The following is a 72089-nucleotide window of genomic DNA, read 5'->3' as shown; positions in this document are numbered from 1 at the left end:
CACCGTCGCAATACCAGAGATCCACCGAGGGACCCTCACTTTCTCACCAACGTACTTTTTCACGATCACCTCGACACAGAAGCAAAATCCATGGAGGAGAAAGAACCATGAAACTTGGAACGTCGGTGTCTCACGCCCAAGGTAGTAGAATATAAGATCATGGTAGATTCCTGACACGCCGAATGCAGCCATTACCCCAACCAGCTTACCCATCTCCCGGCCTACAAACTTGGATGCGAAATTCAGCGTTGGGAGGTACACTGTAGGCCTTAATATGCTGCTCACCATGATTTTCCATCTTCTACCCCAGAAATCTTGTAGCCAAGTCGACGATAACGAGGGTTCATTGAATTTTGGTTCTAAGTCTAACTCCAATGCCAAATATATGTGAAAACCATATAATATACATAGCAACTTTTCTGGTATCTCATTGCTGTAATCATAGGTTTTAATTATCACACCTAACAAAATTCCTCTGATGATGTAATTCCATACTTTAACAAAGTTGCTCATCTCGTCTTCTGCTACCTCTACCATTTTCGCCAACTAACTTTGTTTTTCCGGTTTTGGTTCGTTATTTGGTCTTTTATACAGCGATTTTAAGACAAAAGTAGTGTCAAGAAGCAAGTTTTGAATAGAAGACGAGCACTTGACAGTGAAATGTGAAGTGTGATTGTTTGAATAAACAATGTGTCTCAGAAGGTACTCGTGAATCATGATTCCCACGAAGGAGTACCGGAGGGTCCGATTCCACCGTCCAAGGACTGAAAATGCATACTATGACATTTAAGGGCTGGGATAGTGTACTTATAAATTTCTTTTTTAAGAAATCAATTATCCTTAATGCACTAAAATCAACATACTACCATCAATTATTGTCCCATGAATTGGACTTTCGTCGTATCTATAAATATTATTAAAAAGGTAAACCTTAAAGGTCACGTAGATAATGCCACCTCGCATTACTAAATGCCACCTTGCATAACCAAAATTCCACGTCACCAATTATAGAAAGTCACGTCATTATTTCTTATTTAAAAAGAAAAAAAATTGAACCATTAAATGCAAATAGCATAACAAACATTAACTTCAGTTTTTTTAATTTTTAAATAAATTAAACAACCATTAAAAATAAATTCATACTAAATTTAAATTTGTTACGTTTATTGTTATAATATTTTAAGCAACAAATAAATATCACATAATTATAATTTACACCATTTATAAAATAATAAATAGTTTGTAAATATTAAGAGTAAATAATAACATACTTAACATTAAACATTAATATTTTAATTTTTAAAACTAGAATAGGTTAAACAAAAAAATAAAAATTTACATCACTCTAATTTTAAACTGTTTATATGTGCAACTCCCTCTTAAATCTTATTGAAATAAACTTGCTCAATTTTGTTAAATTTGATAAATAAATAAATCTATGAATATAATTTATAAATAAAAGGCAAGGCAAAATATCCACCTCTTTTAGTTTCGTAAGATAACTCCCTAAACGATTCTCATGCAATGTGAATTTGTAAAAAAAAAAACTTTTCATTTCATTTCTATTTACTCTATATTTATGTCTATAATAAATATGCTAATAATGAAAACGAATACTCAAAAGTCATGAAACCTTTAAACATATTTATGTATATATTAACTTTGTGATGGTCTCAAGTCAAACCTCGCAAGTGCACGATTTTATCGTTGTACACTTAAAAGGGTCGATCCCACAAGGAGTAGGTGGAGTACTAATCGTTCTAATTCACCGGTTTAGCTAAGTCGATAAATAATAAAGAGGGTAGTAACAAACTAGCACTAAACTATCAAATTTAAAGACTAAAGACAAGGTAAGATAAAAGCAAGCTAAAAGTAAAGGATAAATCAAATAAAGAGAAAGACTAGAACTCGGTCCGACCATGAACATGAGTAATTCCACATACTAACCGTCTCGGCTAATCAAAAGGGGTAGAAAGGTAAGGGGGAGATGGCTCTAATTCGCCTAGAACCTCCCTTCCGGTCTCGCACTAGGACACTAGCTACTCCGGCTAACCCCCTCCCGGGTTCGAAAGCGGTCTCCTAACTCAAAACCCAACAACCCCAAGAACATGCATTTTCCCAAGGAGGTCAAGTAAATGGTCAAGGTCATTAAGCCCTCATCATATTCCGGGTCATCCCACTCCCCCTTCCGGAGGTCGATTTCAAACACTAGCCTAGGGGCACCCTCCCTCGGTTCTCCCTTCCGGTCTCAACCTTAGTTGGTGACAAGGGTCGGTCCCCAAATACTCGACTAACAACCTAACCAACTTCCGTTGGTGTGGCAAGGGTCAAAAGCCGACACTACCCTAAAAACCAAACCTTAAGCATGAAAATTCCCCAAGACTACCCTAACCAATTTTCCCCAAAATTAGCCTAATAATGATTAGTTAGTGAAATTACCCATATTGGGTCAAACCGAGTCCTAGAAGGAGACTACTCACTACTCATGGTTCTAATTGCAAAATAAACAATAAAGATGGAAACTTTGGTCACAAACATGGTGAGGAGATAAATCTTACTACTAAGCATGCAACAAATCAACAATAATTAGGAGGAAAAGTGATATTAATCTAATAACAAGGTTTATTAAACTAAAAGACACAATCTTTAACCAAATCCACTCAAAGATTAAGTCTTTGAGGACAACTAACCAAGGATGAACAAATGAAAGAGAATCAAAGCAAAGATGAACAATGAAAAGATGAACAATGATGAAAACAAGAACAACAAACAAACAACAACAACAATTTTAACATAAACAATCAAATAAACTTGAAGGAAGAACAAAATGTAAACAAATGGAAATAAGGAAAGAAATAATACCAATCAAGAAGCAAGAAAGGAAGAATGATAGAATAAATAAGTATAAACTTTCAATCTTCTTCTTACAACCCAAATTCAATCACAAATTGATTGAATTACTACTCTAATTAAGGAATGATTAGCAAAAGGATTAGCAAAGTTTTAAACTTGAAAGGGAAATATTCTTAGATCTAGGGTTGTGTGTCCAAGGGTTTAAGGAGAGGGGTATTTATAGGCTTGTATAAGATTAGGAAGAAAAGAGGAAGAAAAGCCAAATCCCGTGCAGCTGCGTTTTGCCGGTCCACCGGCAGCCGGTGGTCCTACCTAAAAACCGTGCAAGGTTTTAAAAATAGCGGCATCGTGTTTTGCTTGGGGCGGCGGCGCTGCCGGCCTGCCGGCAAAACACCTTCTTCAGACTTCTTCTTATCTCGATGTGTGAAATGCTTAGGTTGGCCGGGCCGGGTGCTCCTACCGGCAGCGAGGCCAAGCTTGTTTTTCCTCCAATTCTTCCTTTAATTCCAATTGCTGTGCTTTACCGGTGGGCCGGTTGCCGGCCTGCCGGCAAAGCACTCTCTTCAGCTTTCCTTCAACTTCTCAAGTAATTCCTGGGGATGTGTTTTGCCGGTGGCTAGACCGGCTGCCGGTGGACCGGCAAAACACACTCTTCTTCATTTTTCACCTCTTCTTCATGTAAAGGCAATGGGGTGCCTTTCTTGCCCCAATTCCTCCATACTTGGGCCGTTTCCTACAAAAGGACACACAAGGTAACAAGTACGGGCGTTGGGCACAAAATGCAAGGAAAAACACCCGAAACCGACTCGATACGAGTCGGTATGCATAAAAAGAAAGAGGGATTTGGAAGTAAAATAAGTGTATATCAAACCTCCCCACACTTAAACCTTACTCGTCCCCGAGTAAGTCCTTAAACCAAATGTACAAAACATTATTATGATAGATATGGAGAGTGGATGCACAATATAAGCATCACTCAACTAAACTACTACTAAAGCCGATCGAGTATTAGCGCACTCAACGCCCCTTCAACTCACAATTTGACACTCATGAGGGGAGAGTGCCCTATTGCAAGGCAAGTTGGGTCTTGCTACAAAACTTTTGACACATTCATCATGAAAGCACGTAGTCAACAAATAGAATGCATCTAACAAAATGATCCACTTTCCTCATCTAAGTGGTCGGATTTTTCAAACAACAAAACATGGTCTCGGTCGGAGTACTGCGTCTCGAAGTGCCAATTGAGGTGCCAATCCCCTAAATGTGACAAAAGCAACCCTTGTGTGACCAATGCTCAAGAAACAAATTCAAGAGCGGGGAAAGGGAAGAAAGGGCAAGTCCGTCGAGAATTACAAGGCCGACACAAGATTCAACCAAAGGACCCATGACTAAGGAGACCAAGGCAACGACATCCTCACGGTTTTCACTCGTCACTCAATGAAAGAACAAGGTGATTTTTGTGACAAAAAGTAACCAAAATCACTCAACTAACTCGACTAGCGAAAACGTGCCCGCAATCTAATGTGTAACACCGTCCTATGTCCTATGAAATGCAAACAAAGGGAAAAATGCACAAAACATGAAGCAAGGGTTACAATGGGGCTAAGGAGAAGGTCGAAACGGGATTGGTGCAAGCACCGTTTGGACATGTGGGGTTCAAATCAAGAATCGTCGACACATCACATCCCATCTCTTATTGCAACACATGAGACACGTCTATGCCCTAACATAGCATTGATGACCAAAACCATGCAAAAATTGCATAAACCCAACTCAAGTAGGAAAAATTTGATAAAATTCCTTTTATTTCAACAAATGGTAACGTCTACACCGTAACAACGACTCGGTTTCCCAAGTTATGCAAAAATTGTGTAAACCCGACTCATTTTGGAAAAACATCAATTTGCCCCTTTTTATTTAGCAACGACTTTTTCTACCCCTTTAAAATGATGAGTAGGGGTGTTGCTTGCCTTTTTCTTTTTCTTGACAACAAACAAATATATACAACACAAGTGACTCATTTTTTGGATTTTTCATGACTTTTTCACTTTTCTATTTGTTTTTCATTTCTTTTTTCAAAACCTCTTGTTTATATACAATGCCAAATGCATACCAAATTCCGACCCAAGTGGATAAATAAACTATCCGCCATTATGACCCAAATCACCTCCGACAACACAACTACAAAAACCGACCAATTCTTGATTAAGGAAAGGTGTTTATGGAATGTAGTTAATTTAGTGGGTTTGCCAATGAAAAGGCTAAGGCTCAAGGGGGTGAATCAAAAAGGGAAACAATGTAGGGAATAAAACAAGGCTATTTGGCTATGTGAGGTTCATGTAAACTGATTTTTGCTTCATATCATATGCACAAAAATGTAATGCAATTTCATGATCTAAGGACGATGCGACACACTTGTGCGTAGTGATGTGACACGCCTCGCGAGGAGACCTACTCTCGAACCTAGATGAGGGCGGGGTATGAATGTACCCGCCCTAGGAGGCTCTACCCTTACCTTTGAGTAGCTGAGTCGAGCCAAAGGTCTAGTCTACGGCCCTAGGTCTCACAAGATCGGTCTAGACTCATTGGTCAAGCCCTCCTTCCTCGGCTAACTAAGAGGCCACGGGTGCGAGTCACGAGGAGGGGGAAGGCACAATTGGGCACATTAGTTCATCATGGGGGTACTTGGTTCCCTTCCTTTGACCATGTTCTTCCTTAAAAACTTATTTACAACCTCAATGCAAAAGAAAGAAATGCAACAAGTATTTACATGTGAACAAATGCATGCGGAAATTTAAACAAACACGAAATGAAACATGCAACAAAATGGCTAAACCTAGCAGCACATCAACACCAAAATTCCAAACGGTCTCCCAAGGAGACACCCAAAGCATCAAAATTCCCATTCTCCTTCAAAATATCCAAGATACCAAAAAGAAAGAATAGTAAAAAGGAGCAAGAGATAGGAAGGATTATACCAAACGGTCTTCAAACTCCTTTTGCCTCAAGTGGTCAATGTGCCATGCCAAAGGTTAGACAAAACATATATATACAATGCAAATTTTTTTTGAATTTTTCAGAAAATTTTCAATTTTTAGGCATTTTCTCTAATTTGTAAACATTTACAATTATAAACAAATATTCACAAGAGTGGATATTTCCCTCCCCACACTTGAAATGTACATTGTCCTCAATGGACAAAAGTATAGGGAGTGAATAAGAAAAAGAAAGGAACATATTTTTTTTTTTTTTTTGGTTTTTTGATTTTTCAAAGGTAAAATAACATATTTTTGTGATTTTTGTTTTGAAAAATTAAAAAGACATATTTTTGGGGTTTTTTTTTTTTTTTTTTTTTTTTTTTTTTTTTTTATGAGAACTCCCTCCCCACACTTATTTATTTACATTACTTCCAAATGGAAATAAATGTGTGGAGGGAATTCAAATTAAAAGCAAGTTTTTGGTTTTTTTTTTAGGCCCTCCCCACACTTATTTATAGACATGGGAGGACAATTTAGTGAAATAAAATAACATGTTTTTGGTGGTATTTGTCATTTTTCAATTTTTAGTTGGTTTTTTATTTTGAAAATGCAATGCATGCTCTATTCTATATGCTAAATTGAAATGACAATGCAAATTATGCTAAGTGAATGCAATTACTAAATGTGACAATATATTACAAAATTGAAATCTAATGCAATCCTATATGATGCAACTAAATGATTTATCAACTAAATGCATGCGAAAAATTTAAACATGAATGAGAAATTTGGATAAAAGGGAGAAATCATACTTGTCATTTGGATTGATTGGGAGGATAGAAAGCCATCAATTCGGGGACTATGACCCCATCTCATCATCAAAATCTTCATCATTGATATCATCTCCGGTGTTTAAATCGGAGCCTTGAATCAAATCATCGGGGTTGAAGGTGAAATTACCTCCACTACCGCCGTCACCCATAAGACCTCCCGTGAAATCACCACTCATATTCATCACGCCGCTATCTCCTCCCGTGAAACCACCACCGGATCCCGACGCACCCGCATCACTAGCAAAATAGGGTCGGACTCCCCCAAACCATTGGGCATCATGCCCCTCCGGTCTAGACTCGGGTATAGGCGGGAAAACGGGTCGCGCAAAGTAGTCCGGTTGGAGGTTAAGACCTCCGCGGACCATACTCCCATCCTCTCTCGAGTAGTTCCCGTCGGGCCAAGTGAAGTAGGAGGGGTGAGGGTGCTCATAACCCACGTATTCCCGACGACAAAAATCATCATAGATGGGATAAGTACCGGTAGCTTGATCATAATATATCCGGTCCAACTTTCTCCCCAAAACGTCCCTCTCACTAGCGGCTTTTGCCGTGGCAATGTCCATCCACTCGGTGAGGGAAGGTGGCAAGGGAGGTGGGGTCGAGGAGGACGCCTCACCTTGTTGAAAGTGCCACGGTGGAGGTTGATGCGTTTGAGGTGCGGCGTATCGTAGGGAGGAGGGAGTGTCGCGTCTACGGTCTCTAGAATAAACCCGTGGAATAGTGGGAGGAGGTTGGTCGGTGGGAGGCTCTTCTTCAATATCAAGGAGATAAGACTCTTTGTCCTTTTCAATTTTTACCGCGGTAACATTTGGAAGCCGGATGGAGTTCTTGTGATTGATTTGCCAATATTCAAGGCCGTCGTTGGGGTTCTCTTTGAGCCACTCAAGCTTTGTAGTCAAGTAGTGCTTTGTCAAGTAAGTGTCCCCGGGTATCCAATTCATCGTGGAAAGGTCAACCGGACGGTCCATGTTGCGGGCAATTCGGGTGATCATGCCACCCACATGTATCGGGGTTCTATGCCCCGGAGAACTAGCAATCTTGGATAGATTAAGGGCTAGGTAGTGAGCCACATTAATTCGGAAGGGGGTGGGTTTAGTGAACAAGTAGGACCCCAAAATTTCAAGCTCGTGGGTCCTAAACACCCATGGCTCATCTACCGCAAGAACGGTGCACCTCATACATCTATGCCACACCCGAATGACGGGATTGTGGCAACTCATCGCGGGCCTTTTTACCCCAGGTTGATCATCAAGGCCCGAAATCGCCTTCCATACACGGAAATAGTGAAAATCAGCGGGCGGGGTGTGCGATGTCGCATTTTCCAGCCCAAAAATTTGAGCCAACCGACCCAAAGTGATGTTGTGTTCCCGGTTCATTAGTCTAAAACTAAGAGTGGCCACCATCCCCGTTTGCCGGCTCTTGGTAATCTTAAGACTACTCAAAAATTCCCATGTAATCCGGGGGTAAGTGTATTCATGCATGGAAAATATGCCCCTCATACCACACCCCGTAAACAAAGCTTCCGTCTCCCCAGCAATCCCAAGGGTACACAAAGACGGATGATGAAGAAATTTAGTAGGGGTGAGGGGACGATTTTTAAAGAGAATAAACTTACCCTTCTGAGTAGGTGTGGTAAACTCGACAGTGGGAAAGTCCGGATCGGGGTATGTATCGGTTGCGGCCCGAGCAATCAAAGCTTCTTGGTCCCTTGCTATGTCGGCCCTTGTTCTTCTTCCTGACATCTTGATGATTGGAGTTGATTGGTGAAGGTTAGAGGGAGTTTGATTGAGTTTTAATGGAGTTAGGGTTGAAAAGGGGGAAAAATTATGGAGGAGTGAAGGAGGAAGAAAGAAGAAATGAAATGAGAAAAGGGGTGAGTCGTGGTTTTTTTTGTATTCTGCGGGTGTGTTTTGCCGGTTGGCGAACCGGCAGCCGGCAAAACACACATCCCCCTTTTCAATTTCTTCGAATTTCTCTATGATATTTTTGGTCTCGCTGCCGGTGGACCAACCGGCTGCCGGTCCACCGGCAAAACACTCTTCATAATTAAATTTCCCAATTAACAGGTGTGTTCTGCCGGTGAGCCGGCTGCCGGCCTACCGGCAAAACACACTCCTCACTCAAAAATCAACTTCCCAGCATCAGATCATGAGTGTTTTACCGGTGGGCCGGTTGCCGGCCTACCGGCAAAACACTCCTCTTCACCAAATTTCAAAGTTTTCTAAGTCGTAAAGGTATGTTATGCGGTGAGCCGAGCTCTTGCCCTACCGGCAAAACACACTCTCAATCATCCAGTCTTCGTGTTTTCTGCCTGCCAGGTGTGTTGTGCCGGTGAGCCGGCTGCCGGCCTACCGGCAAAACACAACACTTCTTTAATTTCCAAAAAATCTTGTTTGGTCTCGCTGCCGGTGGACCAACCGGCTGCCGGTCCACCGGCAAAACACAACACACAGCCATTTTTCATTGTGTTCTTCAAATTTGCTCAGTTTTTCTTCAACTCAACTTTGAGCTTTTTCATTGACCCCGGGATTCTTGTTTTCCGCAGCTACTCCGACGCATGATGCCGGGATTTCGGGTCAACGAAAATAAATACTTGTGTTCTTCAAAAGCGACCTCCGTCACCAATCCAAATAGACAAAATACGATTCCAAATTTCTCACTACTAGCCTAGAATGCAAGTTAATTACAAAGATGCATGGGTTGCCTCCCATGTAGCGCCCTTGTTTAATGTCGTAGGCTCGACCAAGTAAACAAGCCAACAAATTTTCATGATGAGGACGGAAAAGAACCTTAATTCACTAGAAAGGTTTCAAGGGTCTTCATTTCCTTTTGGACGGGATTACCAACATGATAATGCTTTAGTCTTTGACCATTCACTTTGAAAGTTCGGTCTCCTTGACTTATCTCCACCGCCCCATGAGGGAAAGATCGGACCACGGTGAAGGGTCCGGTCCACTTCGACCTCAATTTTCCGGAAAAGAACTTCAAACGGGTATCGTATAGAAGAACCAATTCCCCCTCCTTGAACTCCCTTCTAATTATGTGCTTGTCATGAAATCTTTTCGTTCGTTCCTTGTACAACTTGGCATTCTCATAGGCTTCTAGCCTAAATTCTTCCAATTCATTCAAATCGAGAAGTCTCTTCTCACCGGCCGTCTTCAAGTCATAGTTGAGATGCTTGATGGCCCAATATGCCTTATGTTCAAGTTCAACCGGCAAATGACAAGCCTTGCCATACACCAATCGGAATGGTGAGGTACCGATAGGTGTTTTGAAGGCCGTCCGGTAAGCCCACAAAGCATCATCAATTTTCAAGGACCAATCTTTTCTTGACTTGTTCACGGTTCTCTCAAGTATGGTCTTCAACTCTCGGTTGGAAATCTCGGCTTGCCCATTAGCTTGAGGATGGTAGGCAAGACTCTTCCTTTGTTGCACTCCATACTTTTTCAAAGAAAGCTTCCAATGCTCTCTCTCCGAAATGAGTACCACGATCGCTAATTAGGACTCTCGGGACCCCAAACCTAGGAAAGATGACCTTTTGAAGTAGCTTGATCACTTCCTTGGCATCACAAGTCTTAGTCGGGATCGCCTCAACCCATTTGCTAACGTAGTCGACCGCCACAAGAATGTACTCATTGCCGAATGAGGATGGGAAGGGACCTTGATAATCTATCCCCCACACATCAAAGAGCTCAACCTCAAGCATGAAATTCATGGGCATTTCATGCTTCCTTGTGATGTTCCCACTCCTTTGGCATTTGTCACATCCTTTAACATAAAAGGCAACGTCACGGAATAGAGAGGGCCAAAAGAAACCACATTGAAGCACTTTAGCGGCCGTCTTCTTGGAGCTTGCATGGCCACCACAAGGCAAGTCATGGCAATGGCTCATAATGGAGGTAGCTTCCTCTCTTGGAACACACCTTCTTATCATCCCATCGGCACAAGACTTGTACAAACATGGGTCATCCCAATAATATTGCCTCACATCATGGAAGAATTTCTTTTTCTTGTGATAGTCATAGTCGTGTGGTATTATTCCGGAGACCAAATAATTCACTATATCCGCATACCACGGTGCTTCACCCAAACTTAGGGACAACAAGTGGTCATCGGGCAAATAATCGTTGATAGGAAGCCCATTGTCAACATTGAGGTTGGTTAGCCGGGATAGATGATCGGCCACCACATTTTCAACTCCTTTCTTGTCTCTAATCTCCATGTCAAACTCTTGGAGAAGAAGTATCCATCTAATCAATCGAGGCTTGGACTCTTTCTTGATGAGCAAGTGTCTCAAAGCAACATGATCGGTGAACACAATAACCTTAGCTCCCACCAAGTAGGTCCTAACTTCTCCATTGCAAAAACCACGGCTAAGAGCTCCTTTTCCGTTGTTGAGTAATTTGTTTGAGCATCATCTAAAGTTTTGCTTGCATAATGAATTGCATGCACCTTTCCATCCTTCCTTTGGCCTAATACCGCGCCCAAGGCATGATCGCTCGCATCACACATCAACTCAAACGGCAAGCTCCAATCCGGAGGTTGTATAATTGGGGCACTTGTCAAAGCTTCCTTTAACCTATTGAAAGCATCAAGACAACGGTTAGAGAACACAAAAGGAGTATCTTTGGCTAACAACTCGGTCAAAGGTCTCGCAATCTTAGAGAAGTCCTTGATGAAGCGGCGATAAAAGCCCGCATGACCAAGGAAACTTCTCACCCCCTTAACATTGGTGGGAGGTGTGAGACTAGCTATGACCTCTATCTTAGCCTTATCAACTTCAATTCCTCGGTTGGACACTATGTGTCCCAACACAACACCTTCTTGTACCATGAAATGGCACTTCTCCCAATTAAGCACAAGGTTAGACTCTTGACATTTACTCAAAACTTTCTCCAAATTCATCAAACAATTTTCAAAACTTTTCCCAACAACCGAGAAATCATCCATGAAAACTTCCATTTCTTGTTCAATGAAATCGGAGAAAATTGACATCATAGCTCTTTGAAAGGTAGAGGGAGCATTACATAGCCCAAACGGCATCCTCCTATATGCATAGGTGCCGAATGGGCAAGTAAAGGTGGTCTTCTCTTGGTCACTTGGATGGATTGGGATTTGGAAAAATCCCGAATAGCCATCCAAGAAGCAAAAATAGTTGTGTTGAGCTAATCTTTCTAGCATTTGATCCATGAACGGTAAGGGAAAGTGATCCTTCCGGGTGGATTTGTTCAACTTCCTATAGTCCACGCACATCCTCCACCCGGTTACCGTTCTTGTAGGAATCAATTCATTCTTGTCATTTCGCACTACCATCATGCCTCCGTTTTTGGGAACTACATGAACCGGGCTTACCCACCTACTATCCGAAATAGGATAAATAATGCCCGCGTCAAGTAGCTTAAGGACTTCTTTCCTTACAACCTCTTTCATGATGGGGTTAAGCCTTCTTTGTGGCTCAATTGAGGATGCATCCTCATTTTCAAGAAGAATTTTATGAGTACACAAAGAGGGACTAATCCCCTTGAGGTCACCAATAGTGTACCCAAGGACACCCTTGAACCTTTTGAGCAAAGAAATGAGTTTTGAGGTTTGGGTGTCATCAAGTGCGCTATTGATGATGACGGGAAAAGTGGAATTGTCTCCTAGAAATTCATACTTCAAAGAAGAGGGAAGAGGTTTAAGTTCAACCGTAGGAGGAGGCGTGGAACTCTCCTCCTTCTTACCGACTTCCAACATTTCAAATTTGGGAGCTTGTTCGTGAATAGGAGCCGAATCCAACATCCATACATATGCAAGAGTCTCAACATCTTTGTCATCGACTTCATACCCACTAACAAGACAAGTTTCCAAAGGATCCATAGATGAAGCTTTCGGGTCATGCTCCTCCATGGGATTCTCAAGAATGTCAACAATGCAACAAGTGTCACCTAGAGAAGGAGCTTCCATGGACTTGTGGAGTTCAAATTCCACTCTATCTTCACCCACTTGTAAAGACAACTTGCCACTCTTTACATCGATCATAGCTCCGCCGGTAGCAAGACAAGGTCGGCCTAAAATAATAGGCACATTGTAATCCTCCCAAGATATCCATAACAAAGAAATCACATGGTATGACAAGCTTCCCAACTACCAAGGGTACATCTTCAATCACACCAATGGGAAATTTGACCGACCGATCGGCAAGTTGAAGTGAAACTCTAGTAGGTTTCAAATCTCCCAAATCAAGCCTCTTGAAGATTGAAAGTGGCATGAGGCTCACACTAGCCCCCAAATCACACAAAGCTCTTTTAATAGCCACCCCTTGGATAGAACAAGGGATAGAGAAACTCCCCGGATCTTCTAACTTGTTAGGAAGCTTGTTGGTGTGAGTGAGTATAGCACTACATTCCTTGGAGAGGTTGATGGTTTTCACCTCTCCATTCTTCTTCTTCAAGGTGACAAGTTCTTTAAGAAACTTGCCATAAGATGGAATTTCGGTAATCATATCAAGGAAAGGAATAGTCACATTCATTCCCTTCAAGATCTCAACAAACTTCTCATATTTCTTTTCAATTCTAGGCCTTGCAAGCCTTTGTGGAAAGGGTACCGGTGCTACATACTCCCTTGGTGGTGGAGTACATTTTTTGGCCTTAGTTGCAATAGGCTCATCTTGCTTTGGAGGATCAACCATCTCCACCTCCTTAGACTTCTCCACCACAATTTCATCATCTCTCACAATTTCAACCGGGTGCTCTTTCACAACTTCATTAGTCACCCTCTTTCTCTTCCACTTAGGAGATTTCTCAACCTCCTCCAATTGCTTCCCACTCCTCAAAAATACCGCGTTCATCTCCCTTGGGTTAACCGTATTACCCGGAAACTTCCCCGGATTTTGAGCCAATTGACTCAATTGTTGAGAAATTTGGGCCACATGAGTTTCCGTAGCCTTTTGTGATGCCCGTATTTCATCATTCACCCGGCTTTGTGTGGCAATGTGGTTATCAAGCTTTGAGTCGGATTTTTGATTTGCAATAACCAATTGTTCAAAAGCTTGTTCCCAAGATGGTTTTTGAGGGGTTTGGAAGTTTTGGTTTTGTGGTTGGAAATTTTGGGTTTGTTGTTGATTGAAATTTTGCCCCTTGAAACCTCCAAATGGTTGTTGGTTTTGGGTGATGAATTGTTTTCCTTGGAAACCGGGTGGAATTTGTCTTTGGAATTGAGAGTTTTGATTGAACCTTGGTTGTTGTTGAGGTTGGGAAGTTGTGGGATTTTGAATGTTTTGTGAAGCATAAGATAAGAAAGGGTGAGTTCTTTTTCCATTGACAAATTGGTTGTTGTTATTATTGTTGAACCCTTGTCTTGCACTAGTTGACTCCCAAATCCCATTTACTTGCTCATAACATTCCTCACCTAGGGGTGCAATCAAGGGACACCCAATGGGAGTATGCCCTTGTTCACCACACAACTCACAAGATAAGACTTGCCTCATATCGGAGCCTTTAGGTTTTGAATTTAGCAAAGCAACTTGTTGGGTGAGTTCATCTAGCATACCCTTTACCTCCACATTCAAAACCGAATTAGAATCCTTGCTCTTGCCCTTCCTCATTTGCCTATCACTTCCCCATTCCATAGTTCTTGAGGCCATCTCCTCAATTAGTTCCTTTGCCGCTTTATGCCCCAAAATGTCTAAGGCACCTTTCCCCGATCCCGCATCCAATGAAAGCCTAAGGTCTTGAGTCAACCCTTTGTAGAAATTGTTCACTAGCTCGGCTTCGGAGATGCCATGGTGTGGGCATAACCGTTGGAGCTTCTTGTACCGTTCCCATGCCTCATATAAGGTCTCATCCTCTTCTTGAGTAAAGCTTTGTAATTCACTCTTGACTTTGGCCGTTCTTGAGGGTGGGAAATATTTGTTCAAAAATGCCGAAGCCAACTCATCCCATGTCTTGAAGGAATCCGGGTCACAATTCTTCAACCAATCCTTGGCCGAACCCCTAAGAGAACGGGGGAACAACCTAAGGCGAACCGCGTCATCGGAAACCCCATTTGATTTGTACATATCACAATTTTCAAGGAAATCATTTAGATGATCATTTGGGTTCTCCAAGGGACCTCCTCCAAATTGGTTGTCTTGAACAAGGTTGAGCAAGGCATTTTTAATCTCAAAGTTGTTAGCTTGAATTCGTGGCCTTTGGATGCTTGGATTGACTATGTGCTTAGGAGCCATAGTGTCTCTTATCGGAACCGGATCACCCATGGTGTTAGGCTCTTCTTCTAAAACCCCAAAAGGATTTTCAAACACTTCGGTAGCTTGTTGGTGATTAACTTCTTCAATCGGTGGAATATCAAGTAAACCCCTTCTTCTTAGAGAATTAAATCTTCTTGCCGTAGCTTCAATTTCAAGATCAATAGGATATATCGGTTGACCTCGTCTTCGTCGCCTACTCATGCAAAAGACCTAAGCACCTTAAAGAAAGGATTAGTAACAAAGGACTTAGTCTAAACTAGAACAAAAACGATTAATATCAAGCCGTACTCCCCGGCAACGGCGCCAAAAACTTGATGGTCTCAAGTCAAACCTCGCAAGTGCACGATTTTATCGTTGTACACTTAAAAGGGTCGATCCCACAAGGAGTAGGTGGAGTACTAATCGTTCTAATTCACCGGTTTAGCTAAGTCGATAAATAATAAAGAGGGTAGTAACAAACTAGCACTAAACTATCAAATTTAAAGACTAAAGACAAGGTAAGATAAAAGCAATCTAAAAGTAAAGGATAAATCAAATAAAGAGAAAGACTAGAACTCGGTCCGACCATGAACATGAGTAATTCCACATACTAACCGTCTCGGCTAATCAAAAGGGGTAGAAAGGTAAGGGGGAGATGGCTCTAATTCGCCTAGAACCTCCCTTCCGGTCTCGCACTAGGACACTAGCTACTCCCGGCTAACCCCCTCCCGGGTTCGAAAGCCGGTCTCCCTAACTCAAAACCCAACAACCCCAAGAACATGCATTTTCCCAAGGAGGTCAAGTAAATGGTCAAGGTCATTAAGCCCTCATCATATTCCGGGTCATCCCACTCCCCCTTCCGGAGGTCGATTTCAAACACTAGCCTAGGGGCACCCTCCCTCGGTTCTCCCTTCCGGTCTCAACCTTAGTTGGTGACAAGGGTCGGTCCCCAAATACTCGACTAACAACCTAACCAACTTCCGTTGGTGTGGCAAGGGTCAAAAGCCGACACTACCCGGAAACCAAACCTTAAGCATGAAAATTCCCCAAGACTACCCTAACCAATTTTCCCCAAAATTAGCCTAATAATGATTAGTTAGTGAAATTACCCATATTGGGTCAAACCGAGTCCTAGAAGGAGACTACTCACTACTCATGGTTCTAATTGCAAAATAAACAATAAAGATGGAAACTTTGGTCACAAACATGGTGAGGAGATAAATCTTACTACTAAGCATGCAACAAATCAACAATAATTAGGAGGAAAAGTGATATTAATCTAATAACAAGGTTTATTAAACTAAAAGACACAATCTTTAACCAAATCCACTCAAAGATTAAGTCTTTGAGGACAACTAACCAAGGATGAACAAATGAAAGAGAATCAAAGCAAAGATGAACAATGAAAAGATGAACAATGATGAAAACAAGAACAACAAACAAACAACAACAACAATTTTAACATAAACAATCAAATAAACTTGAAGGAAGAACAAAATGTAAACAAATGGAAATAAGGAAAGAAATAATACCAATCAAGAAGCAAGAAAGGAAGAATGATAGAATAAATAAGTATAAACTTTCAATCTTCTTCTTACAACCCAAATTCAATCACAAATTGATTGAATTACTACTCTAATTAAGGAATGATTAGCAAAAGGATTAGCAAAGTTTTAAACTTGAAAGGGAAATATTCTTAGATCTAGGGTTGTGTGTCCAAGGGTTTAAGGAGAGGGGTATTTATAGGCTTGTATAAGATTAGGAAGAAAAGAGGAAGAAAAGCCAAATCCCGTGCAGCTGCGTTTTGCCGGTCCACCGTGCAATGGTGGTCCTACCGCAAAACCGTGCAGGTTTTAAAAATAGTGACATCGTGTTTTGCTTGGTGGGCGGCTCTTGCGCCTGCCGGCAAAACACCTTCTTCAGACTTCTTCTTATCTCTGATGTGTGAAATGCTTAGGTTGGCGGTTTCTTGCCGGTGCTCTACCGGCGGCGAGGCCAAGCTTGTTTTTCCTCCAATTCTTCCTTTAATTCCAATTCTTTGTGCTTTACCGGTGGGCGGTTGCTTGCTGCCTTGGCAAAGCACTCTCTTCAGCTTTCCTTCAACTTCTCAAGTAATTCCTGGGGATGTGTTTTGCCGGTGGCTAGACCGGCTGCCGGTGGACCGGCAAAACACACTCTTCTTCATTTTTCACCTCTTCTTCATGTAAAGGCAATGGGGTGCCTTTCTTGCCCCAATTCCTCCATACTTGGGCCGTTTCCTACAAAAGGACACACAAGGTAACAAGTACGGGCGTTGGGCACAAAATGCAAGGAAAAACACCCGAAACCGACTCGATACGAGTCGGTATGCATAAAAAGAAAGAGGGATTTGGAAGTAAAATAAGTGTATATCACTTTGATAATAATAATAATAAAAAAAAGTCTAAAAGTCATAAAATGCATCCTCATTGGCTATATAAATGTTTTATGGAAGGCAACATTGTGAGCCAAAATTCAAGCCAAATTTTTTTTACCCCTATTGCCAAAATAATTGTATGTATGTATCAATAATCTTTCTTATCATTGTATCAACATCAAGGTAAATGTATTAAGGTTTTAAATTAATAATTTATTTATTTATTTTTAAGTTCTATTGGTTTGAAATAATCTTCACATTTTAACCTTAATATATATGTAATTTTGTTTTCATTTAGAGGCTACCAATATTTGTGGAGTTACCCTCAAAAAAAAATATTTGTGGAGTTGAACAATTCAAAGGTAAATTTACTTATATCTTTGTAATTCAATGCCGATTTCTTACCTTATTTAAGAGAAACTTAAACTAATAACGATAAGGTTAATATTACATAAATCAAATTCCACCATTTTATTTGTTATTAATCACTCAGTGGATTTTTTTTTTGTATGGATAGTTAATTGGAAAAAGAAGACTATATGAAGAAGAGAAAGACTATAATTGCTAGGGGTGAGTAAAACCGGATATCCGATACGGTTTTGGAAACCGTATCGGATATCCGGTTTTTTAAATCTCCTTTTTTAGTTTCCTTATCCAATAAGGTTTTTCCGTATATCCGGTTTTTCCGTATATCCGGAAACCGTATATCCAGTATCCGGTTTTCAGCCTCACTTATGTAATTTAATATTTTTTTTTTCTTTTCTATGGGTGATTGTTGGTTTTTTTAGTAACTTAAAAGTGTTTTAGAAAGTTATAAGTGTAAATGATTTATAAATTTTAATACTAATAAGGTTTAATCACCAACATATTGAATATTTTGTGATTTATATATATATTTTAATATTTCATTCTAGAAAAAATGCAACCGTATCGGACACCGTATATCCGGTTTCATATTTTGCCGATCCTTATCCGATACGGTTTTTAAAGAACCGTATCGGATATCCGGAAATCCGTATAACTAAATTCGTATAGCGTATCGGATATATATATAATAAAACCGTATCGTATAATTTTGCTCAGCCCTAATAATTGCTTAAACAAGTACTCCCTCCATTACACTCAATACTATGTTATAAGCTAATTACAAGATCGACAACATGAATGTGAATGAGTAATTGTTTTTAGGTTCATAATTTTTTTTGGGTTATTTTATAACAATAATCCATCCTATTGGTGTTCTGCAATAATCACTTCATCCTATAAATAATCCCAATTAAATTCAACATAAGCATCATACCTTCTAATTACGAACAAACTGATATTTTTTGAAGTTTATGTTGGAATATTTGATAGTTTTTGGACAACCTAGCTGGTATATGTGAAGTTTATGTGTAATATTCTCAAGTGATGAATCAAGAACTTGATTTATTTGATACACATAAACATCACAAAATATCAGCTGGTTCGTTATTAGAAGATATGGTGTTTAGGTTGGATTTAATTGAGATTATTGATAGGATGGAGTGATTATTGCCGACCACCAATATGATGGATTATTGTTATGAAATAACCTTTTTTTTATTATTTCTAAAACTTTCAACTATATGTTTTATTTGGGTATGTGTTATTTTTTTATTCATCGTTTTTTTTTCTTTGAGAAATAAGTCTCATAGAATGAAATTGGAGTTGCGAGGATCTCAATCTTATTAACAAGTTGGACAAAAAAATCTCTTTTGGTATTGATAATAGCTAAATGTAAATTATTGTCAATACTTATGCGTACATGTCATATTATCTTGTGTGTATGTCTTTTAACACAAATGAGATTGCAATGAGATTTGTAGTAGGCTACCATTTAACTCATTTTATCTTTTATGCAAAATATTAAAATTTAGGATTTTTGATAAATTGATATAAACGATATATTAAGATTATCATTTATTAAACTTCATAATTATGCTACTATTAGAAAATATGATTTATGAGAATTAAAAGATTGAGAAGATAAAAAGTCATATAATTATATATCTTCTTAACTCCTTACATTTTGAGATTTATTATTCTCAAAAAAAAAAAGAAAAAAAAGGATCAATAATTTAATATTATGGATTAATTTACTCTTTCGTCTTCACGTACTAACGTTATTGGCCTAAATAACAAAGGGACATTAAAGTTTTCACATAGAAAATTTAGTACATAATCTATACAATCTAATTAAAAGGTAATCTTAAGCATTTATCATGAATTATTGGACTTATTAAAGGTAATTATTATTTTTTAAACCACATGTTATTATTATATTAATCAAAATAAACAACTAAAGTATAATATATAGTTTTGAAAATAAACCAAAGTTGTCAAAGAAATAAGACACTAATCGACTAACTTTTATGTATTCCAAGACTATATTTTTTTAATGGATCGACTAATTGTTCAGACAAATATAAATAAAAAGATAAAAATAAGAAAATTAAAACAGATAAACCCGTGAATTTCACGGGTCACAAACCTAATTAAAAGTTTAAACTAACATACTACGGATTACTATTAATTATTAGCTCCTGGATTGTACGGGTTCGTTGCAATAACCAACATACTATCAATTATTGGCCCTTGGATTGTACGTATTCGTTGGATATACCATCGTGATAAGCATTAAATCGTCGCTATTTAAGACTATCAGGATAACAAATTATGCACCCTAAGTACCAAATCTATCTATAAATATTTAAAAGGGTTTTTGGTCAGAAACTACCTTTTATTTAGGGTCATTTGTTAACAATTATCTTTCATTTTACTTTTGGCTTTCAACTACCTTTCATTTTTTCATTTTGCGAAACACTACAAAAAATACACTACCGGCGAAAAAAAGTCAACTTCCCGGCATTGACTTGCTCTTTTCTCCCTTTTTCAGAGCCTTTGTTCACCCAACAAAATCCAAAAAATCTCCTCTCCATGCCCAACACCTTATAAAAATTTGTTCAAAATAATACCAACGCATCAACCATCTCAATCTCCATCTCCATCTCCGTCGTCACCTTTACTACCACTTTCACCTTCACCCTTACATTTCAACAACCTTATATACTACTCATGATTCATCAACCTACTGTCTATCTAAGTCATATTAAAGTACATTCTTTCTCTCTTCATGATAAGATGGTGGGTATACGAAAACTAATGAGATAGTAGCACACAAGTGATCCTAAGAGTGAATCCATGATTATTTTCGAATAGTTAACACTAGGAGTTACTTTTGCCAACAAGGCCATAATAAATCATTATTGTTGAAGAATTATTTACCATGTTAAGATTAATATCAATGATGATTTTGTTTCGGTGATTAGGACTTTGATTCTGGTAAGAGATAGACAAATTGAGGTGATTAATGTTGGGTTAAATCAATCTTTATCATCGTTTATTGGAGTTATGAAGTAAAGAGTTAGATTCAACATGAAATGGTAAGTCAACGCCGGAAAGTCAACTTCTTTTCGCCGGAAGTGGATTTTTGGTAGTCTTTCGCAAAATGAAGCAATGAAAGGTAGTTGAAAGCCAAAAATAAAATGAAAGGTAGTTGTTCACAAATGACCCTAAATAAAAGGTAGTTTCTGACAAAAAAAACCTTATTTAAAAAGACAAACTAAGGGTGTGTTTGGATTGAGTGATTTGAAGGGAAAAGAAAGGGAGGGAGAGTAGGAGATTTAAAATTCTTTATTTGGATAACAAATGAGGGTGGAGGGAAATGGAGGGGGAGAGATTTCGAGGGATTTAATTTCTCTCCTCCAAGCCTAATCAAAATCTCTCCAACATAGGCAAGATTTGGAGGAAAATTGTATCCAAACACCCACACCTCATTCCCCCTCCCCCTCCCTTCTCTCCCTTTCCCTTCTCTCCTCCCCTTCCCTCCACTATTGCTATCCAAACACACCCAAAAAGTACTACATTTCACCATTCCCGTATTCAAGAGCATTTCATTAAGTCACATCATCATGTAATATTTTAAAAAAGAAAAAAAGTTAAATAAATTTATTGTATTAAGCACTAGAACACAACAAACAATAAATTTTGACCATTTAAAGTAGACTAAACAATAAAATTACCAAATCAAATACTAAATTTTAAATTGTGGGGTTTTATAGTTAGAATAAATTATAGGACAAATAAAAAACACATTATATTACACTTATACTAGTTTTAAACCCGTGCAAAATTACACGGGTATGTATTTAGGACGGTATGAATGTTTTTTGATGAATATTTTATTTTTACATTTCTATTATAATTATCTAATAGTTCTATATCAGTGATCTACATGTTTAATGTAAATCAGTGATCTAACTGGAAATGAACATTCTCGACGTTTGTTGAAGAGTAAATTTACTCGGTAGCCTATCATTGTCACCTACCATTTTCGGTGTACGCGGCTAGTAGTTAAGTTGCCGAGTTTTTAACTGTAAAAATACTCTGTCATGATTTTTTTTTATAAAAATAATCGTACTATCTTGTTTTAAAAAATTATGTCTGTAATTTATTCGCATTATATGTAATAATTCAATCCCGTAATTAAATATAAATCCTTCTCGTAATTATGTAATTTTATTGTTATTCAATTTTTTTGTAAAATTATGTAAATTCTATAATTTGTAATTAGTTTCATTTATTCCGACTTGTAATTCATACCGCTTATATGTCATTAATTTCATTTATTCGAAATGTATAAAATTATTTTATAGTATTATTTTATAGTATTTGTTCTAAGCGGAATTTGTCGCATGTTTTTATTGACGGAATTCTGAAGAAATAAATACTTTGCACACTAACGGGTCCCACCATAACATGAATTTCCAAAAAAAAAAGAGGTTGTATTAATAACGTGGCACGTCCTGGATTGAGTATTGTCTTCTGAATTAATAAAGATAAGATTGACGTTATTCATGTTATCCCTTCTTTTGCTATATAGTTATCAATTAAAATGAGTTGGTAACATATAGAGAGTTTAAAAACTAATTATAATGTCTTTTAGCATTTTTGAAAAAAAAATGCTGCAAATTATGACGTGGAAGCACACAATTGCAATATTGTCTTCTGAATTAATAAAGATAAGATAGCTATTTTGGCAAAAGACTCGTGAAAATCAACCCCCTTACCCAAAAACTCATGTGGAATTAATATCTCATACTATAAATACAAAATATTTAACCGACACATAATTAAATTACGGAAAATAATACAAATAATAGAATTATAATATTTTCTTTTAGAAAAAAATTATATTTGGGAAAGTGCTAAAAATTTAGAAAAGAAAATGAAATTTTAAAACCTTTAAAAAAAGTTTATATATATTTGTAGACACCTCATTTCTGCACCTCCCGCAAACTACCCGGTGATGATTGGACCGCATGTTTGGTACGCGGAACGATTTGTGACAGTTCGTAAGTTTATCGTCAAGTGATCGCTCAAACATTTATGTCTACCTCTTAATTGTCATCTACGTGCCGATACGATTGTTTTGGCAGTAATTAGAGTACATTTGGAGTCCGGGCCTAAAACCGTCTTCATTTCCTAAAACCGTCAAATCCCGAGTCAAAAGCAACGTGCTTGTCTACCTAAGGTTAGGATGTCATAAAATGTTGAGATTATGTCTCATTTTGAGTCTCATGTCACTTCATTAGGTGTGGACATGGGCCCACCTGCGTATGCCCAGCCGATCTGTGGACAATGGCAGCGGTCTTTTTGAAAGCCACGCTCGGCGGCGTAAAGGTGCTTTCGACCGGATCGTTTTACACTACAAGAAAAACGCGGGAAACTGACGGAAAAATAAAGCCCATACTGACGGCTTTTCCGTCGGTATTTCCCTTTCCTGACGGAAATTCCGTCGAATCGAGGGTCGACTTATTTCGTCGAGAAAATACCGATCTTGACGGAATTTCCGTCAGTCTTCCAAAAAACTGACGGATATGTGACGGAAAATCCGTCCTTATTTATAGGTCAATAGTGACGGAATTTCCGTCAGTGTTTAGCATTACTGACGGAATTTCCGTCAGTTATGACTGACACGTGGCATTCCACGTAGGTTTCTGAAATCACATTAACAGAGGGTAGTGACGGAATTTCCGTCGGTTTTTTAGGTTTCTTGACGGAAATTCCGTCGGTTTGGGACACGTGGCGCTTTCTAGTTAAATCTGGAAAATGGGGAGGAAAACGCAGTGACGGAAATTCCGTCGGTATTTTAATATTACTTGACGGAATTTCCGTCAAGTATTAAATAACGACCGAAATGAAACAGAAGACTGCTTGCCCGGCCACGATCGTTTTTGCATCGTTTCAAATACTGACTGCTTTGCCACCACCATGCCTATTTGCATCGTTTCCAATATAAACAAAACCTGCAAAACACATCCAATCGTCGACCGCCAAGCAGGAATCCATTTTCACGTCGACCGCTAATGCGGGAATCAATACACAACAAAAGAGAAGGGGACGCAAATTGTTTTACATAAAAACATAGTCAAATTTGTACATTGTCTTACAAATTAAACAGAGAATTGTTTTACCATGTCTTTCATACTTACTAGACGACAATACTAACTAAACTAAAGTTCTAACCTAAAGGCTCTAACCTAAAGGCTCTAACTTAAAGGCTCTAAGTGTTTATAGGGTCAATAAAACTACCACCAATACCTCCAAACCCGTCATCACCACCCCCAAAGTCATCCCGTCTATGTGGAGTAAATTGTGAACACGTGTTTGGGGGTTGAGATGCTTGCAAATCAGCCCAAGCCTTTCTCATTGCCGCCATTTCTTGACTGTTCACGAACCTTGTCTTTCAAGAGCAACTCGAGCGGATCGCTCATCATTCATTTGGGTGGAAAGCTGTGAAATTATGCTAGGAGCATAAGATAAAGACCGTCGGCCAGCTTTGTTAGGAGGAAGATCATACCATATTTGGGCCCCCGTAGGTCCCGTCCCAAACATCCTAGGTTCTTCTCGTCAAATCCTCCTACAGACCTTGTAGTAGGCCCGAATCTCGTCGGAGACTCCCAGTGTGGCAATGGCTGCCTCATCTCCTCTTGGAAATCATCTTTGAAAAAATAGAAAATCGTCAGAAATGATATATATATACCTATCTTTATAAGAAAGAGATTATCGTTCTTTGTAATAAAAATAAATATTAAATTAAATTCAAGAATTTACCTCAACATCAGCCGCTCGAGGGTTAACCCACTCGCCCTTCTTATTTTTCTTCGTCTTCATGAACATCTTGTGGGGGGTGGCCTCTTGACCCTGAAATTATTATGGAAACAAGTAAAATCAAGTATATTTTTGTCAATCATATATATTAACCACTTTTTAAAATCAAGTATATTTTTGTCAATACTTCAGTAGGTCAATTATTGTGACACTCTGTCACACACTACCACCAACTAATAATTGACCAAGTGACGGATATTCCGTCAGTTTTTTGAAAAAACTGACGGATATTCCGTCGATAGGGTAAGTGATTTCACCGTAATCCAATTTAACGCGCAAAAAGACCATTGACGGATTTTCCGTCAGTATTAAAAGATTCCTGACGGAATTTCCGTCACAGTTCTTTTGGCGCCTTTGACTTGGTCAACGCGCCAATAGATACTGACGGGATATCCGTCAGGAAACTTTACTGACGGAATTTCCATCACACATCCGTCAGTAACCCGTGTTTTCTGACGGCCTCTTTTTTCCGTCGGTAGGTCCGTCAGTAAGCCGCGTTTTTCTTGTAGTGTTAGATCGGTCGGTTTCGTCTCGGTAAGGGTCTCGAAACGATTAGAGATGTTCGAAGTCGCCACCAAGCATTTGTGGGATGCCTGGAACCCGTTCGAATTCCACTTTATACCTCGGTCAAATCGAAGCACAAAGCAGCGTTTTGACATAGGTACTAAAGATAAGGAAATCGTCCCTCTTTAGCATCCTATCTCTAGAATGACTCTCGTACGCCCTGGATAAGGTCGTCCACTATCCAAAGTTTCTGAGTAAGAGGTGAAGGTACGTATTGGGAAGCCCTTTAATCAGACACCCAATCCCGCCCGCGTTTAGCGGCCTCTACTGATCGATCTTGGTTGGTTGAATGCAAAAGTTGATAAAACGGTTTAAATGCATGAATGCGCATCCAATGATTTAAACCTAACATGTGAGAGCTTTCTAAGTCGGTTTGATTTAATCCAAGTATCAAGTATAAGATGTCGAGTTGGATTAATGATTGATTTGCATGCAAGACGGAAATTAAACATCCATTTATCGTATTAGGTTTAGGGTGCATAACATGATCCATTTGTCTTAGTAGGGCATTTGGCAAATATGGTTTGAATAGTCATCTGATCCGTCCTATATCCGGGTTAACCGGAGTCGGGATTATCCTAGACTAATGCTGGAAGGGAACAAGCCCTGTACCGGACGGCTATAAGAGGCGCGAGCCAGCCGGCGGTGTAAGGGGCCTCCCTCTGGTTTTGAAAATGAGAAAGAAAAGGCATGCTTGAGGCGCGGGTTAGCCAACGGCTGTATGCCGTGTTCTGACTATTTAGAAAACGTTATAAAACGTGTTAAAAATGGGTATTTGAACCCGGTTTGATTTGAAAGGATCGTTTAGACCACATTTGTTGATTTGAAGAACTAGACTCGAATAATCATCATTGTTTGATAATATTCGGTGTCGGGTTCGGTCTTGACAAGCTTGACATGAATAGTTTTGAAAATGATTATGGACTAATTGTTTTAAGTCCATTTTGAATGTGATTAGTCGGTACTCATCATCGTACCCGGGTTAAAATCCGACATGGTATATAGAACCAAGGATGACTTTGTGTTGGTGACTAATATGTTTGTTTGGAAAATGTAAAGAAATGAAATAAAAGGCTTTAAAATACCTTTTAAATGTCATTAACCAAATATTATCACCGAAACATGTATTTAACTGTCATGGTATAAAGAACCAAGGGTGACAAATGCTTTATGGTTAAAACATGTAAAATGAAACAAAAAGGTTTCGAAAATACTTGAAATGGTAAAAACCGATTACAAATATGAAAAATGGATTAAGGGAAATGACGAGAACAAACACGGTTGATCTCTGGTCTGGGCACCCCATATAGGCGCGAGCCAGTAGGCGACCTAATGGGCTTCTGCCTCAGACCAAAAATCAGTTTTGGCTCGTTTATTCCATGTTTTGGTTCATGTTATGCATGTTTTCGCATGTTAAAGTCATGAAACGAATGAAAACATAATAAAAGAGGATTTTTACACCCTCATACTTACATGTTTGGTTATGGCGAGTGACCGACGTAAGTGTAACAACTTGTTTGATCGGAGAAAACTCGGTTTAAAACCGTTTTGGTAAGTAAAAGAGTGTTTTAAATGTTTAGTGATGGTGTAGTGGTCAAAGTGGTCGGACAAGTAGTTTAATGCACGATGACGGTACCAAACAATGTGTAAGGCTCGTGTTTACGATCGGTAGGTCGTAAACACGCGTCGGGTTGTGACTTTAGAAGTCGAGTCGAGAATTTTAAGGGAGAAAAGAGGGGGCGGACACTCGCATAAGTCTCAAATGGGCGACATTTGAGGGGTATTTATAGGAGAATGAGTGGTTTTGTGAGTTTTGAGCGACGTGGCCACCTGGGCTGCTCAAAGAGGCGCGAGCCACGTCGCGGCACTTCGAGTTGTGTTGTCACTATCACAACAAACACAATCATGATTTGTTCTATCCTAGGTTTTGTAGTCACATGTTTGGTACTTGACCATTCATGAATCCGGGAAAACTTAGCATAGAAGGCTTGAGATATTTTGTTTTTGTGTTTGACTCGGTTTGACTCGTTGTTGGAGTCGGGATTTTTAATTTTCGAGTCGGTTTTTGGTCGGTGTCGGTTTTGACTCTAGTTGGTGTCATCGCGACCCCGTCGTTGTGTATTAAACACTCCAGGTATTTTTGAAATGTTTTGAAATGTTTTGTTTTCGAAATCGTTTTAAGTTTTCCGACGTAAAGTTGTACACAAACTGTCGATCAAACGCTGCGATCCCAAAACATGTTGTAGTCCGATAATTATCGGGTGTTTGTTGGAGTCTCAGCAGATACTGGGTATCTACAGAGCCCCCACTTTGACTGAGGCTTGGACAGGGCGAAAGTCAAAGTGGAGTCCCCAGGTCAATCGAAGATTACAACCTGAAGACCTAAGCGACGTCGAGGCGGCTCGAAAGGATTCGGGCCAAAGACCTGCCGTCGGGAAGGGCGACGTCAAGACGACTCGAGGTTATGAGTCCGGGATCTATCGTCGGGAACAGTTTAGAGTCTGTCGACTGTCCGTGCGGGTCGTTTAAAGTCCGTTAGACTACGTGCAAAGGCTCGCCAGCCATAAGAAGGAGTCATACCTGAGGCATCTTCGGATATGTCCTTGCATGGTTGCGGATAAATGCTCACCAGCTGTGGTGCGTATATGAGGAGGGCTCGCCAGCCGCGGTGCGTTGTAAGGTTCGCCAGCCGCGGTGCGTTGTAAGGCTCGCCAGCCGCGGTGCGTTGTAAGGCTCGCCAGCCGCGGTGCGTTGTAAGGCTCGCCAGCCGCGGTAAGAAAATGTACCCGAGGCATCTTCGGGATCTGTCCTTGAAAAGGTAAGGAAATGTACCCGAGGCATCTTCGGGATCTGTCCTTGAAAAAGGTAAGGAAATGTACCCGAGGCATCTTCGGGATCTGTCCTTGAAAAGGTAAGGAAATGTACCCGAGGCATCTTCGGGATGTGTCCTTGAAAGGTTGCGGACAAAGGCTCGCCAGCCAAGGTAAAGGTCGGTTAATGGACCATGGGAACAGCCACGTCAAATGGGCTTGTTTTGGAAGTAGCTAACTCGTGATGTCGCTGGGGAAATAGTGAGTATGGATTCTCACTATCACTGCTTTTGGAATGAGCGGGTTCCGCGAGGAATCCCCCCTGCTGGCATTTGAGGGAATAGTGAATTTGGAATTTTCACCATTCGGTTTGGAATTTGTAGTGGCGGTTTTGATCGCCGTTTGTCTTAATTTTGAAAGGAAATAGCAAATTTTAAATTTGCTATAGCATTTGAAGTGACGGTTTATGTGCCGCCGTTGACATTTGATGGAAATAGTGAATTTGGAATCTTCACTATTGATTGAAGTGACGGTTTATGTGCCGCCGTTGACTTTTGAAAGAAATAGTGAATTTGGAATTTTCACTATTGATTGAACTGACGGTTTATGTGCCGCCGTTGACATTTGATGGAAATAGTGAATTTCGAATCTTCACTATTGATTGAAGTGACGGTTTATGTGCCGCCGTTGACATTTGAAAGAAATAGTGAATTTGGAATTTTCACCATTGATTGAAATTGGCGGTTTTGATCGCCGTTTGCTTGAAAATAGCGAGTTTTAAATTTTCACTATTTGTTTTTGTTTGCTTTCGAGGAAATGACGACATTCAATATCGTCAACGAAAATTTGGAATTTGTCATGGGAAATTGGGCCAAAGCCCAAATTTCGCTGAAAAAGAAAAGGGGAGGCCTGGTTTAGGCGCGAGCCACCTGGCGATGTAAGCCGGCTTCCCTATTTTCTGTTAAAAAAGACGCGAGGTTGAGTTGCGGATGAATATTCATCTTCAACCTCGAAATTTCGCCCAAAATCGCCATTGACGGATCTTCAAGCTTGCTTTCATCCGTGCCATTGTCAACAAATGTCATCTCAAGGTAAGTATTTCCTCTTGAATCCTTTCAAATTTGTTGATTGTTAGCTAGATTGAATTAGGGCGGATTTTGCCCTAAAAATCGAATTGGGCGTTTCTGCTTGAGCCAATTTCGAGTAAAATTGATGTTTGCATTAGGTTAGAAACCTGTTTAGGAGTATAGGGGTGCTTTTAGTTTGCATTTTGGTCCCCGTTCCCGCTCCCTATGCTCGAAAAACGTGATTAAGGCGAGAAACCGTCTCATTTCACAATGCCAAGTTTATTTGCTTGGGTAGTGGATCCCACTAGGTTGCATTGTAGTTCGGAAAACCCGTGTTTGCCATTTAAGTACCTTCATTGGATGTTTGTGGGCAAAATTGGATTTTTGCCTTTTGCGACGGTCTTACGTCTGACAAAATAAGCGCTTGTTTGGGCTTGAATTGAGTCAGTCTGCCTTCAAATTGTCCTTATTGGTATTTTAGGTCACCTTGGAGCGTGATAAAATCACGTTTGTCTTTTTGCGGTCGTTTTTGAATTTTTGACCGGCTCGGGCTCAAATTAGCGTATGAATTGCCTTTTTGAACCGTAGAAAAATCCCCATTGTGTCGGGCATGTATTTTGGGTTGTTGGCAGACCTTGTATGGGTCTTGAAATGCCGTTTTTGTTGTTTTGATTCGCCTTTTGCTTGAAAAGAGGGGCGAGTCGTTTTGTGTTGTTTTTTTGTGAATGGTTTGGGGCGGGATTGCCCCTTGTTTTTTGCATTGCAGGTTTTTAGTGTCATCGCGACCCCGTCGTTGTGCATTAAACACTCCAGGTATTTTTGAAATATTTTGAAATGTTTTGTTTTCAAAATCGTTTTAAGTTTTCCGACGTAAAGTTGTACACAAACTGTCGATCAAACGCTGCGATCCCAAAACATGTTGTAGTCTGATAATCATCGGGTGTTTGTTGGAGTCTCAGCAGATACTGGGTATCTACATTAGGCTAAACTAAAAGTTTACATTACAAAATGTGCATTTCATTTAGCTAAAATGACAACCCGAACTTTTAGGCCCGTTTTACGAGGTGATAACCACTTTGTTGGGTCAGGCCTATTTCACAGAAAGTTCTAGATCTTTCTTTTAGCTTTCCAACGCCACCGAAATCACCTTAATCCGGGTCTTGTAGAGAAAGTTATGCCTAAAATACGACAGGTTGTCAAACGCGCTTTCTTGCGCAGGAGGAACCCGTGAGAGAAAGGACGCGACAAGTCTTTGCGCCTCTTCCAAGGGACGCAGCATCTGCTGCGCCTTTTCCTCAAGGTTTTCCTTTTGTCCAAGTTTTCGTGTTTAACCTAAGTCGGTTGTTTCCGGATCTTTCTCTCCTTTCCTAAACCCTAATTCCGTGATTAGTATAAATAGGAGCCTTCGCTCCTCATATTTCTCACGCGAGTGTCCGCCCTTCTCTTCTCCCTTTGCATTCTAGACCTTTGTTCTTACTTTTTGGCGTCTACGTGCTTGAACATTCGACCACGTAAGCTCGGATCCTTCTGAGTACCAGCCTCGTTTGCATGACCGACCAATTTGACCAACTCCACATCAATGTACTTAATTAATCTAATCGTTTTCCTCTTACGAGGGCACTTTCGTTACATTCGAGTCGAGCATCACTAATCGATAACTTAGTTCTTCTCGTTTCGTCAAACACGTAAGTCTGAGGGTGTAAATCTCTCTTTTATTTATTGTTCATTACTTTTGTATCATCATTAGTGTAAGGTTTATGTCGAAAATACTTATTAAAACCGATTTCTAAAACCGTACTTTAAAATCTCTTTTTTGCGGATTTCCAGAAGACAGGCCGTCGAGAAAAGACGCAGCAACTGCTGCGCCTCTTCGAAGGAGCGCAGTTCCTGGTGCGCCTCTTCGTGAGGCTGCCGCAATTCCGGCTTCCTTTCTTCTTCCTTCGTCCTCTGTAATTCGTTCGTGTTTATTTGTTTTCGTTTGTTTGTTGTTAATTCTTTGACATAATAGCATCCTAATTCCACATGTATATTAATCATCATCTTTCACACGTTTAATTCGTCATTAAATCCAACTTAAATCCTCTATAATCTCGTATTTGCGGGTTTTCGTCATTAGACTCAAATCCGGGTTGTAGGAATTCGATTTGTTCATATCGGGTTTCTAGAATTCGATCTTTGATATACTTTCCTCTGTCTATTGTCATATTCGTCATTTTTGTCATTAATTCATCATGTTTAACCTATTTTGTTCACTCATGTCACTAATCAATCATTCGTCCATGTAATTAATTCGTTCTAGTTAGTTTCATCCATGTTTATCGCTCTCATGACCGTTAATCATATGTAAATAACCTATTAATCACTTCCATCCGAGTAAATATCATTAATCAATCATTAAATTAACCAACGAACGTTAACGACTTGCAATTCCGGCTTCACGGCCAGAACTGAGCCAAGGAACAGACGCAGCAACTGCTGCGCCTCTTCCAGAGGGCGCAGCTCTGCTGCGCCTCTTCTTGGTTGATTTCTGTCTCTGAATTCCCGTGTTGTCTTGACTTAGTTTATTTAATTACGTATTAATTAACTACTACTCGTATTATCACCCTAATTCCTGTTCGATAATTTATTAATTTATTCTTTCTCAAATTATCCATTTTAAAAGTATTTTCGACATAAATCATTAATCCAATGTAATTATTGTGATTTTCTTTATTATAATTTTCTTTATTGTATTTATTGTATTCCTTGTATCATATTGTATGCCTTCACATGTAATCAACCTTAAATCCTACTTTGACCCAATTGCATGATTAAATTACGTGTTTACCGACTTAGTATTAATTCTCACATGTTAGGATTAAAACATTGGATGTTGCATTGCATGCATATAATCGACGATATATCGAGTATAGATGATGTCCCTAATCATTAGTAGAGGCCGCTATCGAGGCGGGCGGGATTAGGTGTTCGATCAAAAGAGCTTCCTAATACGTACCTTCACCCCTTACTCCACATCTCTGTGAACATCCGTGTTCATTGGCATCCACGAGAGTCATTCTAGACATAGAATGCTAAGGGTAACGATTGCTTGGTGTTCATGTCTCTACTTTGTGTCTTGACATGGCACGAGGTATTCGAACGGTTTGCAATTTTCCACAATAAATTGGTGGCGATTCCACGAATGTAAACGCTTGTTCTCTCTCCCAAGTGCCCCCGTGGGCCCATTGTCCACAGTTTGGCGACTCCGCTGGGAATAATACACTTACGTGTAGCCAAGGGTGAAACTTGAACAAGGTTAGGGAATAGTTTGTACAAGACAATTGTCGGTTTTCATAACTCGGTCTTCCTAGACCGTTTAATTCGGCCTTCCTAGGCCCAACCCAACCCATTCGACCAATCGTCCCGTCTAAACGGTTCTAATTCTTATTTGGGCCTAAGGATGGATAGCGATTGACGTCAATCATACCATGATGCTTACTCTTGTTTGTATCAAGGACTTTCACTACTTGAGGAAATGGACTAGGAATCGGCCTTACTCTTGTTTGGTACGAGCCTCTCCACAGACCCCGGGTTTGATTGTTCGGTATGGCAACCCAGCCTTTAAACCAAAACCCTTTTAAATGCACTCATCATACCATTATAATGCCTGTATACATGTTTGTATAAATACGTGATCACCATTTTGTAAACGAAACCATGACGGAATTTTGTAAAATCAAAAATCCTTTTCAAAATATAAACATTTTCAAAGTAGCGCAAAACAAAGCCGAAACTCTGTCTAAATATCGAGTCAAACTTCGGGCCTCAAACCCATTTCAAAATCCGTGTAAAAACAAAAAACAAAGTCCGAAAAAAAAAATAAAAACAAAACAAAAACAAAAAAACCAAAAACATTTTTTTAAATTAAAGGATTTTCAATCCATGTAAATGCGAATATGTAAATTCAATTGGGCTAAGTTAGAGTCAAAGTTCAAACCGACTATGTCCTTGTCGGAACTCTGTCGAGTCATAAACCCGTCTTCCTTTACATTTTGGGTCTTTTTAAAATTCAAGTCAAGTCCTAAGGCGTCACGCCGTCATTTTGGACCCCCTACCCCAATTCAATTAGGAGCTAAACATTTCCACACCTCGACTCACACATGGAGACATTCCCATATCTGTTTCTTGAATTCCCCTAGTGACACGTTCGGGACACACATACCCGAACCTCGAGTCAAGTCTGTCTTAAACAACACAAATTAGAATTAACATGTATCATCAATTCCGTCAACAAAGTCAATCATATAAAGGTCACTCCGTCAAAGTCAACACTCGAGTCTAAAGTTATAGTCAAGCACCGTGAATTCAAACACGAGAAGTCGCTCACGACATTTCATGAATTCACAAGTCGACATCTAGATTTATCATCTTGTCCTTTCCTTTTGTTTATTGCCTTAGTATGCGTGACCCCATGTCGAATCGAGTTGTAATGCGCGTCATTTCTGTCGAGTAGGAATCCACAAGTTCTGCCAATCAGCAAAGTCACGAAGCAGATCAAGCCACCATCACCGTGTCTCTCCAAGATGTTTATGCCATGGTCCTAGGAGTTCAAGCTACAGTGGAAAAGTTGAGCATTCGCGTCCTCACCCTTGAAAATGGAATGGTGGAAAAGAACATGCCAACTAGGGAAACCTCTAGTCTAGGTCATCCAAAGCTTACCTCTTACAATAACCATCGTCCTAGAAAGCCGAAAACAGCTGAAAGGAAACCTGGGAGGCATCAAAGGGTGCTTACCAATTTAGGCATGTCTTATGCCGATGCTTTGAAGAGACTCTCTGCCCAAGGCAAGCTACATCCAATAGGGCCAACTCCGGATCCACCTTTAGAGAAACAGGTGAACCTCTGGAAGGGCAACAAATACTGCTTATATCACCAAGGTAGAGGCCATAATATTGAAGAGTGTTTTCTCTTGAAAAACACCATCCAAGATATGATCGAAGTGGGCAAGCTTCCTAAGCCACCTTCTGTCGGAAAATCCAAGAAAATCGACCCTCTTGGGTCTAATATCATTAAGCATGATGAAGAACCATCTCTAGATTTTTCTCATCTCCTCAATCATCATGATGATAAAGAAATCGATGTCCTCGAAGATGAAGATATCCAAAATGGAATGCCCATGCTTTCCATTACCTTCAACAATAAATTCTCCAAAATAGAAGGAGCCATTGATAATCTAAACGTCCGACTTTCCAACATGGAGAAACAGTTTGCTGAAATGAGTAAGAAGCTTGATGCCCGATCTCTCAAGATGAAAAGTGTCCAGACAAACCCTCAGCTTGACAGTCTTAAGGAAAAAGCAACAAATGGACAATCTATTCCTAGTTCTTCTCATCCAAGAATCAAAATCAACAAAGGCAACCTCATGGAGCCTTCGGGGTCATTTAGAAAGGTTTCCGAAAATAAGGGCACACCTCCTAGGAAATTTACCAACATTGGTATTACATACACCGATGCCCTTCAGAGACTCATGGAGCGACGAATGTTGAAGCCTATAGGACCTACGCCTAACCTAGAGAAGAAATCCAAGTTTTGGGATGAGAATGCCTACTGCAAATACCATAGAGGCAAAGGGCATGATACAGAGAAATGTTACAAATTAAAAAACGACATTCAGGATATGATCGAAAGCGGGGAATTGTCCCTCTTGACCCTTAACTCACATGGCAGGTTAGGCAATCCTCATGGATATACCACTTATCAAGAAACTTTTCTTGACTATTACCCTTTCAATGTTCCCAATGACGAAGATGAGGTGCTCAAATGGGTGAATGCTCAAAGTCAGATGCCAAAGCCAGTTGTTAGAAAAGAAAATGTTCAAGCGTGGGCCGATGATTACGAGTCTGGATCTAAGATCGCATCAAAGTCCGAGTCCGAGTCTTAGGATTTCTATCTCATATTTGTTTTAGTATCTTTCTCCATTTTCATTCCTAGTGACAACCTGGGGACTGTCCCATGAGTCACGTGTCTTCTCATATCTATGTTAAATATTTTCATTTCAATAAAAGTAGACTTTTCAATCCACATATTCTATCATATCTCTTCCTTTCCCTTTTCCTGTGACAACAAGAATTGGTTTGAGACATTTTTTAAAATGACAACAACAACACATGACAGTCAATGTGAGTGCACTTAAATGATGTTCCATTCCAAGTTGTAGAGGACCTGAAACTCCGTGTTTTTTTCTTACCTATTCCATGTCTGGCAATAGAAACCACAATATACCCCAGTTTAGGACGAGCCTATCTCAAGAGATTCTAGGACGAATCCAGACCGTCTCCCTTGTTAACAATCCATGACGGAAGGCAAACCCATTCCCCACAATAAACAACTCGTGTTACTAAAGACCAACCCGTTTCACACCAAAGGTGCTAGTCTGACCCAAATCCATGGTAGCAAGAAAATCCAAGACGAGACGAGCCATGATCAAAGATAAAGGCTCAATCAAGAGAAATAACCAAGATCAATATCCAAGACAAAAGAGTCAAAGTCAATATCCAAGGTCAAATTTATCTTCAAAAAAAAAGAAGGCTCAATCCAGTCCATGTCAATATCTGAAGTCAAAGTGGTTATCCTCAAAAATCTGAATAAAAAATATGAGCAAAAATCCGAGATATATTCTAGACCAAGAATCTGAGTCTGAATCAAGAACAAGCCTGAAATCGAATACTATTGAAGTCTATATAAACATCAAGGCGTCGATGAAGATGGTCATCTAACACCCTCACTTAGCCATTCACACATCACACACCCTAAGTCCTTCTCGAGACCGTTACCAGGGAGATAGTTAGGAATTTTGAGAATCCTCTAAAGCTTGTCAAATATACCCATCCTTTAGGGCCAGGACATGGAAACTTGATCCCACGTCATTTTAACCTACCTTTATGTGCTCAGGCTACATCAAGCCAAGAGACTCCATTTCCAAGCCATATTACAAGCCATAATCCCATAAAGCCTTAACTCCACAAAATCAAGCTCCAGAGATTTGTTCATCAAATCCTCTTATTACCGAGCTCCACATTCCAAATATCCAATCCAGTTTCACCTTGACCCAGACACAGAGTCTTCGAATACTTTGCAACCTAGAATGGGACGAACCCATATCATCCTTAGGGTCCACTTTTAGGTGTGCTCACACGACAAGGAATTTTTTACAAAATTAGTTACGTCTCTTTGGTTTATGATCAAAGGGAATTATCTCGAATCAATTCTTCGAGTCACCAAAGGAATATTACCTTGTGACCCATGTACTTTAAGGTCCTAACAACATAGCTTAGGCACACACCTGAACTACGAGCATTGTTTGATTTCACCTCTTCAGGTGAATACGTAGTGTAATACCCGCCTTTTAGAGACCCTTTGACCAGCATTGACTGACCGTGAGAGCGGGAATAGTCTTAGAAAGGCGTGCCAAGTTATCTTGGGTTACGAGTTGGGAGTGGTACTCGATAGAGTAGGGGCTACTCGATCGAGTAGCTTAGTTACTCGATCGAGTAGGGGGCCACTCGATCGAGTATGTTGGGTACTCGATCGAGTATCGAGTTTTCAGCGAGGGTTTTTAATCGCGTTTTGTTAAATGCGCAAATCATTTCCGCCTCATTCTTCCCATCCATCAGTCGCCTCTTTCCCTTCCCTTCACCACAAAACCTCCATGGAAGCCCATTTGAAGGTCCTTATGCCTTAAGAGAGCGTAGCTTGAGTCTGGTAGCAGTCTTTTGCCGGGTTTCTCCTTATAGGTATGTCATAATTATCATCACTTTTCCCATCGTTGCTTTTAGGGTTTGCTTGGTAGTAATGGATGGTCGTATTGTCCTTATAGGCTTTGCTTGGTTGCTAGTTATCATCACTTTTCCCATCGTTGCTTTTGGTTTGGGGAGGTTATGCATCCATATCTGTGTCTGCATACTGTCTTTATTGCATTTCTGTTGTCACGTTTAATTTCCGTTTGCATTGTTGTTTATTCTTATTAAAATCAAAAATCTCATAAAAATTGAAAATTTTCAAAATTTCAAAAAATATTCACGTTTATTTTTGCATATAGGTTGAGTCGGAACGGTAGATTTCCGTGATGAAATTGCACTTTAACTTGTCTTTTTACTTGAGCCTTGCACTTTATTGACAGTTATTAGCTGAGTCTTGCGAATATCTACGAGTTTTTGTTCAAATATAGCTGACCGTGTAAACTTGACCTGATAAATTGGCAACCTACTCTACAATTTCTGAGTTTTAGAGCCTTATAACTGGTGACATTCATGACCGGTTCATGTAGGAATTGAGAGTAGTACTCCTTGCATAGCATGTTCATTATTTTTGCACTTTTATGACATTCGATTTCTTGTCAAATGCATACATTCGGTTTTGTGGTCGGTGTCACATGCAGGGAGGTGCTTATAAATTTTCCCCTTTTCTTTTATTTTTCACCCATTTAGCTCCACTTTAGCCAAAAATAGCCTTTTGACCCATTAGCTACATCCAAAATTAAGCCTGCCTAGTCAAGCTAGTTTAGTATGTCTTTTGTGGTATGTTTATTCCGTCTGCAAGTTTGGCTCGTGTGTATTGTTGGAGTTGGTGGAAAATAAAGGAAGGAAGGATGAAACGAAAAGAGAAAAAAAAAGAAATTGAAAAAAAAAAGAGAAAGTGATACGTGGAAAAAAAAAAGAAAAAAAAAGAAAAAATTGAATCATCAAAAATCACGTTATACAGTGAAGTAACCAGAAGAAGAAAAGTTGGAATATTTGAGCTGGTTTGATTTTGAGACCGTATGTGTTCACTTTTATATTGTGACGGTCTCACTCCTCCGTTTTATTCATATCTTTTTGAGGAGATTGTGTTTTGGGTAGTGAGTTTTGTGCCAAAGAAGGGAACTTGTGTTTGATTTTTCAGTCAGTTGAGATTTGGATGGTCCTGTATGGTCTTGTTTAGGAACTAGCCTGACGCTTTACCTCCACACTACCATAATTTGTTTTGCCTTTTCTCACCTGAACCTCACTTTCCCATATCATTTGTAAGCCCTGAGCTGTGACGGACATTGTTGGTTGGAATGTATGTGTAGTACTTGAATTGTCTTTCATTTTTGTTGCATGCATGCTATGTAGGTCGCAGTTAGGTGAGTGACTGTCCTTTCTTCTCTTTTTTTTACATATAAACATTCACCCTTTGCTTTATGAGAGAAGAGTGACCACGAGAGAGTCCGATTTTGTTGGTCTTGCAAGGTCGATAGGTCGGCTATATTTCTGAACAGCTCATAACTCGTTTGCGTAATGACCATTGTAGCTGTAACTGTTGATTCTAGTTTGCATTAAATTGGTTCAAGTAGACAAGTTAAGCTAGCTCTGAGTTTTTTTTCCGTTCCATTAGCGTATAGTTTTGAGTTTACTCGAGGACGAGTAAAGGTTTGGTTTGGGGAGATTTGATACGTGCATTTTATATAGTCTTTTTAGTCTATTCTTGCACGCATCTTTATGCTATTTTAGTAGTTATTTGCTACGAATATGCCCCGAATTGCATACTTTGGAAGTTCTTGTATTAATTGCAGGAATGAGCTTAGAGATGCGGAATCAAGCCTAAAACATGTCCCTACGCATGCATTTAGGAGATGAGTTGAGTCGGAGCTTGGAAAGTGCTATTTTGAGATGCGCATTGGAGTAAGGAAGCTAGGCGAGCCAAGAGAGTGCTTCAATTTGCTAGTTCCTGCTTGTAAGAGCCATATCTCGAGTTCTACAACAGCTATTAAGGTGATTCCAGTTGGAGGTGAAATCTTACCCTCTTAGCTTTCCAACGCCACCAACCACGCCCTGTTTGGCCAAGTAACGAAGAAATGGCAGCCGTTTGAAGTTCAGTGCGCAAAGCAGGAAAAGTACTCGATCGAGTAGATATATGGTCGATCGAGTACTAGCTACAGCGAGGATAATAGTGTCGAGTATAATTAGATTATATCTTATGTTTATCTTATATTTAGTTAATAAGAATGATACTACTTAGTATAAATAAGAGTAGTTTAGACCTAATGGCACAATCATTCATTCCCTGGAGTCAGTAGAGGGGACGGACGACGCTTCTTCTTTTCTCCCTATTTTTCGGATTAATTGTAATTTTCTCTTCCCTTATTTCTCATTCATAATTAGTTTGCTCTTAATCTCTCTTATACTCTTATTTAATTTATGCATCTTAGATTAATTCTCTCTCTTATAATGCCTCTTTCAATTAATTGCTTATTTATCTTTATTTGTTTCATCAATATGAGTAGCTAATTCCCCTCTGCTAAGACTATAGGGGATCCATAATTATGAAGGGAGAGTAATCAATTTATTGGGTTAATGCTGGTATTGTCTTTGTTGGTTAAATGCTGCAGTTAATTGTATCTGTCTGATTGAGTCGACGCAATTAGACCTTTAATTCTTAGTGATCCTTGACCTGGACCGAAAGGTTGGAAAAGGTAGACTAGTAGCGAACAATAGAGTATTGCAGTGAGGGCGAAAGTTAAGCTGTTTACACTTTAGGGTGAATTAAGGACCGAAAGGTGACGTTCGTTACCCCTTAGACCGTATTTGCTTTGACCTGAGACCTAGATTACTTGACCGGATGATTATGGTGAACCGTTTGTCTTAGCTGTTTCTCTATGTCTGGTTAATCCCCTTCTCTTATTCTCTTTTCCTTATTCTTATTAGTTTAGAAAATCATTTCAAACCCCCACATTGTGACTCATAGACTAAAATTAGACAGATAAATCTCATTTTTGCCTCCCTGTGGAGATCGACCCTACTTACCGCTAGCTTCTGTTAGTAGTACTTAGTAGTACCCGGGTTCGTTCCCCGGCAACGGCGCCAAAATTTGATACCTGTCGAAGTGAGTATCAAAAATAATATTTATAATTCCAAACTACTACTAGCAAGCGGTAGTAAGGGTCGATCCGCAGGGAGGTAGGAAGATAATAGTTGCTTTCAATTTTAGTCTGAGGGTAACAATGAGGGGGGTTTTGGAGTGGATTATGTCTAAGTCAAAATGCGTAAATAAAAGGGCAAGTAATAAAAAGAGATGTAAGCAATAATAAAAAGAATGCTAAGACGGTCGGTTCACTGCAGCTGCGACGACGGTATCTAAGTAAGTCTGATAGATCACGATAGGTGGGCAAATAAGAAGTCCTCTCGATCCATTCTTAACTAGTAGCGCCTCTCAGCCTATGCTACTGGTCCCTAGGTCTCACTAATACTAGCTCTCGCCCTGAAAAGTGATTCCTAATGCCTAAATTACTTATCTTTCGATCTTAGCAATTTAGTCGTCTCAATTTATTAATCTATTTTCCCTCCCCTATCTCTCGATCTTGTGGGTCGGTCAAATACTAAGCATTTAACAAGTCTCCTCTCGATCTCGTTGTCAAATATTGCAATTAAAACATTGAAACGGTGCTAATCTATCGCGCGTCGTCGATCGATCGACCAGCTAAGCCGATCGATCGACCAACAGAATCGATCGATCGATCGACTAATCCATCGATCGACCAAAGGCCGACATCAGGTTTACTAATCTACGTCGTCTTCACCGCAGGTCCCCTCACATCTTAGCACGGGGTTTCTAGCTACGCATGATAGAATTGATAACAACAACTAAATTAACAATTAACGGAAACGAATACATAATTAAACTAACTAAGCAATAGAGATGCAAAGGACGAAATATTGATGGCTTTGGGAACTAATCTAATCAATTCTAAACTAACAAAATAATAAACTTAAAGACTGAAATTATGATTGAGCAATACCGAAACTGAAGGCAGAAAGGAAATCCAGATGCAAAATAGCGAACATTATTGAGAAACTAAAATATTTGAATTGAAACTATGCTAAACTCGAGACCTAATGTCTCCCCTAAAAACTGATGATTATTCTGAAAACATAGGTTAGTTTATATAGGAAAAATCCTGCGTAACCTTTATTCCTAAACCTACTCACAATGGGCTTTGGAATTCTCGATCTTTTAATTTGCGCATCAGACCCGTTGTTCAGTCGATCGACCATAAGCATCAGTCGATCGACTAAGTAGCAGCGAACAGTAGCTACTGGAACCCGTGGGGTGGTCGATCGACCACTTGGACCAGTCGATCGACCAACAACAAGTCTGAACTGCATTCGACGAATTCTGCATCGCGCACCGATCTTAAAACAGCTGCCATTTCTTCGTTCCTTGGTCAAATCAGGCGTTCTACACGGCGTTGGAAAGCTAAGAGGATAAGCTTTCACCTCCAATTAGAATCACTCGATTATCAAGTCTAGAACTCAAGATATAGCCATCGTAAGCAGGCTGCAATGTCGAGAAGCACTTCTTTGCTTGTTAAACTCGTACGCACCCATGCTTTTGCTATCTTTAGGCCTTGAAATGCGCACCAAGCTCATTCCTCGAGTCAATACTTCATGTCAAATGCAATGTCAATTACTTAGGGATGGATTCGGCTCGATTTCCGCTCAATTCTTCATATTTCTGCAATAATAGACAAAAACACAAAAGTAGAGGAAAATAGGGAAATAATGGCATATATTGCACATTTGAGCTCTGAAATGCGTGTAGAATAAAGTGTGAAACATCATATTTTAGACACGCATCAAGCGTTTTGTAGCTTTACAAAAATGCTAGATGAGACCTACGAGGTGTATAGACACTACTTTGTTGGAGGATTTGGAGATAGAGACGGATGTCCGTCACATATTTGAGACTTTGGGTCTTCTTGGGTTATATAGGCTGAGGAAACACACTTATCCTTTTCTTACCTTGGAGTTCATGAGCTCCTTTAGCTATGACCAGCGGGCAGATCGTTGAGTTTAGATTGATGAATACCAGTTTTCTGTTGACCATGGATTTGTTTGCCTCTCACCTTGGGTTGGCCAAGCCTCCCAAGGATTCTATCACCGATATCCCAGCTGAGTGCGGTGTCTGCCACCTAATGCCTTGCCTGACCGGGAAACCAGCTCCTACCTCAAGTAACATGCTGATTAATGATATTCAGCATGTCACATTGAGGATCTTTCTCCGTTCTCTCTCGAACCTCCTTTATGATCGACCGGATATCAGTAAGCTGAACAACCATGAGGTGTTACTTCTGATGTCCTACTTGAACCCGGAGCGGACCAGGAAAGTGGTCTTTAATGCTCCTTCTATGGTTTGTGCTGCCCTTGCCTTGATGGCTACTGCCTCTTCCCGGTACTTGAGTTGTGGCGCCATCGCCACTCGGTTAGCTGAAAAGCTAACCTCTTTCGAGGCATCTTCGGAGTACGTACCTCTAGCTACCCCAATGCCCACCATGGACCGTGACTACTATCTCGACCTGAAATGGTTGAGGACTTTGGCTGACGGTAGCCTAGCTTGGAGGGTGTGGGGCGTGAGTTGGATGAAGACTCCAGCTCCTGAGCACCTCCCACCCACGGAGCCCTTAGAGCCGACGGTAGTGACGGTGGAGTTCGATGATCAGGAGGAGGAGGAGGAGGATGATGATAGACCCCGCCATCTGCAGACCTACCTCATCGACGACACCATTCTCGAGGTGATGCCAGAGCCGAAGAAGGGAGAGAATGCGTCGGTCGTGGCAGCGGAGAGACCTAGGTTGGGGAGAGGACCCCGTCGAGTGAGGGAGAGGACCTCAGAGACTAGGCCACGGCCGGTGGCACCACAGCAGCAGCAGCCTTTTCCGTGCTACCCTTACCTCGACACCCCGGAGACGCGATCCAGCTACTTGGCGGAGAGAGTGTCATCTACTTTGACACTCCGGAACATGCACAAGATGGCGTACGCACAGGGGATAGGGACCGAGGGACTGCATCCGGTGTGGTGGAGTGGAGTTGGGGACTACACATGGGTTTTCCATTCCAACGGGTGGATCAGTCGACATGGGGGACACCTCAGTCCTTTGCCTACGGTGGCTTGACTCCATGGTACGTGGGCCCAGGAGCAGGAACAGGAGTGGATGCGGGTATTGGGTCATCGGGAGCAGGTACTTCTGGCGGTGGTGGAGATGATGAGGTGATGGTTGAGCAGCAGCAGCAGCAGGAGGAGTGATACTCCTTGTTTTTATCTTTGTTTATAGTAGTTGACGTTGGTAGTATGGTTAGACTTTGGTAGTTGTTTTCGTTAAAACTTTGGTTATGGATATGTATTGTTGGCCATAAGCCCGGATTTTTTAGTTAACTTTCTTGCAGGATTGATTTTGGGGTCGGGAAATCATCCTGACTCAGGTTATGTGACGGCCATGTATATATATGTGTTGGGTTATGACAGGCTTTATAAGGAATTTGGCCTGTGGGTACTCGACAGAGTACCCCATACTCTATCGAGTAGCTGCAGGAAGGAAAGAGAAAAAGTTTCTGATCTTTGGGCTACTCGATCAAGTAGCCAAGACACTCGATCGAGTAGCATGGCACTCGATCGAGTACCAGTATATACTCGATCGAGTAGCACTGTTACAGGAGATTTTCGAAAATTAAAAGTGTGTAATTGTTTGATAATTGCGAGCTTGATGTTTAACATGGTTAGTAGTGCGTAGTAACACCTTTGAGCCGTTAATTTCATATGTTGGAAGTCACGTTTGAAGTTTTATAAGCGTATTTGTCACAATTAGTGAAGCGGTAATAGTTTCTTGTTACTTTAATGTTGCATACGCCCTATTACGATCTATTTATCGGAGTTATAACTTCTTGTACACTTGTGCATACCATATTAACATGCGTTGTCGACGGTGACTAGATATTCCGGAGGTTTGTGTATGATTTCTAATTTAACAAGTATATAGTTAGTGAGTAATGTCCATAACAAATAATATGGTTTTATTTAATGTTATGATGCAAGTAATAGGTAATATGTGTTGTAATTTTGGTGGTGAACTTCGGGGACGAAGTTCCTTTTTAGAGGGGAAGAGTAATGTCGCGAAATGAAAAGGCTGTTTTTTAATTATGTTTTGCTTGTTTATAATGTTTCGTTGGTTAATTATAAAATTTTCTGAAGTTTAAGTGGTTACTTTAGTTCTGTAAAGTGAATGTGATTGTATGTTTCAAGAGACGGTCATGAAGAAATAGTTATGGTGCGATGAATCGTAATTTAATCACGTTGCTGAGTAACATGGTGGCATTAGTTGTACAGCATGAAAGTTGATATGAGACATGTTCCGGATCGATAGTGTGATAGTTGTTACCATATGTTGGGTGATCGTGAGTTGTGCTTTGCATTGCGAGATTGATGTTTTATATAATATATAGAGTAACGGTTGACGGTGATAATGTGTGTATGATAGTAGTAAGAGTCGTTACGATTAGAGCGTAGATAGTGATGATGATGACATGGGGGGATGGTATTCCTGGGGAGTTATGACTTGAATAGGAAGAATGGCTATGTCGTGTTTTCCCGTGTCTTGTGTGTTGAGATAGGTGAGTTGAACTTCGGGTACGGAGTTCTTTTAAGAGAGGAAGACTGTAATACCCGCCTTTTAGAGACCCTTTGACCAGCATTGACTGACCTTGAGAGCGGGAATAGTCTTAGAAAGGCGTGCCAAGTTATCTTGGGTTACGAGTTTGGAGTGGTACTCGATCGAGTAGCTTAGTTACTCGATAGGGGGCCACTCGATCGAGTATGTTGGGTACTCGATCGAGTATCGAGTTTTCAGCGAGGGTTTTTAATCGCGTTTTGTTAAATGCGCAAATCATTTCCGCCTCATTCTTCCCATCCATCAGTCGCCTCTTTCCCTTCCCTTCACCACAAAACCTCCATGGAAGCCCCTTTGAAGGTCCTTATGCCTTAGGAGAGCGTAGCTTGAGTCGGGTAGCGGTCTTTTGCCGGGTTTCTCCTTATAGGTATGTCATAATCATCATCACTTTTCCCATCGTTGCTTTTAGGGTTTGCTTGGTAGTAATGGATGGTCGTATTATCCTTATAGGCTTTGCTTGGTTGCTGGTTATGGCATGTGTCGGCGTGGATTGGTTGCGATTGCTTAAAGGTAGGTTCGCCTACTCAGTCTCTGTAGATAGTCTAGTGTGTCGATCGTTGTATCATTGTTGTTGATATTGTGATTGTGATTGTTTGTCTGTGGTTCTCGAGATGCGTTCTCGACTTAGTGGAGTCACTTGCGGGAGTGGCTTCACGCCCTAGTTTCGCCCTTCGTGGAACCCGCCACGGAAGGGGATGTGCACATTAATGGGACAGAGTTATCGCTCGGTATGATGAGCGGGGCTTAGGTGGGAACGGCTGCGGTCCCCCACTAGCAGGGCTGGTCCAGTGGACAGTCGGTGACGGAGATGGAGTGGAGTGCCTGATTGTGACCGATTGTCTTGTGTTGTTTTGATAGTTGTTGGTAACCTTGGTGTGTCTTATCTCAGTACTGACCTTGTGTGGTTGTCTTGTTTGTTTATGTGTCTGCCGTGATCCCTTATGGTGAGCAGTCTGTTTTAGCAGGTGTTGATGTGGTTGCTAGCTGAAGCCCGGGCAGGGATGAGTCGCCACGAAAGTTAATAGTTATAGCAAATAGACTTTGAGTTGTATCTTTTATACCATAGTTGGATAATTCACTTGTAAAGTAACGTAATAGTTCTTTTATCGGCATTTGATCATTACTATCCTCGGGCAACCGAGATGGTAACGCCCTTATATGCTAAGGAAGGCCTAGTTAAGGCTCCTCTGTATATGGGGGTGTTACACGTAGGCAGTCCTTTCTTACACAAGAAGGATACAACCATAACACCCAAACAAAATTAACCAAACCTCAGAACTACGATCTGGCTTGATTTCACTTCACGTGAATACGTAGGCAGTCCTCAAGGACACAACCATCCCCACTCCCAACTTTCAACCTCAATTATCAACCATCAACTTTCAACCTCTATTTCAACCTTCCAGCCTCAATTAACATCCCTTCCACAACCAACACCTCTATACTGGGGGCTCCTTATTGTCGCTCAGTCTCCTTTTTACCAAATTTCAGAGTCATCTTCTCATCCTGGGGGCTTCTCTTCCAAGATGACACCCTTCCTTTATTCCTCTAAGTCTAGCTAGTACTCGGTCCGGACAATGACAAAGATCTTAGATCAATTCTCCAAGTCATCGTGCCTCAAGAGGGCTCTCTTTTGCAGCAAACGGTGGCGAAAGAAGTCCTAGTAGACAGATGATCCATGGCTAATGCCTTGCCTTTATAAGCCTTCATCATTCTTGCAATTCTTATACCTTTGGAACCGATACGCGTTGCCACCCACACTTGGCTAGGGGTTGCACATACTTAAACAAAGTCTGTCAAAGTCATCCCTGTGTCGCGTCAAATCTAAGTTAGTGTCGCGTCAGTCAAAACTAAGTCTACATTTCGCGTCGTGTCCTAGTAGGTCTATGTCATGACAAGTCCTATGTCTAAAGCCCATTGAATATGCATAATGCATTACAAACGACAAATTTCTTTGAACAAGTTTTAAACAACTTTTATAAAGAAACAAGTTTTGCAAAACCTATGTGTTTCCTCATTCGATGTCCATGTAATAATCGCTTACGTGCATATATTAGTTTGCATTCTTGCGTGGCTAGTAACCATGCAGATAAGTATCAGAAGCATTACTTTATCAAGACCTCGCTTGCCACAACGAGCGAGTACTCTTTGACAGGTGTTTCGACACACCTCTATTCTGTTCCCCCAATGAGAGTACACGGACAGACATTCCCTTTCGAGACATGGAGATCAGTTCCTAAGATTTATCACCCAACGAGAGTTTTCTTGAGGACAGAAACATGCAGATTCCCTAGAGTAATCACCCAACGAGAGTTTGCTTGAGGACAGAAACATGCAGATTCCCCAAAATCATCGTTTTATTTCCCAGTGAGAGTTTGCTTGAGGACAGAGAGAGGCAGATACCCCCAGGTGATCCTTCATATCTTTAGGTAATCCTTTTCAGGATAAACCCTCATATCTTTCAGGTAACCTTTTTGTTCACTCATGTCACTAATCAATCATTCGTCCGTGTAATTAATTCGTTCTAGTTAGTTTCATCCATGTTTATCGCTTTCATGACCGTTAATCATATGTAAATAACCTATTAATCACTTCCATCCGAGTAAATATCATTAATCAATCATTAAATTAACCAACGAACGTTAACGACTTGCAATTCCGGCTTCACAGCCAGAACTGAGCCAAGGAACAGACGCAACAACTGCTGCGCCTCTTCCAGAGGGCGCAGCTCTGCTGCGCCTGTTCCTGGTTGATTTCTGTCTCTGAATTCCCGTGTTGTCTTGACTTAGTTTATTTAATTACGTATTAATTAACTACTACTCGTATTATCACCCTAATTCCTGTTCGTTAATTTATTAATTTATTCTTTCTCAAATTATCCGTTTTAAAAGTATTTTCGACATAAATCATTAATCCAATGTAATTATTGTAAATTTCTTTATTGTAATTTTCTTTATTGTAATTTATTGTATTCCTTGTATCATATTGTATGCCTTCACATGTAATCAACCTTAAATCCTACTTTGACCCAATTGCATGATTAAATTATGTGTTTACCGACTTAGTATTAATTCTCACATGTTAGGATTAAAACATTGGATGTTGCATTGCATGCATATAATCGACGATATATCGAGTATAGATGATGTCCCTAATCATTAGTAGAGGTCGCTATCGAGGCGGGCGGGATTAGGTGTTCGATCAAAAGAGCTTCCTAATACGTACCCTCACCCCTTACTCCAGATCTCTGTGAACATCCGTGTTCATTGGCATCCACGAGAGTCATTCTAGACATAGAATGCTAAGGGTAACAATTGCTTGGTGTTCATGTCTCTACTTTGTGTCTTGACATGGGACGAGGTATTCGAACGATTTCCAATTTTCCACAATAAATTGGTGGCGACTCCACTAATGCAAACGCTTGTTCTCTCTCCCAAACTTCCCCGTGGGCCCATTGTCCACAATATTTTTTTACATGTTATTTATGGTTCATACTTTCAACTTTTTTTTATATATAATTTTGATAGAAAAATCGTTTTTTTTTTGCCAAAATAATTATATAAAAAACAAACACTTTTTTAGTCGAATAAAGTCTATTATAAGGAGTTCTCAAGTTTAGCAAATTTAAATTTTCCCTTTTTAATTTTTTTTTTTTGAGAATTGCTAAAATATTTAGAAGAAAAGCTTATTATTAGAAAAGAAAGACATTTTTAAGAGTTAGTTTTTTTTTTTATAAAAAATCCTATGATGTGAATTAGTTTCCAATATTTTAATTTAAATAGGGGAATTAAACAAACGGGACATTTTAATTTAATACCTAAAACATTCTTACATGTTAAGACTGAATTTCAAAAACTTATGGAGAGATTTCAAAAAAAGAGATGACTGAGTAAAAATTTCAGGGTACAGAGCTGAGCAAAAAATCTAATTACTCGAACCGATCCAAACTTTTAGATATCCGATCCAAAATTTTTGGTTTTTGGATAAAACATTTGGATATCCAATCCGATCTAAAACTATATTTTTCTATTATTTACTATTTTTTCTTTTCATTTATTACCATTTTTTATTTAATGAGTGTCTTTAGATTGTATTCCTTATATTGGGGTTGTATGGATTCCCAACATTGCAGTGTTGGATTATTATTTGTAAGTGGTTTCATTTTTTTCGTTTTTTTTAACTTCTAGCGCTATTTAAAGTATAATTCTCAGAAAAATACTCCCTCTATTCAACTCCACTTTACATGTATTCTTTTTTCGTCCATTCAACTCTACTTTACATGTTTCCTTTTTAGGCCAAGAAAATAATCATGTTATCCTTATTCACACTTTATATTCACAAAAAATGTCATCCATACCCCACACTAATCCACCATAAAACCCAACCTTTATATTTTTTTAACATTTTTAACCCCACCATTCTCTTTCCCTATGTACTTTTTATAGTTTTTTTAATCCGTCCCTTAATATCCGTGCAAAAAGCATACTTGCGAGGTGGAGTTGAACGGAGGCAGTACACTTTATCTGGTATAACAACGTAACAAAGTTTAAAATATTAGAAAAATATATAGTGGTATTTAAATTTTATGTCAAAATAATTGTAGACGATGGATACGATAGTGTTTCAACCTTAATTTTCAAGTAAATTCCAAAATAAGGATATCCGCATCCGATCCGAACATTGGACATCAGAAACATTTGGTTTGGATATGGATATCTGACTTCGGGGATTTATAATCTAAATATCCAATTCGAACTAGCACTTTAAATTGATATCTGATCCGTGCTCTATCCTTAATGAAATTCAGTACCACCTAGTGGTACTATTCATTTTCCCTAAAAGAAATACTTAATGTAAATTAAGTGTAACATGTCGCCGAAACAATCTAACTAATAAGAATAATACTTATTTTATTTATAGTTTATTTTCGAATTACACTTTTTACTTAATAGAATACTTTTTTCATTCCATTTGTATACATTTAGATTCTAATACTCTACATTGTTGACTAGTAGAAATAACTTCATTTAAACGTAATGAATTTTAGTGAAAGATAAATCAAATGATGGTGCGCTTAATGAACGCACCAATAACCGCATACTCATGAACTCCCTTGGTAGTCAACCCAGCCCTCAACAACGGTGGCATGAACAACCGTACACCAGTAACTATCACAAACCCCACCGTCGCGATGCCCGAGATCCACCGAGGGACCCTCACTTTACCACCAAAGTACTTTTTAAGGATCACCTCGACACAGAGGCAAAATCCATGCAGGAGGAAGAACCATGTAACTTGGAACGTCGGTGTCAGGCGCCCAAGGTAGTAGAATATGAGATCATGGTAGATTCCTGACACGCTGAATGAGGCCATTACCCCAACCAGCTTACCCATCTCCTGGCCTACGAACTTGGATGCGAAATTCAGCGTTGGGAGGTACACTGTAGGCCTTAATATGCTGGTCACCATAATATTCCATCTTCTACCCCAGAAATCTTGTAATGAAGTCGATAACAAGGGTTCGTTGAATTGAGGTTCGAGGTCAAATCCTAGAAAAACTTTAGCTGATTTTGCAACACATGCTAAGATTAACTCTAATGCAAAATATATGTGAAAACCATGTAATGTGGATAACAACTTTTCTGGTAACTGATTGCTGTAATCATAGGTTTTAACTATGACAGCTAACAAAATTACTTTGATGATGTAATTCCAAGGTGAAATCTTCGGTTGTGTTTTTGATTTGTGAGAAGATGGGTAGGATTTATTTTTGGTTTCATGATCTGGGTCGTTTTCATTTAGTGATTCCTGCAGGTATTTCTGTTTCAGATTCGATGCTGTTTTAAGAGGTGAATCTGTATGTAATTTGATGGGTAAACCAGCAACTAAAAGGAAATTATTGAATGAGAGGGGCGGGTCAAAAGTAAGAGGAGGTTTACCAAATGCAAAAAGCAAGAGCTTGAAAGTTGCAAGCCAAGAAATGAATAAAGAAGTGAAGACACATAGATGAAGAGAAGTTAGATTTAGAGGCAGGGCGAAAAACAAAGCGATTACAGGAAGTAATGCTATTAATCTTGCGAAACCTTTGGGAATAATCTTGCCGATGATATAACAGTAACTCAAAGATACAAAAATTGATAACCATACCTTAACAAAGTTGCTAAACTCATCTTCTGCTAGCTCAACCATCTTGGCCTAATACCTTAGTCTTCCTATTTTGGTTTGTTATTCGGACTTGTATACTACGATTATTGGAGTGAGTTGCCATTTATAGATGTTTGATTCAAGAATTAGACCTTGACAGTGACCTGTGAAGTGTGATTGTTTCAATGAACAATGTGTCTCAGAAAAAACTCATGAATCATGATTCCCACGAAGGACTGAAAATGCATTCTATCAATTATTGTCCCATGAATTCGACGGTCGTCGTATTAAAACCAACATAATACGGAGTATCAATTATTGGCCCTTGGATTGTACGGGTTCGTTGCACTAAAACCAACGTGCTACGGAGTTTCAATTATTGTTCCTCCTGAATCATGATTCCCACGAAGGTGTAAGGATCCAGTACACACAAGTTTAAGACAAAAGTACTGTAAAGAAGCAAGTTTTGAATAGAACACGAGCACTTCACAGTGACATGCGAAGTGTGATTGTTTGAATAAACAATGTGGTCTTAAAAGCTACTCATGAATCATGATTCCCACTGATAACACATTATTTTACGTTTTTTTATCCCACATTTTATCTCTTATTCAATCTAAATAATAACTCGAGTTAGTATTATTCTCTTATTTTCGAATAAAATAGAATATTAGTGGTTTTATGTTAACTAGTGTCAATTTATATTACTTCTCGAAATTTTGGTACTGCTCTTGGACATTTATTTTGTAGGTACCAAAGTGGTGCGAAACCGAGTGAACAAAGCGGGTTGAGTCGAGCAAAACCGGAAACAAACCATCCTACAACAAGTCCATGACCAATTTACTTTACGTTCCATTTGCTGCTCTATATCCCAATTTCATATCACTAGAAGAGCATTTGAATTGTCCCTTATTGGGCTACATGACCTTAGTCAATGCTAGGCTACCTTGAGAATTACATGTGTTTTCAGGTAGTTGGGTATTAAACTTGGGATACCGACTTTCGAACCCGAGAGGGGGGTTAGTTGGGATAGCTAGTGTCCTATTATGAGCCCGAGAGGGAGTTAGTAGGCGAATTAGAGGCGTTTTTCACTTTACACATTACCTCAATAATTAAATAACGGGATTATGATAGTAAATGAACATGTCGGAGGTGAGATCGGATCCTAGGCTTTCCTTTATTGTTTAAATCACTTTTCATTACTTGTTTACTTAGTTTAGTAGTCGTAGTTTAATTTATTTTTAGTTTAGCAATTAGTTTAGGGTGCTGATTTTCGCAGTACACATTTTACTCATTACAGTACACTTTGGACAATTATACCCTTCTCATTTCTCCTCCTATTTTCCCTCTCTAATCTCTCTCTAATTTTTTCTCTCTAATTCAAATATCAAAGCCACTACTTATGCGGTTGTTGATAAATTAGTTTGATAATTAATAAATTATGTAGTTCATAAATTATCTTTACAGCATGTACGTACTACATTCAAAAAAGACATTGAATAGAAACAAATCAAAAGCATTGATGCATACAATGATACAGTACATTGAACAAAAAAAAAATCAACCATGAATGATAAATCATGTACTACGCATCTTGGCCGACCAACAACACTACATACCACTGGCACTGGCCACCGTTAAAAACAATATGACTGACGCATAGTATCTTGCCGTCCAACCTTTCTCGTCCAACCGAACGACTAACACCGATATTGTTGTCGAACTGCCCCAGTGCCCCTCCATCCCCCACCTATCACCGTACCACTTCTCCATTACTACAGTACCGCCGTACGACAAACAACAGTACCACTGTATCACTGCTCCAACGACGACTCTCACGTCGTCGGCCGACGACCGTCAAACCACACCGGCAACACCTGGCCATAAACCACCACCGACAAACCCACCATGCCATATAAATTATCTCTTAATTATTTTAGGCATAAACCTTAATTAAAAAGGAATAAAATTGTAAAAAAAGGTCAATTAAATCATTAACAAGGGATTAACAATTAAATACTCAATCTCCATTCGAATAATTGTTCATAATTGAAAATTTTTAAGGAAGTTGAATAAAGTTAAAGTTTAACAATTGGAGAAGGTAAAGAGGAGGTAGAGAGAATTAGGGTTGATGATTTTTAGTTAGGGGTAGACAAATGGAAAAGTTGGTCTAAAAAGTACTATGATGAGTAAAAATCGTACTGCGAAAATAAACTACGTTAGTTTAATATTAATCAATTTCATGATTCACGTAGCTAACTTATAATCTAAGACAAAACTAATACTCAAATTGATCTCCTTGTGGTTCGACCTCGACTACCCTACTACATTAGTTGAGTTATTTGTTTGATTTGAGGAGTGCGACAAACCCACTATCACCCACGAAGATGTAAGGATCCAGTACACACAAGCTGGAAGGTCCAGTTTGTGCTCCTCAGCAAATCTCTCTAGTAACGAGCATATCCGTCACAAGTTTGCGACGGGTCAGCTACTACCCATGTGGTTAGATAAGACAAAACAAATTGTTATTTTTCAGACACTTTGTTTCTGCCTTATTTACCTATTGGGTAGCACTTGACCCATCGCAGTCGTAAGCTTGCGACGAATATGTCTGTCACAAATGTTGGGTTCCTTCCTGCACTAAGAAATCAAGTATCCTTCATGCACTAAAATCAACATACGAGTATACGACCATCAATTATTGTCCATGAATTGGACCAACGTCGTATTAAATCTAACATATTACGGATTACTATTAATTATTGGCCCTTGGATTGTACGGGTTCATTGCACTAAACCAACATACTACGAAGTATCAATTATTGGTCGTTGGATTGTATAGGGTTCATTGCACTAATACCAACATACCATTGTAACCAGCATTAAAAGTTAAAACGTTGCTATTTAAAACTGTCAAATTAACAATTTATGTATATGTAGACACCTCGTTTCTGCACCTCCCGCAAACCACCCGGTGATGATTGGGCCGCATGTTTGATTCGCGGAACGATTTGTGACAGTTCGTAAGATTATTGTCAAGTGTTTGCTCAAATATTAATGTCAACCTCTTAGTTGTCATCTACGTCCCGATACTGTCGTTTTGGCGATAAATTAGAGTATATTCGAGTCCGGTCAAAAACCGTCTCCATTTTCTGATAACTGTTAAATCCCGAGTCAGAATGTTCTGGAATGTTCCGGATATTTCTATTCCATATTTCACAAATTTTATCTTTTGGCAAATAATATCCCGTAATATTCAAAAGATAACCGAATTATTTCCGTCCTACCATAACTCAAACACGGAAATCTTTCTTCAGCAGGAGGAAACATCCTGGGAACAGACGCAGCAGGTGCTGCGCCTCTTCCAAAGGACGCAGTGGCTGCTGCGCCTCTTCCCAGGCCCTTCTTTGCATGATTTACGTATATTTTTTATATCTTTCCGAGATTCACTTCCAAAGGGTCTCCGAAACCCTATTCCTTCACGTGATTAGTATAAAAAGGAGCCTTCGCTCCTCATATTTCTGACGCGAGTGTCCGCCCTTCTCTTCTCCCTTTGCATTCTAGACTTCGTTCTTACTAATTGGCGCCTACGTGCTTGGACTTCCGACCACGTAAGCTCGGATCTTTCCGGGTACCAGCCTCTCCGTTGCATGACCGACCAATTTGACCAACTACACTCAATCAATTTAATTAATTAATCGTTTTCCTCTTACGAGGGCACTCTTTCCTTGCATACGCGTCGAGTATTCACTAGTTGATTTTCTTAGTCCTTCTCGTTCCGTCAACATGTAAGTCTGAGGGTGTATATTCTCTTTTATTTATTTTATTTATCGTATCATCATTGTAAGATTTATGTCGAAAACACAATTAAAATCGATTTCTAAAACCGTGCTTTAAAACTGTTTTTTGCGGATTTCCGAGAGATAGACGTCGAGAAAAGACGCAAAGAATCGCCGCGCCTCTTTGAAGGAGCGCGATTCTGCTGCGCCTCTTCGTGAGGCTGCCGCAGTTCCTGCTTCTTTTCTTCTTCTTCGTCCTCTGTAATTCTTTTTTCGTTTATATTTGCTTTCAATTGTTTTCCGTTGATTCGTTCACATCATCATTAATAATTTCATATGTATATTATTCATTCATCATTAACATGTTTAATCCATCATTGTTCCGACTTAAATCCTAAATAATCAATATTTACGGGTTTTCGTCTTTAATATTCAAACCCGGATTTTAGAAGTTCAATCTGTTCATATTGGGTTTCTGGGATTCGTCATTGATATATTTGCATCCATATTCGTCATCATTCATCATGTTTAGTCTAATTAATTGTTTAGTTTGTTTCATTCACCGATGTCACTAATTAATCATTCATTAACATCGTCCCTTCACATAATTTATCCGTTTAATTCCGTCTTATCCATGTTTAATGTTTTATGACCCATTCACATGTAATTAATACATTAAATCACTTTCATCCGAGTCCAATTATCAAATCAATCCTTAAAATTACCAATCGACATTAACGATTTGCAGTTCCGGCTTCACAGCCAGAACTCACCCTTGGAACAGACGCAGCAACTGCTGCGCCTCTTCCAGAGGGCGCAGTTTCTGCTGCGTCTGTTCCAGGATGAGTTCTGCCCCTGAACCCCGTTTCTGCCTTGACCTAGTTATTTAGTTTACGTATTAATCTACTATTAATCGTATTATCGCCCTAATTTCTGTTCGTTAATTTCTTAATTTTTATTCTTTTATTCTTTTTCTCAAATCATCCGTTTTAAAGGTATTTTCGACATAAATCGCCTAGTCCCTTGTAATTAATGTAATTTTATTGTAATTTATAGTTATTGTATTTCTTTTATTCATTCGTATATGTTTTCACATGTAATTGAATTTAAATCCTACTTCGACCCAATTGTATGCTAAATTACGTGTCAACCGACTTAGCCTAATTCTCACATGCTAGGATTAAAACTTGGATGTTGCATTGCATGCATATAGCCGACGATATATCAAGTACGAATAAACTCCCTAATCATTAGTAGAGGCCGCTATCGAGGCGGGCGGGATTAGGTGTTCGATCAAAAGAGCTTCCTAATACGTACCCTCACCCCTTACTCCAGATCTCCGTGAGCACCCGTGTTCATTGGCATCCACGAGAGTCATTCTAGACATAGAATGCTAAGGGTAACGATTGCTTAGTGTTCATGTCACTACTTTGTGTCTTGACATGACACGAGGTATTCGAACGGTTCCAATTTCCCATAAAAATTGGTGGCGACTCCTTACAAAATGCAAACGCTTGTCCCTCGTTTCTCACCAAGCGCCCCGTGGGCGGCCCGCTGTCCACGCTTTGGCGACTCACTGGGGGATAATACACTTACGTGTAGCAAGGGTGAAACTTGAACAAGGTTAGGGAATAAGTTTGTACAAGACAATTGTCGGTTTTCATAACTCGGTCTTCCTAGACCGTTTTATTCGGCCTTCCTAGGCCCAACCCAACCCATTCGACCAATCGTCCCGTCTAAACGGTCCTAATTCTTATTTGGGCCTAAGGATGGATAGCGATTGACGTCATCCATACCATGATGCTTACTCTTGTTTGTATCAAGGGCCTTCACTACTTGAGGAAATGGACTAGGAATCGGCCTTACTCTTGTTTGGCACGAGCCTCTCCACAGACTTCGGGTTTGATGGTTCGGTATGGCAACCCACCCTTTAAACCAAAACCCTTTTAAATGCACTCAGCATCCCGTTGTAATGCTTGTATAAATATGTAAACCTTACGTGATCACCATTTCTAAACAAAACCATAACGAATTTTCAAAAATTCAAAATCCTCATTTTCAAACAAAAATTTCGAAAAAATTAGGCCTTTAATTAGCGCAAAATCCGGTCAAAACTCTGTCCGTTTGTCAAGTCAAAATTCGGGCCGCAAGCCCATTTCAAAACCTCACTTCGAGTCCACTCCTACAACTACACTACAGTTGACTAGGACACACATTTTCAAAGACCTTGTCTTTCTTCAAAACTCACTCAACACAAGTGGCACACACCCACTTCACAAGTCAAATCCTTTCCTCTTTTAGCTAGTGTGATAGAATGGTCGATCGTGTTTTGATTCGTCGCCGATCTCTTATCCAGTTTCCAAGATGCCTGGGTCAAGTGATGAAACGAACCTCCAGCAAATTCAAGAAAGTAATGATCGAATCCTGGCCGCGATAACCCAAATGCAAATCACTCAAGAACAAACCTATGACCGCCTTGAGCTTATCGAAGGCCGTATCTTTGATGTAGAGGGGAAGCTACCTCCCCCTAAAGGTGGAGTGCTACAATTTTCCGATGACGAGTCTAAAGATGAGAATCCCGCCCCTAGGAACAATCGCAAATGAGAAAAGACTCCAATACCTAGAGGAGCAATTGATGTACCTAAAGGGGGATGACATTTATAGGGAGAACAATCGCAAGTATGAAGTCACAATTCCAAATTGCCCACTAACTTTAGCATGACGGATATCCCTAAGTTTAAAGGACATGAGAACCCTTTGAACCACATCCGCGCCTTCAAGGACTACATGTCTATCAAAGGCATCAAACCCGAGATGTTCTTAAGGATCTTTCCTTCATCTCTTGACACCATCCCAAAGCAATGGTTCTACACTTTAGATCACAAAAAGGTCGCTACTTGGGAAGACGCCGCGATCGAGTTCTCGAAACAATACGCGGATAATGCCGAGATCCAAGTCAACATGCGTACTCTAGAGGTTCTTACCCAAAATGACAAAGAAGGATTCACCGACTTCCTAAGTAGGTGGAGGAAGACTAGTACTCAACTAGTTGAACGCCCGGATGAGGCTACCCTCGTGGAAAAGTTCGTGGATAATCTCAAACCCATATATGCCAACCATTTGAGATATCAAAACATCAAGACCTTCAAGGACTTAACTGTACTAGGAACACGAATCGAAGATGACATCCGTAAAGGGCTCTTGTCCAAAACGGTAGGTCGAGGATATCAAGGGTCCACGAGTCGTTCATACGGCTCTACTAGAAAGACCGACGAAGTTAACCTTCTCGAGCCATCCAAGAAGACTAGCCCACCAAGGAAGTTCACGAACCTTGGGGACACATACTCCAACGCTCTAAAAAGGCTAATGAAGCAAGGTAAACTCCAACCCATTGGACCTACTCCCAAACCCGAAAGAAAGTCCAAGTTCTGGGATGAAAACTCCTACTGTGAATACCATAGGGGCAAAGGGCACGACACAGAAAAATGCTACAAGTTGAAACACGTGCTTCAAGATATGATTGAAGACGGTCGACTTCCAATTCCACCAGGAGGTAAACCCAACAACACTCAGAATCCTCTTGGAGTTCTAGTGATTACAAGTGACGAATCTACCTTAGATTGCTCACATCTCATTTCTCCCACCGAAAATGAAATTCATGCAATTGAGAAAGAAAGACTCTACTCTACCATCTCCCCTACCATTTCCGACTTCATCGCATGGGCAAGGAGTGTAGATAGACAAGTATGGGAACTAGAAAACATGGTAACGACCTTACGCGATCCCAATGCAACGCCTAAAGAACGTGTACCATTGATCTTCTCTCAAAATGCTACTATGCAAGAAGTAGTCGCCGTGGTTGATAAACTAGTTGATCAAATCATACAACTAGAAAGTGATATCATGAGAATAAAGGAACTAGCTGCAATCAATGGGGTCTGGGCCGATGACGATGAAGACGAATACCTCATTGAAAACTCCTTGGTCAAGGAAATAGTCCAAAATGGTGAAGACCAAGATGTGGATCACCTAACTCGTTCGGGTCGCCCATATCAAAGCACCACTCAAAACGGTCCAACCAATGTCATCACACCAAATGACAACGAAGACGACCCCACCGATCATTTGCTCAAGCAATTACGAAAACCAAGGCCGATCTTTCATCGGCAACTAGTGGCAAGCTCATTTCCGCATCGCCAAGCTTTACTGCAAGCTTTGGCCAAACTGAATGTAGCGCATAACTCTACTCCCGAAGATGTAGTCAACTTGGTCTTCCAAGAATCACCGAGGTTAAGTAATCCTATTACTTTCTCAGATGAAGACTTGCCACCTTTTGGCGCTAGTCACAACCTTGCTCTATACATCACCGTCATTTGTTTAAAGAAGAATGTGCCAATGACTCGGTAGATGATGGCTCCGCTGGCCAACGTCATACCCCTCAAAACGGCATATAAACTAGGCATGAAAGAGTCGGATTGGACTCCCACCAATCAAGGTGTACGCGCATATGACGGTACGCGACGAAAAGTGGTTGGACTTGCTAGCCTAACCATAGCCACGGGACCAATCGAACGAAAAGTCAACTTCCAAATAGTGGACATCGAAGCTTCATTCAACATACTTCTGGGAAGGCCTTGGATTCACGCTTCCAAAGCGGTAACATCCACCCTTCACCAAAAGATCAAGATCCCACTCAATGGCAAAGTTGTGACGATCACTTCGTCACCTATCAAGGCAATAATCGAGAAGCAATCAAACAATCAAGTCCTTGCAGATCTCATATACGAACTTGGGGGCTTCCAAAGTGTGAACGTTATAGAAAGTGAGTTGGCACCCTTGTACTATAATCCCTACTCCAACTTGGTGGTCAACCACATACTCAAGAATCAAGGATACTTCCCTGGAATGCCTTTAAACCCAGTTCGGAAGAACACCTTTGCACCATACAAGAAAGGAAACTCGACAAGGATACCACTTGGGTTAGGATACAAACCCACAGCTGAAGAAGTTCTCGAAATGCTCGCTCAAGTCCAAAATCGCAAGTACGTGGGAGTCCAAATGAGGCTATATCTCCCCACCTTAAATGGGTACTTCGTTCAAGAAGGAAGTTCAGAACTCTTTCATGGGTTTCCCGAACCTTGGCATTATCTTGAGAGGAAGTTAGCCGGAATCGAGATCTTTCACGATTGCTACTTCATCCCTCCCGAAACGGTTCCTACCGTCAAAACCCGTCAAGCACCTTGCTTCGACGAACAAGCCGTTAGCCTATTATTTGGAGAGGACCGATTCATTAGGGCCGCGCAGGATGAGATCATTACTATGATACTTCAGACGATCGCTTCAACCCCACCGCGTTGATCACGAAATCGACACAAAGCGGCGAAAAGGATGGAGAAAATCCATCAAATGGACCAACAACCAAGGAAGGCTCTTCAAGCTCACTACTGGAGAAGGAGAAATGTTCAAAGGAGAACCAGAAGACGACGAGTTCGAGTCGGAGTCGGAGTCAGAGTCGGAGTCTAGAGAAGTCATTAGAGAGTCTACTCCTGTTGTCATCCCCACTCCCTTCGTTTCTCCTAGCCTAGCATCGAGTAGTCACGGTAGTTCGGGGAATGCTCCAACTACTGTTCCTTTGCCGCCACTGACCATGGATCAGTTGGCTTCTTTGTTTCAACTTTACTCAAATCTTAATATGAATAAATCGGGTTCGCTTACTCTCTCTGTGTTCTTTCGAGTGCAATTCTGTTTATGATGATACTGAGGATGACCAAGACCCAGACTTGACCGAAATACCTCCCTACGTAGCCAAAGAAATATTACAGGAAGGGGAAGGGGGACCAGTAATAGAGGACACTGAACCCATCAACGTAGGAACCGAACTAGAACCCAAAGAACTTAGGATAGGGACTACCTTGAGCTCTACCGAAAGGGCCGATTTCATAGACCTCCTAAATGAATTCAAAGACGTTTTCGCTTGGTCCTACAAAGACATACCAGGGATCGACAGGGGATATCGCCGAACATAGGATTCCGATCAAGCGGGTTTCAAGCCCGTGAAATGAAGCTTCGACGAATGAGAACAGAATGGGCTCTAAAGATTAAGGAGGAAGTTGATAAGCAATTCAAAGCCGGGTTCATCAAAGTTTCCGAGTACTCTGACTGGGTAGCCAACATAGTACCCGTGCCCAAAAAGGATGGGAGAATCCGTGTTTGTGTTGACTTCAGGGACCTAAACAAAGCAAGTCCGAAAGATGATTTCCCTCTACCTCACATTGACATATTGGTGGACAATACTGCATACCACGCATTACTATCCTTCATGGATGGGTATGCGGGTTATAACCAAATCAAGATGGCCATGGAAGATATGCACAAGACAGCTTTCGTCACCCAATGGGGAACCTATTGCTATACAGTAATGCCATTCGGATTAATCAACGCCGGAGCTACATACCAACGCACCGCAACTACACTCCTACATGACATGATGCACATAGAAGTTGAGGTATATGTAGATGATATGATCGTCAAATCCAAGGAAAGAGAGGGACACATTGCAAACCTTCGCAAGTTCTTCGCAAGGCTACGAAAGTACAACATGAGACTCAATCCTCAGAAATGCACATTTGGGGTAACATCCGGAAAACTCCTGGGATACGTCGTTAGCCAACGCGGTATAGAAATAGATCCCTCGAAAATCAAAGCTCTGATCGAAATGCCACAACCTCAAACAGAAAAAGAAGTCAGGGGATTCCTGGGAAAGGTGCAATACATAAGCCGATTCATATCAAAACTTACCATGATTTGCGAGCCTATCTTCAAGAAACTCAAGAAAACAGACCACACCACGTGGGATGATGATTGTCAAAAGGCGTTTGATCGAATCAAGGAGATATTGGCTAAACCACCAGTGCTCATGCCACCACAACGAGATCAACCTCTTGGTTTGTATCTCACAAGAATCGAATCGCCATGGGCGCTATGCTAGCCCAAACTGTAGGAAGTGAAGAAAGAGTTATTTACTATCTAAGTAAGAAGTTCTTGGAATATGAGTGCAAATACTCGCAACTCGAAAAGACATGCCTCGCTCTTGTGTGGGCAACGAAGAAGCTACGTCACTACATGCTTAGCTACTCCGTCAAAATATATTCCAAAATGGATCCAGTCAAATACCTCTTCGAGAAACCCGTCCTCAACGGACGCCTTGCAAGGTGGACTCTGATGCTCTCAGAATTCGACCTCAAATATGTGCCACTAAAAGTCATAAAAGGTCGCGCCGTCGCCGAATTCTTCGCAGAAAATCCTATCAACAACGCGCAAACCATAGACACTTGGTCATTTCCCGACGAGGATATACTCCAAACAGACGTAGACTCGTGGGACCTATACTTTGATGGGGCATCAAATTTAAGAGGATTCGGAATAGGAGTGTTGCTCATTTCTCCTGAAGGTGAGCATACACCGATCGTTGTCAAACTCGACTTCGAGGTGACAAACAACGCCGCAGTATGAAGCTTGTCTCATTGGACTTCAAGCGAGTAGCTTAGGCATCAAAAACCTCCGAGTACATGGGGATTCATCACTGATTATCAATCAAGTTACAGGGTCCTGGAAAATCCGAAGCGAAAGCCTCGCACCCTATCAAGCTAGGATAGACCAAGTGGCTCAATTATTTGATCACGTAACCTACCTACACCTACCTCGGGAAGAAAATCAATTCGCAGACGCTCTTGCGAAACTCGCATCTTTGATAAATATGCCAGACCATATGGTAGAAATGCCTTTGTGTATTGAACGACGATCAGAACCGGCTTATGTCCATCAAATCACCGATGAAGAAGAAATCGCACAGGAACCCTGGTTCCAAGCGATCCTGGATTTCAAACTTAATGGTACCTATCCACCGGATATGGATAAAAGGGGGCAACGTGCTATACGCCTACTAGCTTCCCAATACATCCTGATGGAAGGAGAATTATACAAAAGAACACCTCTTGGTGTAGTCCTACGTTGCCTTGATCATTCACAGGCACGAAAGGTGATGGAAGAAGTCCACGATGGAGAATGCGGTCCTCACATGAGTGGGCCCATGATGGCAAAGAAAATCACACGTTTAGGGTATTATTGGACCACAATGGAATCCGATTGCATTAAATACGTGAGACACTGCCACAATTGCCAAATCTTCGGGAATGTACAACACGTACCTCCCTCGTTGCTATACACGATGACATCTCCTTGGCCATTTTCCGCATGGGGAATTGACATAATCGGAAGATAACCCCACCGAACAGAGGTCACTGTTTCATTCTAGTAGCAATTGACTATTTCACCAAGTGGGTAGAAGCGACTTCTTACACCGCTCTTACGGCTAAAAATGTGGCAAAATTCATACGAACAACATCATCATCTGCGATATGGGTGCCCACATGAGATCATCAGCGATAATGGGTCACACTTCCAAGCTGAAACCGAACAATTGCTAGCCAAATACAAGATCAAGCATCACCACTCTTCGCCCTATAGACCACAGACTAACGGCGCGGTGGAGGCGGCAAACAAGAACGTTGTCACAATTCTCAAGAAAATGACTGACAACTATAGAGATTGGCCAAGCAAGATACCCTTCGCTTTATGGGGATATCGTACATCAGTAAGGACGCCCACTGGGGCTACTCCTTTCTATTTGACCTACGGCATGGAGGCCGTACAACCAGTCGAGCTAGAAATACCATCCTTGCGTATTCTACTCGAAAGTCAAATCCCTGAAGCCGATTGGAAGAGGGATAGATATGAAGAACTCATCCTCCTGGATGAACGTAGGCTACGTGCCTTACATAATGTCCAAACATATCAAGCACGCATCAAACGAGCTTTCAACAAAAGGGTTAGACCAAGAAACATCAAAGAAGGAGACTTAGTACTCAAATCGGTTAGAGCTCTTCTACCCGTCGACCCAAGGGGAAAATTCAAACCTAATTGGGCCAGACCATACCTAGTCAAATCCATACTTCCAGGAGGTGCGGTTAGAATCACAGACTTAGATGGGAATGAGTTTTCGAACCCCACAAACCTCGATCAACTGAAACGATACTATGCCTAGAATAGGACAAAAACGCGCCTCGCGTAAACCCATGTGTCGCTCTTGTGGCACTAAATAAACGGCCCCTGGCCAAGCTGACATAAGCTAAGTGTCACCATGCTCTTGCATTTTGGCAATATTGTCATTCTCGTATCATCAAATGAACTAAATTCGCACCTTGAGAACAAAGCTCATGCTTATTTTCTATGTTCATTACAAGCTCTTGCTTCGAACAATTATTCTTTTACATTTATTCGAACTACGCGCAAGGGTTTGATTTCGCTTTTTAAGTGAATACGTAGGCAATCCTTCACCGGATTCAACCCAATATACCTAAAATGTAAATAGAAGGACATTTGCATTGCATTTGAAATTCGACAAGAATAATAAAAGAAAATCACAGCGGTTTCTTAACCATTCAACCTTTTTTTTTTTATTCCATTCATTTTCTAATAATAATAGTACGTTGCATAATAAAAAATAGAATAGGCTAGGATTCTAAAAATCCCTCCTTTTTATTACAACAATAATAATAATAACCAAATAATAAATAGCGACTCGGGCTATTCCTCCATCTTTCCCTTGCCCTTGTCATTCTTGTCATATTTCTTGTCACGACCTCGAGCTGGGCGCTCTTGCACCACTTCAGACCTAATCACCAACGGTCTTTCTCGAGGCCTGACTCTTCCATTCTTGCCAACCACCATTTCCGCAACAGGAGTAGTCTTTGATTTCTTCGAAGGATGAATGACCAGAAACCCAGCTTCTTCTTCTCCCTCTGTCAGATGCTTCTCCTTCTCCTTCTCTTTCTCTCCCTCGCGAACCTTGTAGTCGACAGGCTCGCGTTTCCTCAGTCTCTCGCGTTCTTCCGAAGTTGCAGCCTTTCTCCACCTCAGATAGGAATCCGACACCCACAAAGCATTGGCGGAGAAGCTCAAGAACCACATGTTCCTTTGGGCCCATTTGATAGCCCATTCTCTTCGGCTCTCGGTGGTAAGCGCTACGGCAGTCTGCGGAACGGTATCAAGCCTCGGGATAGTCTGCTTCAGCCCAATCTGCCTCATCAATCTCTCCGGAAAGATGCATACCATGAACTCTAATCCCGGAATGCGCACGGACCTAGTAGGATCCAAAGAAGACACTCCAGTGACGGACTTGAGATGCCACCACGGCACGACCCACCTAATCAACGGGCCATCATCACTCTTCAGCTTGTTCTTCCAATAGTCACAAACCCGGGAGAAGTCCACCATGTACAACCGCGTCCTCATCGCAATCATACGGGAATGATACGAAAGTGCCTGAACTGGGGGCTCGAGCAGTCGGAGCCGTTCCATAAGCCAAACCTACCAAAAGCAGGTATTAGACCCAAAAAAAAAAAAAAAAAAAAAAAAAAAAAAAAAAAAAAAAAAAAAAAAAAAAAAAAAAAAAAAAAAAAAAAAAAAAAAAAACGAAAAAAAAAAAAGAGAAAGGGTGCCTTTTACCTGTAAGATGACGAGACTCCCCAAAAATGGAAGATCGCGGTTGGATTTCCTATTGTCCAAACCCAAGATAATCTCCCCTAAACACAAGCAAGCTGGGCTCCTGCGCAGCTCCATTTGCTCGATGAGACCCAAAAGACGGGGATCACCTCGCAAATCTTCGTCAACATGCCCATGAAAGACATATACATGCAAAGCAAACGAAGCCAAAGGCTCTCCTCCCCGCAACATAAGAGACCGTGGGGTCGGCTCGTTGATGAATCGGTCTACACAAAGTCCAAATTCTCACGCCTTTCGGGGTAACCAAGCGGTCCACCTCGAGCCTAGTCAATCCAAGCAAGTCTCTGAATTTGGTCTTATACCCTTGTGAAGTGGAAGGAATAGCGGGTAAATGCTCAGGATCCCACCCACCAATAGCAGCAATCTCCTCCGGAAAAGGACAAATATCACCACCTGGGAACGCGAAAACATGACAATTTGGGTCCCAGTAGTCAAGACAAGCATCCAAGAACGGTTTTACCACCTTAATGAGTTTTAAACTCAATAGAGACCCAAGGTTATGAGCACCCATGTCGTGCTTCTCAACATTCGAAAATTCATTAGTCCATTCCTTCAAGCGGATCTCCAAAGTGTTCATGATGACAAATTTTCTCTTGAAAATTTATTTTGGGAGTTTTTTATGAGATTAACGGAGAAAAGACGAAAGAATTATATGACTTAAAGCTTCGTCGACGCTGCTATTTATACTAATTGCTGTTTCCAAAATCCGCCAGGAGAGACCAACTTGGGAACAGGCGCAGCGCCTGCTGCGCCTATTCAAAGCGACGCAGCTCATGCTGCGCCTCTCCCCCAGGGTCATCTTCTGTGAATTCCGCGTTTGGATCTTTCCTAACTCTATAACGAATAATTTCCTATTCCTACGGGATTTTATTTTGGTAAATACGAGCAGTTTACCATGTTTCCAACTTCCTAAATTTGCGGGCACGCATTTCGAGGCGACATCGACACCTTCGCCATTTTCATCACACTTAATTCTTTTTTTTTATTTTATTTTAATTGTTCTTAGGAAATAAAATTTCATTTTAATCTATAAATACTATTAAAAGCCTCCTCTAAAATGGCTAATAAACGCCAAGCGGACAAATCCACGTAGGATTGAAAAAAGCCAGCTGGACTTCCGTTCCCCATGTGCTTTCCACATCAACTGCCACCTTATATTTTCTACTACTTAAAGTCATCTCCCCCAATTGGCCTTCACACGGTTACCGAAAATGGTCAGTCCGGAGAGCCCCTCGACGCCCTTGGTTTTGGGTTGTATTCAGCCCATAATCGGCGTGTTGGACCGTCGGGTGCTACTCTTGTGCGGGGTTGGTGGCGGTTCCGGCTTAAGGTGAGTTACCGCCGTCAATTTATTACGCCTTTTCAGTCGTTCTGTCTTAAATTTATTGCGCCTTTTCAACCTCCTCTTCTCACGGTTACTAGCTCCTATATTGATGACACTTAATTGTCGTCCCTCTGTCTCCCCAAATTGATTACTCCACACAATTTGATTAAATTTGGGTCTTATAGCATTTTTCTTTGGAGACATTACACAAACCTAACTTACAACATAGCCAATTAGAGTAAAATTAGAGAAGCAGGTAGTCTTGATTGTGTTTATAATTAGTCGATGGCCTGAACTTATATTTGTTGTATTTAGATTTAATTTTGTCTATATATTGGAGTTAATTGCGGGTCATTCGTTTTGTCCGTGTTTGAGAATTCTGGCATTGTGCTTCACCTTCAACCGATGGTGCAATCTGTTATTCGTAATGTAATCTATTCACTGTGATTTGGTAGTTTGATTTCTGTTGGTTTTATTTGAATTTTGGTATTCTACAAATGTGTTTTTGAGCTTTATTGTTGTATGGTACTCTGTATAGCAATTGAACCCAAATAGGTAGTCGGAAAGCAACGCAATACTCTGCTATCGACATGACAATTTCAGCAGGGGCCGACAAGGTGATTCAGGTGGGTTTCATCACGGTTATTCGTCGGCCACCGGACTCCAAAGGTATTAGTCCGTCTGTTCTCTTGCCCATATATCCATTTCAATTTAAAATCGTGCTTTTGCTGCGTATTGTAGAATTGATTCCGATGACAGACCATAATACTCCCTGAAGCTGAACTCCATGTGATGTTCGTCCTCTTTAATTCTTCGCTGTTTGTGTCGCCTATGGTGGTGCCAAGGTATTCACTTCCAACCACTTACTTCGCCTATGATTAAATGATTGTTGTTGCTTTGTCTTTGGCTGCAACATCAGTAAGTACTCAGTATCATGTAGATCAGGCCTCCCTTATGTCCATTTACGGTTGGTGATCGCAAGCGGCTTATTGATTTATGAAGAAGCTTAGAGTTACAGATGGTGAGAACCACAACATGAGGCCGGTTCTTGCAATCTTAGTTCGGGGGCAGCACTTGCTACACCATACCTGGACCAGCCCCTTTTAATTTTCACGGTCATATGTGGCGAGGCTTTATTTGGTTTGTTGTTAATCGTACTTACTGCTTATTTGTTTGGTGATATATTTTGCTATTGCTTTTAGTTCAACCATTCATATATTGGTTTGGAGTTTATGCTTATTTTTCCACCATTTTCCTCTGAAATCATGTGGCCATAGACCATAGTAATCAATCTTCAAAAAGAGTTGAGTTGTCAATATGACACGTATGTGATTTTAACTAGATATTATTTCAAATGTTTCAGTAATCATTTTCCGGTGGTTTGTTCAGTTCCGACTAATGTTATGATTTGCAGTTGAACTTTGTTTATCTCAATAACCTGGTATTTTGAAGTTACATATCACCATAATTCATATTGTTTCGCTGCACATGATGGTGGAGTAGATGTTTTGCTGATCTTGCATTGTCATATTCAATTTATCAATCAATCAATTCCGTACCAAACCTTACACATTTTGTTATTATTGGAGTTGAAGAGACTATAATTAAAGGATCCTTAAAGTAGGATGTACTCCTTCTGTCCCGGTCATTTGTCGTCCTTTTCCACTTTGGGATGTCTCGGTCATTTGTTGTCCTTTCTACTTTAAGAATGAATTTGATGAGTAATTTAATCATTCACACTCAATTTATTCCACTTGTCATTTAGTAATTGGCCCCCTCCCATTTCCTTGGTCTTTGTGCCAAAATCAAAGGACAACAAATGACCGGGACGGGGGAGTATTAATTATAATATATTTGTCACATCCGCCGTGACTGAAGGTATTCCCAGACCCACGCCCCCTCGACTTCTTCATGTATGAGATGCGTTTTAATTAATGTGTCAAATGTCATTAAATTAAGTGATTTTTTAAAAGTTGAATTTTTTAGCAAGCCCTTGCAGAATTATATAGCATACTAAGTTATGTTGTGTTCTTAATTGCAAATCAAAATCCCTTGTAAGAATAATTTTATTACACTGTAGGTTGCTTCTGGGATGTGTTGTATATGCTCTCTGTCAAAAGGTTTTTCTGGATTGGCTCCGTTGGGTGTTTATCGTCTTCATCCTGGTATAATTTATGTCTTGCATTAATATTTTATCAAATGTTTTAGTTATCCAAGATGATTTGCCTATTTGGAACAGAATTAGTTGAATTTTTTTGAAGCGGTTTAAAGTATGCATAGGTGAAAACAATCCCCTGATTTCGTGAACAAATTGAGATATCGAACAATATACATAATTAAACTCAAGTCCTAATCCCTTTCTACCCTGATGAATAAAAAATAGAGGATATAACCAAACTTACAATTGATATCAAAATCGCTTGTGAGAATAATTTTATTAACCCGCCAAGTCACCATCTTCAAAACCTCATCAACTATGTGAACTCATCAGGGTCAAACAACCCCCTGAAATCAGATATTCTTTCACATATTTGCTTTAAATTAAATTTGCATCCTTATTTGAGTATGTCACAAGGCTTCGTAAGATTGAGGATAATAACTAAATTTGTGGGATAAGGATTCTCGAAAGGTTGTGCTTTTAAAACAAGGATATTCAATATTAATTTACTAATTAATTTCATTTTTTATTATTAGGAAAGGAAGTGAAGTGGCGAACAACCAACAAGATGGATCATAACTCATTTACAAAGAGCACATTTGAACCAACAAATACCAATCCAGTAGAAAGCTCATGTACGAGTAATAAAGACAAACAATTTGAAACCCTGTAGACACATCCCATGGCGTCGTCAAACCCTTCGCCTAACATCACATTACCAAACATTTTATCTTTTGTAGAAACAACCCCACGGAAGAGACTTGCTAACAGTGATGAAGGGGACTGCAGTTATCGATGAAGAGGACGCGTAACCAAGCTTGTCACTTATCATTCTCATGACATAAGGACTCTATTAGGCTCAATATCCATCTTTAGACGTGACAATTTGGTAGGGAATCAATAAATATTCCGTCAATTTTTTTAGCTCATATATATCAATAAATATTAGGATCGAGATGGATATTGAGCATAATATAGTCCTTATGTCATGAGATAATAAATGACATGCTTGGTTACGCATCTAAGTAATCACTTAACGCCAAAAACTGAATTTAATTGACAAACAATACAGTTTAGGGGTACACTTAATGATAATGACAACAATTAGGGGTATCGTGTATGTTTTAAAAAGTATAGGGATATCATGCAGAAAATCGAAAAATTAAGCGGTACCATGTAGAATATCCCACTTAGAAAATAAACAAGAAAACAGAATTACGCTTTCACGAACAATAAAGCAAAAACAAAACAACAAAAACAGGTGAACCCGTGATTTTCACGGGTCACAAAACTAGTTAAATTTTATAAGTTTCATTTTCATTTCATTTTTTAGGAAATAATTTCTCTTTTGTTTTCATTTCAACATTTTCATTTCTACACTTACAGATTCCTTTTTTTTCTTTTTTTAGGGGGTAACCCTCCCTACCATCCGGTCATTTCTGACAAATTTTTTTTTTTATTTTTGCATTTTTGCACCTTTTGTATACTTTTGAGTCTCTTTTGCGTTAGTTAAGGCCATATGTGTATAAAATGTATGTTTTGCGTGATTTCCATGTAAATTTCGGCAGCATGACGGCGTAAACCGTTGTCTACCAAGCCTGTCCAAGAACTAACCTGCAGGTACAAGCAACACAACCCAGCAGCAAAGGCACGCAGGCCATCATATATACAAATGTGCAAGCAAACTGGGGGCTTGCGCCCCGAACCAAATCCAAAGTCCAAGCAAACTGGGGGCTTGCGCCCCAAACAGGTCCAAAAAACGTTCAAAATCAGATGTACAAGTCCACAAAACTATGCCAAACTACTGATGGACACCCTCCAACTCGGCAACCCTCGCCGTAAGAACAGCAATCTCGGCGTCCCGAAACTCGAGCTCCCTCGACAAGCGAGCCGTCTCCTCCCGAGACTGGGCCAACTCTCGCTCCAGGCTCGCGGTCACCCTGTAAACAACAAAATTGGCTCATGTCAATCAACTCAAACAAAACTGAAAATCAAAAATCAAAAGAAATCAAATGAGGTTCATACCTGACGACCTCGACCACCGACAAGTGCCTCGATGGCGGTAGCTCGTAGCCGGTTGGCCACCCTCCATAGTGCCACAAACCGAGATGGCGCGACCTGCATTTCAAAAGAATCCTCAGTAAAGTGAACAAGTTCAATCAAATGTGTTCTTACACGAAAGGTACATAAGGTGGAGGCTCACCCTCCGAATCAGATGCTGCCAGTCGTCTAAGCCAGCATCCGTCACAGCTACGTCAAAGTCACGCAACTCGGAGATCATCGTCCTCCCGGTCGCGTCAGTGTACTCAAGAGTCTCGGGGTACACTGGGGGCTCGACGCCCGCCGCCTCGACCTCCTGCAAAGACAAATAAGCTCTCATTAATTGATGATCTTTCATCGTAACTCTCGAAATCAAGTCAAGGAAAGTAAAGGATGCTCACCACTACTGGCCAGTACGCCAACCTCCCGTAAAGGAACGCCGAGTAGTCCTCGCCAGGCAGAAGAAGGTCGTCGCCACTGGCACCAGCCAGGTCCGCCTCCCTCTCAGCCTCAGTAGGCTCCCTGAACATCGTCCTCGGAGGGTCAATGGGAACCGTCAACGCGCCCCGAGAGCATTGACGAGCCAAACGCTCGCCCAGATACCACACAGGACCCATCGACGTCCACAACAACAGCCGACTCGGACTCCTAGGTCGAAGGACCTCAGCGACGAAAGGAGGCGCTCCAGCGTACTCCGCCCAAGGTCTGGGCACCCACTGCGACAATATAAGGCAAAGATCATTCCTATGGTCAAGTGAAAGCAGAGTACAAGAGATATAAATACAAGTGGGATACTCACGCTGCTGAGCTGAAGGGCGTTCACATCCCGCCGATAGACATTGTGAGAAGAGCGCTTGCTCTTCGTCCGACACATCACCCAATCCCTCACCACGGGATAGGCCTTCTCCAGCGGCTCTGTCCTCTTCGGCGCGAGACTCGGGAAATAAGAGTACACCCATGCCTATAAACAGAATAATCAATAACGATCTTTCGTGATTCGACAAAGAAAAGAATTTATTTCGGTCTAAGGGAAGGTTCATACCTCCAATAGTAGCCCAGGTCCTACAGCGCCAGGAGAAGTCCCCTTCTCCATCAACTCCGGACGAACCATGGCCCTCATGAAGCGGATGAGGACCGCAAAACCAGCTGTGACCCAGTCCCAACGTCCTAGGGAACTCAGGTCAGCAAGAAAGGGAAGAAGCTTCGTCGATAGCCTCTCGCCCTTGTCTCCGAGGTAAATCGAAGACAAGAACCACCAAAGCCACAGACGAGCTCTCTCCGCTCATCTCAGTACAAGGAGGAGGAGCAGTCTCCCTCCCATCAATCGTCACCAGCTCCGGGGTCTTCCCCGCAAAGTAATCTCGGACGTAGGTACTGGGTACCAAGCCCGGCACTGCAACAGCCCTCGGCGACAGGTTCCAGCCGATCAACCTCCTCGCCTCGGCCGAATCCGCTCTCATGGCAGTCTCCGGCCACACCATCTCCTCGGTCCCGCACGGCAGACCCGAAATCATGCCGTAGTCCTCCAGAGTGACTCCCACCTCACCAAAAGGTAAGTGAAATGT

General features: G+C 40.6%; 2 protein-coding genes and 1 non-coding gene across 3 annotated transcripts in view; 1 reads left to right on the top strand and 2 right to left on the bottom strand.

The window, feature by feature from the left end:
* Positions 1-537, bottom strand: part of LOC141637732 (acyl-CoA--sterol O-acyltransferase 1-like) — a 624-nt gene extending 87 nt beyond the window's left edge. The window contains exon 1 of the mRNA XM_074447176.1: positions 1-537. This exon is cut by the window's left edge and continues 87 nt beyond it. Within this exon, the coding sequence (XP_074303277.1) occupies positions 1-537 (537 nt within the window).
* Positions 538-14421: 13884 nt separating this feature from the next.
* LOC141644788 (small nucleolar RNA R71) lies at positions 14422-14528 on the top strand. Its single transcript, XR_012544395.1, has one exon. It is a non-coding gene; the product is annotated as a small nucleolar RNA R71 (small nucleolar RNA).
* Positions 14529-49346: 34818 nt separating this feature from the next.
* LOC141642507 (acyl-CoA--sterol O-acyltransferase 1-like) lies at positions 49347-51102 on the bottom strand. The gene has a single exon (XM_074451342.1). The coding sequence runs from the start codon at positions 50643-50645 to the stop codon at positions 49515-49517; it is 1131 nt and encodes a 376-aa protein (XP_074307443.1). The 5' UTR covers positions 50646-51102; the 3' UTR covers positions 49347-49514.
* Between the last annotated feature and the right edge of the window lie 20987 nt (positions 51103-72089).

The sequence above is a fragment of the Silene latifolia genome, chromosome 2 (genome assembly GCF_048544455.1).
Source record: "Silene latifolia isolate original U9 population chromosome 2, ASM4854445v1, whole genome shotgun sequence".
Classification (NCBI taxonomy): domain Eukaryota; kingdom Viridiplantae; phylum Streptophyta; class Magnoliopsida; order Caryophyllales; family Caryophyllaceae; genus Silene; species Silene latifolia.
Note: the sequence above shows the minus strand (reverse complement) of the source record. Positions and strands in the feature narration are given on the sequence as shown.

Coding starts and splice junctions, on each gene's coding strand:
- LOC141642507 (XM_074451342.1), bottom strand. CDS start 50,645: ATGGTTGAGCTAGCAGAAGATGAGTTTAGCAACTTTGTTAAGGTATGG.